The 72,089-nt window shown below is 35.7% G+C and overlaps 1 protein-coding gene and 1 pseudogene across 1 annotated transcript; one reads left to right on the plus strand and one right to left on the minus strand.

Moving 5' to 3' along the window:
• Positions 1–5,022: 5,022 nt before the first annotated feature.
• On the minus strand, positions 5,023–5,533 carry LOC124529379 (protein archease-like; annotated as a pseudogene).
• A 14,449-nt stretch (positions 5,534–19,982) lies between these two features.
• On the plus strand, positions 19,983–43,835 carry CRISP1 (cysteine rich secretory protein 1). Its single transcript, XM_047101615.1, has 7 exons — positions 19,983–20,048; positions 26,551–26,679; positions 31,231–31,321; positions 32,406–32,554; positions 35,753–35,850; positions 38,070–38,158; positions 43,708–43,835. The coding sequence occupies exons 1-7, from the start codon at positions 19,983–19,985 to the stop codon at positions 43,833–43,835; spliced, it is 750 nt and encodes a 249-aa protein (XP_046957571.1).
• The last annotated feature ends 28,254 nt before the right edge of the window (positions 43,836–72,089 follow it).

Consider the following 72,089-nt stretch of genomic DNA (forward strand, 5'->3'; position numbering starts at 1 on the left):
GATGACAAATATATTTCTTGAATTTGCAGCTATACTATGTTTCACACAGATTTTTGTTGTTTTTAATTTTCCCTCAAATATCTTTAAAATGGAGACCCTAATCTTGGTAGGAAGAAAAAACCCTGGAGAAGCTTGCTATTGACCGATTTATACCTTCACTCCTAGAATTTCTAATGTAAATGCTTCAGGAAAGAACACAGGAATTTGCATTTTTAAGCCAATATCCTGTGTGTCTCTTATACATCTGAGTGTTTTCATACCTCAAGGAAAACTAGCTTTAAGAATTAAGAAATTATATGTCTTGGTAGTGCTTGAAAAACATCAACAGTGATGCCTAGTGCATGCAGATATTAGGTCTTCTCATCCCTGCAAGGAGACATGCAATGAATAAATGTTGCATTACTTACTCAGCTTACTGAAAATATGAAATCAGTGACTATTCTTATAGAGGTATCTCCTCTGATCGATGATCATTAGTGGTCTTTACCTAACACTCTATACCAATGTACACTAACAAATGATCATTGAAATGAATGACTTCATATTGTGCTAGGTGCAGGACAGCTGTTGCAGAATCTTCGAATGTGAACTTGGACTTCTCGCTGCTGATAGCTGCCGTGGCCCGTGTCATTGCACCATCTGCTCTGCTCTCACGCACCAGCAGCTGCCGTTCTTGCTTTGGCACCATCTGCCTGGCTATCTCGGCGTCCCATCTGTACCACTCCTTGGCACTGCTAAAATTACAACACATTTCCCCTCTACTCCTAAATAGAGGGATTCCTGAGTCATTTCTCCTTTTAGATTCAGGGAAGCCCTTTGTGGAACATGTCGAGGGCTCACATTAAAAATCCCTTTCTTCTCACACTTCAAAATTTCATACTAGTAATGACTTTTTTTTTAATTTTGGGGGATCTAAGTCTGGTTTGCCACCGCAGAAATGCAGAGCTTCACAAATGCAATTATAACAATACTTGAATGACGATGCCTGTCCTTAAAATCATCATCATCATCACTATCATATAAAATAATTTTAAAAACTCAAAATATTTTACTGTGTACAAAAGAAGAGAACAAACTCTTAGGGACATTTGCAATTTATAGTTATAAACAAATATGGTGACTGTATGCTTATTACATATTTGCTCAACAAACAAATATGCCTATAAATATTGTACTACTCCTATCAGTGGAAAATATGATATTTTTAGAACATGAATTTATAACCCAGTCTTGAAAGCATAAATGTATGTAAATGACTGATATATAAGAAATATAATTGATTAAAATCTTTATTTAGAAGAGCTAACCCCCTCCGGCTCTTCTTCAGTGCCCCTCTTTATCTCTAGAGGCAGATGACCTCCACCTGCTCAAAATGGGAGTTTTATACATGGAGAAATTGAACAAAAAAAAAATCTTTGGATTTACGGATGCAGAATGAAGCACAGAGCAAGGATAAATTATAAAAAATAAATAAAAAGAAGGCATGTTACATGGTAATCTCTATGTGGTAAATCAGAATTCTAATTCTAATCTTCCTCCCTGCTCCTAGAATGCCAGCAGCCAATTCTGTCCCTTACTTTTTAAATTAAAAGATTATTTTTTCCCTTGGGGTATGTGTGTGTGTTGGGGGGGGGAGGGCCTCCACATTGTGATGTTTAAGGTGTTTAAATATTTTTTAAAGAGAAAATCATTGTTCCTACACAAACGTAATTATGTCAAATCAAAAACCAATCTAGACTTAGTAAGGAAAGATTTTTATTCAAAAAGATTATTATAAAGGAGAAAATGAGACTTTTGCAATAGGGGGAGAGACCAGAACTAAGTCAATTCAATTACACTGAAGCAGAGGGCTGTAGGATTTTTAAGGGCTGGGGTGAACTAGAAGAAAAGTACTGGACAAGATTGGGGGGATGTCATAAACCATCTCTGTTTGCTAATTAGTTTTTTTTTTTTTCAAAGTAAAAATAAACTTCTCACATCTTTATGACAGAAAGTAGTTTTATAACTTGGAGCAAGGCACCCCACCACAATTAAGCTCCTACCTCTCACAGAAATAGGGAGATAGGGGTGTTATCTCTTTGAAATGATTAAAAATAATTCTGGTAAGAAAAGGAATCTTTGTTATCTAGACACATTACATAGAAGGTAAAGAATAATCTTTCCTAATGGAGAGGAAGGCATTAACGTATAAAACAAAAGAGGAAGCCCGTTGGAACTGAGCAAACTTTGTAAAAGCATTTATCTATATCATTGCTTCTACTCAGATTCAGGTGTGATAGAATAGTTTTGCCTTTCTTTGTATGTTAATTGCTCTATATGCTTTCATATTTTAGAACAAACTGAAGCTTTAAGGTAAAAGTATTCTATTTCTCCTTGAAAAAAGAACATATACACATGTCAGTGTTGTTCCTCATATAAACTTCATGAACAATACTATTTATAACTTCTAATCAAAATATCCTAACTTCTACTGTACAGAGAAAAACATGGAAGGTAGGTAAATGAGAATTGTCACACGAAAACATGTTAAAAGATTAACTGAATACATGTAACTGTCAATGTTGAATTTTATCTGAGCACCATCTTCCTGGAAAACAACAATACAAGAACCACCCCTCCCCACTGTGTGTTCTGAGAGGAGGCTAATCACAAAGGACCATCCTGCTCTCACATATTTAGAGATAAGACACTTTCCCCCCTTGCTCACAACTCTCATAACACTTATGACTCCTTTGTTTACTTGCCTCTGTAAAACCCCAGACTCATCCTTTTCTTTGAGATTTTCCTCATCCTTCTCTCCCTATTGCAATAGAGTGAATAAAATTAACTCTTTAATTTCTCTGTGCATTTGCCTGTCACATAACACACTTTGCATAGTCATGTACATCCCTTTTATAATAATTTGTTCATGATTTTTGGTGGTAGGAAGACATTTCCTACTCACACAACGAAAGTCAATGTTCTTCTTGATTATAGACACACAGACTCAAGTGTATAAATACACATATAGAGCTTACAGCTGCAATTCTGTAACTTCAGCCTCGGGTCACAAGTAAACAAACAAAAACTCTCACATTCCTTCACTAGAAGTCATGAAATTATTCATTTATCTGAGCTTGCAAATAGACATATAAATGAAAATGACTAACAAACTGGAGTCTCCTTTATGTCCCACCTAGTGGAGACCAGATTTCTATCCTCCATCAACCAAGAACACCAGACAATAAAACTGAATTTTCAATTATTGTTACCACCCACCAATGGGGAATAATTTACTGGTAGTGCATGAATCAGAAACAAAAACAAAAACAAAAACTTCAGAAGAGGGGAGGGAGAAAGCAAAAGTAAAAAGAGAGTCAGAAGCATTAAAATTTCTTTGCAGTTTGGAATTCACTTTGGAAAACAAGAGAAGCCATACCTGGACTTAAGCATCCCATGAGATACCCTTCTCCATCAACACGGTTTACCTGACCCTGACAGGTAAACCCCTGGGTATCTAAAAGATAAGCCACTCTGATGTGTGATTACTCTATGGTCAAGTTTACCAGTGGCTAAGCCCCGCCCTTACATACTGGCTTCCAGTTAGCGTCTGAAGGGTTTCATTCTCCAATATGAGCTGACAGCCGTAGATCAGCAAATATTTTGAGCATAAAAATAAAAGGTACCAACGCCAACAAACAGGGAAAGTAATTATAAAGTAAAAAGAGCCAATTCAGTTTACAGTTTAAAAAAAAATGGTGAAAAATGACTACATGTTATGTAAACATGCTCCTTGTGTTATCTCATCCACCCTTACCAGAAGCAGCTTTGAAATGATTTACTCAACGCAAAGGCAGAGATTTCCAAATGAGGTTTACGAGGTTACAGAGGCAAATGCAAAAAAGAGGTAGGCAGGTCCAAATTTTGAGGGAAGTGATTTTTTAACTAAGAATATAAAATGTTTCATAAAAGCTATGAAGAATCACTGGGGGATCCTGTATAGGATATGATAACGCATAAAGCAGGTTCACAAGTATTGACATTATTGAAGCATAACACATTGTATGTTTGCTTTGTGATTTTCTGATGCTTATCCTGAGCTTAAAATAAGTCACTTATTTTAAATAATGCTTAAAATAAGTCACAATTTGCCTGTATTTTTTGTAAAAGTTAGAGCCCATCATTTTTTTTGTTTGTTTTTTTACTTTGAAAACACTCAAGTCATTTTTAACATGGTTTTCCAATGATGAAGAAATTAGGTAACTAAAAAAAAAAAAAAGAAAAAGAAATGTAAAACAGTTATTTTCTTTTCTAACTATATAAATATAGTGGCTTTAATATAAAATCACATGTTAGAAGGAAGGGCCCATTTGTAAGGGTACTGAATTTTTCTCATGGGAAAATAGGACAGTGTCTGTATATTAGTGCTTTAAAAACTCCTGAGAGAGAGACAGAAACTCAAGACTCTTTCTAGAGAAGTCTTCCAGCTGTTCAACTATAATTATTTCTTCTAAGAAAACCAGGCAGAATTCAGGATGGCTTTGTCCAACAGGAATCTAAAACACAACCTCTCTTAATGTACATATAGAAAATATATGTGCTAACCAATTTGGGAAAAAAGCAAAGTCCTGGTTGTAGGATTTCTCAAATTGTTATTATTTTTTTTTTCAAAATGGATTCAATTATGCAAGGTTGAGTATCTCAGGCTGCTGCTTACATCATTGATCCCTTTGAGGACCAGTCAGGGTGGCTTATGTTCCATTGGAAAGGTAGAGGCACCTGCTTCTTTAGCAGGGAACTAAGAGATGAGATGCCATACTTGCCATCTGAAGAATTCCTTAAAGTTGGAATATTTGGGTAACGTGAACCAAGGCTGCCCCTTAATGTTCCATTTCTGAAAGTCACACTTTAAGTTAAAAGTTCTGTTCTGAAAATCTCCATATATCAACAGATCATAGTATCATGGTATCTTTTTTTAAAAAGAAGAGGGGGAAAAAACAGTTCTTCATAGGAGGGGGGTTTTGCTGTTGTCCTTTTGGTATCTTAAATGTCAATGATCACGAAGACTTCTGGCTTCTCTTCATTATAGACTTGCATCGCCAAGTAGGTTATTGCTTTGATTTCAGTTCCCTGAGGCTACGTGAACAATGAAAATTCTTCTCCCCACCCAATTGACTCTAATCTGAAATTTCTTTGATCGTATGAAGTGCCTTCACTTCCCAGGGTATGAAGAATTCATCAGCACCTAAAGCAACTCATCCAAAAAGTGAATCAGAAGAGACTGTAAGTCATCTCCTTGGTTTTCTCTTTCTAGAGTTTGGACAGGCTCCACAGTCCCAGTATCTGTCATGTAACCAAACATGGCCATTGCACATTGCTCAAATGCTTCCTCCAGAGTATCTCCGAATGCATGTAATGGGACATCTGCTATATGATCCATATACTTGTACTTCCCAACAACTGGAGGATACTTGGCCTTGATTGCCTTCTATTCTTCCATCAAATTATAATCTCAAATATCTTCCTCTTCCTGTACCATAATTGCAGCATTGTACAGTCTCTTTAGCCCACTATTTTTATCTAGATTCTGGATTTTGAAGATCTAGGTAGTACTGATACTTGTGCTATGTAACCCATACGGAATAGCCTGTCCATTTGTCAGGCTTGGTGAAGGCTGAGGGAAGAGGGGTATCTGGGGAAGTACAGGGAGTAATAAATAATTCTGTAAAGGTCAAACAGCAAGAAGTGAACTAGAAAGGGCTCAAATCAGGGCAGAACTAGAAAGGGCAGAAAAACTGGAAGAATTTTTTTCTTACATTTATATTAAAAATTAAAATTCACTAGTCTTTGAAGTTTAGCATTTACGGTTTGAATTTTTCTGGCAGAACACAAAGAAAAAATTCAATACTTCTGAGTGTTTCCCATTTTCTGAAATGAATTGGGTTTATTAAAAAAATAATTTATAGCACTGAGCAGTACTATTTTCCTTAAGAAACAATATAATTTTTTAGCTCTTATATTATTTGGAGTTGCCAGGTTTATTTTTCAGTAACTGCTAAAAATAATAAGATGATCTGTGATTAGTAGTAAAATGTGTACATTAGTTTCTGGTTTGCTAAAGCTCTATCATTGACTAGAAGTTTGTCCCCTCATTAGCTTATTTTTTTCCTAACAACACAACTTTGGGACTGTGGAGAAATGCTAAAAATTCAACATGGCATATTGTTCAAGTAGAAAATTTGTGGAGCATATATTCCAACTTGTTTATTTTAAAAATAAGAAAACAAAAGTCTATCTTGGCTAATTCAGAGAAAAGTCATAAATAGGTATCTGCTTTGGCTATTGATCTAACAGTCTTTATGTTAGTGGCTCACATGAATGGTTTGGTTCACAGAAATGAAACTATTTAGAGAAATGAAGTCTGGAGATCAAGTGAGTTGCCAAATTTACATTTTGTCAACTGTGTCTACTAAGCTTTAAAAACAACTTTAAATCTTCCATCTACTATTACTATAATTTCATTACAGATAAAAATGTTAACACCAACAGCACACGTCAGCCATGTTAGAAAAAAGAACACTCTTTTATATTTAACATAACTTATTTCTATGAAGGCCTCAATACATTGTCCTTACTTGTTTCTCATTTTGCTGTTGAGTAGTGTAAATTTCACACTGAAATATCACAAGTCCGAGCACACACATTTAGGAATCATTTTAAGTGGTGTATTACCTGCATAGAGAAAACAGCTTAGCTAGAGTACATAGAAGTTTCAAGTTCATTGCTTTAGGATGCTCTCAGAATTTCATGGTAATCTACTTCCAGTTCATATACCTCAACATGGATTATCACCCTGTCTTATTGACCTCTTGTGTCACATTCTTCTTTTTGTCCTCATTACTGTATCTATTTCCCGAAGCCATGAAGTCATTGTAATGCAGTCTCCATTCTCAGAGGGCAATTGTTTTGTTCATAACTATGGCTTCATCATTTTCTACAGAATTGGCATTCACACCTGGCACAGAATTAGCATTCAATCAATGTCCATTAAATGAATGAGTGCATCATGTTGGAAGACACCAAATCCTGTTTATGTAATAAATACACCTGTGTCATGTTTACTTATTCATGGTATTTAATCATCATTTCAAACTAAACTTTCCTGTATTTTTCTTGATACCTTTCTTCTTTCAGGTTGTATGACCTCTAATGGATACTAGATTTATAGTAATGATGATGATAAAAATAACTAGTATTTGGTGTTTGAAACTGATCAAGATGCTTCAGACGCATTAGAATAATGTAATCACTAGAGAAACCCTGAGAGGTGGGTATTATAATTACCTGTGTATAGAAATGAGGAAATTAGAGCAAAAGGATGTTAAGTGGCAATTATCCTAGTGAGAAACAGCCACAGGAATCAAACCCGGGCATCCTCACTCCAGTTTACTTTTCAGCCATTCTATCCTACAGGCTTTCACACCTGTATTTGCTTCTGGTAACCCTTTAATTTCAGATTGAGCTATTGCCTTTAACTCTTCTTCTTCCCAAACTTTTGTTTTTTGGCAGAATTAGGCTCTTCTCCACCTGATTCTTAACACAGCCTTACTGATTTCTGTCACTCACCTGGTAAACTTTGCAATATTCTTCACCAACTCAACTGATAAACATTTGCTTCATGTCCCATTTTAGTTCCCATTCCACGTTAACAAGAGATACATTTGGTATACAGTTTGAGGCACAGTAAAAGAATGGATGTTGCATATGTTTTAGGCAGAGATGATTTTGTTGTTGGGAACCCAAACTAAAGTTTACACAAACTACCTTAAGTGCACACTGGGAATTGATTTGAAGCAGAAAATAATTCTCTTTATAACCCAAGGACATGAAATATGGCTGGGTATCACAAGGAACTAAAGTTGAGAAATTAAAACACACATATTTGTATAATTGTCTATATATCAAGAACCTTTCCAGAACTTCATTTCAGGTTGAGTTGGCCAAGGTCAGGGGTGTTTATTCCCTCATCTCCCTCTAAGCAAGGTTTTCATGAGTTGTCTGTGTTCCTATACCCAAGGCCACAGCTTCCTATTAAGATAGTCCTTTCCCCATGGCTCTCTTTCTCACTTTCCAGCTTCCTATAACTCCACTTTCCCCTCATGAATTCAGGCTAGATGTGATAAATTTACTTACTATTACTGGTTATTGCATTGTTCATAGTGGTCTCTTTACCCCTCCCCCCCCACCTCCAGAAATTCTCTTTATTAAACTCTTTTCAAATTACCCTACTTGAGAATGCCTTGTTTCCTGTTGGTCCCTTGACTGATACAAATTAATGATATCTAAATCTCTATAGTAATCTTTTAGAACGATTCAGATGATTTTGGCACTTTGCATTGCTTAGGAATTTTGGGAAGGGGTTATGAGTGCATTTTATACGTCCTTCCTCTGCCATTTATGTTTTAGGCAAAATGTTTAAACACTTTGACTTCAGAGAAAGAAGGGACAGACTTTTATACCTCCAGCTTCCTCCTAATATCTTCCTGATAACTGGAGGGAAATTACAAACCTTTAAGCTGGAGATAGAAAAACTGGATATAGAGTTAAAAAGGGGATGGGATTAGGGGTTTATAACAGTTATCTCCAAGATGGCTCCAACAATCCTTGCCTCCTGTTTTGTTTTGAGATTTATAAAAGATATTTATACACACACACACACACACACACACACACACACACACATATATATTTATGAAGAATTGACTCACACATGATTATGGAGGCTGAGAAGTCTCATAATCTGCCATCTGCAGGCCGGAAATTTGAGAAAGCTGGTGGTGTAGTTCCAGTCTAAGTCTATAGACCTAAGGACCAGGAGTCCTGGTCATAAAAGTCCCAGTTCGAGGGCAGGAGAAGACTCATGTCCCAGCTCACCAGTCGCTTGCCTCCTGTTATTTATCTTCTTATGTGATCTCCTTAACTGAATTAGGGCTAGTTTCTGAGACCAACAGAATACTATAGTGTATGACTTCCAAATCTATGTCACACAAGTTATTGCAGCCTTTCCCTATAATTCTGAATCCCTTGTTAGAAGTAAATAGCTGCAGTATTTTAAGGACTTTCAAGCATCCCCAGTGGAGAGGCCAATCAGGAGAACAAATAAAGGTTCCCACCAACAAACAAAACCAACTTGTAAGTCTATGAATGAGTCAACTTGGAAGCAGTTAAGTCATCAGAGAGATAAATGCCTGCAGCCTGAAGATAATTGCATCTGACTACAATTAATGAGGAACTCTAAACTAAAACTGCTCAGTTAATCTGTTCCCAAATTCCTGACCCCCAGAAATCGTGAGAGGTAGTATGTATTGTTTTAAGTCACTTACCTTTGGGATAATTCATCACAAAAAGCAAAGAACTAAAATAAAGCTGAATAGAACAATGTATACTGACTTGCATTCCAGATTATGGAAGTCAGGAGGACAGAATATGTGACCCCAAAACGTGCCACTTTGTCATATGGTTTTGAACTGAAGGCAATTAAGACCCATTAGGTTCAGGAAAACCTTTTCTCTCTCTTAACTGCCTAAAAGAATTTAGATAGGTGATCTATAGCAGGAAGAGAGCTATTACCTTACATAAATTTTTATATCAGAAAGAGTTATTTGCATGGGCAGGGCAAACATCTGTTTACCAAACATTTGCTTTTGTCATCTTCCTGTGAATTGTCTTCTTTCCCTTTGAAGCCCCAGACTCCTACTCCCTTGTCCAAGGAGCTCAGGAAGGAATATAAAACCTCAATTACCTATGAGTCTCATATTTTTATGGGGCTCCAGTACATATGAAATTTGTTTTGTTCTTGTTCATATGTCTTATATCAATGTAATTATTAGACCAGCCAAAGATGCTAGAAGGGAAAAAGGGAAAAGTCTTCCACCCCTACAGGAGCTATAAATTATAGAACAAGAGGGGGAAAAATTCAAAGGGCTGTGACATCCAGGAGGTTTATTAGAATCAAATTCAAAAAATTAATTTGACTTTATTCTGTGTGACAAATATTTGGATTTCACAGTGTCTAGAAAATTTTAAATGGGTGGGCCCACGTTTCCAGGCAAGTCTAGAGTCATTGAGTCCTTGCAACATAAAAGACTGAAGCATAAATACAATTTTCCTGAGTGATGTGAACAAGTGATTTGCCTCAAATGGGTCTTTAGTAGGTAAGAGTTCAACCATTGGGGAAGAGAAGAGAGAGGAGATCTGGGGCCAATAGAAAATGGGAGTGAAGTCTTTGAATTGGAATTGTGTGTGTGTGTGTGTGTGTGTGTGTGTGTAGTGCAGTCAAAAAGGCATACATGGAAGATATTATGAGGTTGACTCTTGCCCTCAGGTGTTATATCCATAATGTGTGTATCTGTTCTTGTGCAAGCATCATTTTCAAGTCATGTTTAACACATAGATCCTTGTTTCTTCCTTTTCTGCAGTTATATGTTGTTTTTTAAGAAAATAATTGATTTTTTATAGTTTTTTTTAAATGCATATATTTGAATCAACATTATGTGCTTACAAACACATTAGTCTTCATCTATCTCTTGAGGGTTTTCTGGGATAGTTCCAATTAAAAATATTCCATCATGTTGTTATATCATATGTTAGACCAATGTGTCTTGATTTTTTGTTTTAGAAAAAAGTGCAGATCATTTCTTACTATGCTGAGAAGCTTAAACAGAAAAAGAACAATGTATGAAAATAGGAGAGATGTGAGCAGAAGCAGCCAACTGGCATCCATGTTTGGGGCTCACATGCAAATCAAGTTATTCTTTGCTTTCCAACACTTCCCAAATTCCTTTAAAACCATATTTGAAGCTGGATAGCAACTCTATATGAAGACATCAGTGATATAAATACGGACAGCATTGTGTTGGGTAGAGCAATGCCAGGAATTGACAGGACCAGCAGATAAAACCAAAGCAATTAAGTTTCCATAAACACTTGACTTGGATTGAATCAACAGTCTTCTTTATAAATAACAGTGTAGGAAGACATAAATGACAAATCATACATTCCCAATATATAAACCATGCTGGTTTGATGAAGAAGCAGAATTCTTTTCCAGCTTTCTTTTTACAATGTGGGAGAAAAAAAAGTGGCTCAGTAATTTGTGAGTTTTACTTCTGAAATCATCCAAAATTTTCTGTCTGCAAAATATTAAAAGATTTATAGATGAGCTCTGGTGTGCTTCCAGCTTAATACAATCTCCCATTGACAACAACAAAAGTATTTGTATGGCTACAGTGAGCGATTTTTGAATGGTTAGTCCTCCTTCCCTACAGACTGTTTCCCAGGGATTCATTATGAACTCTTTGGCAAGACTGGAAAATTTCGTCTCAAAGAGCCTCCAATCTCTGTTATTTTTATTTCATATTCCTTTGCCTCGGCACATAATACAAAATAACTCATGACTATACACTTTTTATCTTACTTTGTCCCCTGAAATATTCCACAAATCTTTCTCAGGAAAGATCTGAGGAAAACTTTATTATTAAGTAATAATGTCTTCTTTCTTCCAGGGAACAAAGCAAATTCCACAGTGGGGGAGGTGGGGGGGAAGAAAAAAGAAAAAGATCCTATAATAGGAAAGGATAGGATAAAATTGGCAGAGAGGGAAAGTTAGGACCTGAGGTCCCTGGGAGGAAAAAGATATATTTTGAAACAATTATGGGAATGTCTGACCACAGCAAACTACCCCCCTCCCCCCATCAAGGCCTAAGGTCCCTCTTAAGAATGTAACAGACACCACCTACTCCCCCTCAGGTTTCTCTCAGGAATTAACAAAAGACCTAACTAAAAGTAAGTAGACCATAAAATCTATGACTCACAAGGAAAGGCATGGCCATAGACAACCCCTCATACAATGGAAACGAGCCAATCAGGAATGGACAACCCAGCAAGAGTTGTCCAGCCATTAAGGGTAGAACCTGAGAATAAACAAGGGGGAAGGGAAAGAGGAGCTGACAAGAACCTTATAAAACAAAGACCCTCGCCTATAGTCCTTGGGCATTCACTTTCAAATATCTCTCTTGCTAAAGAGAACTTTCATACTATTCTTCTTTTCTGATCTTATACTCTAATAAACTTTTACCAGCTGCTCATTTTGTGTCTACTTCTCCATTCTTCAAAGCACGAGACAACGAATCCCAAGTATTGTGGTAAAAAAAAAATCCCACAACAATACCAGTATGTGATGTAGATAGAGATTTCAATATAAATGGCCACACACTCATATTTTCAGAATTTTCAGATAACAAATTTTCAGAATAATATTTCAGAATAATTTTCAAAATAATAAAACAAATTTTCAGAATAATAAAACATCTGATTACATTAGTTTCATAGTGGTTTTTCTCCTCTCAAAGATTATTTCTGTCTGTGCCATCCTTCTTTGCTGTTAAAGTCCTATTTATTCATCATCATCTAGCTCAGATAAAATCTGGAGTACTTAATATTTTACTATTTAGTATGTAGCATAATAAAATTTAGAATATCCAGACTTTTCAGTTAGTTGTTGCTACGTAACTTCTGGGCAAATTTCTAATAGAATGCTCCCATATTGCATGTGGATTTCCTGTTGGACAAGAAGATCCTGAGGAAAGCGGACTATTTATCTTTTCATTCCCAGAATGTCAAAGTGCCAGGCATTTATAGTGTAGCTGCCATAAATGCACTGAATATACTATTTGCAGGGACTAGACTGCAGACTTCATGAGATTGTGCGGTTTATGTTTGGTTATTCTATGTATCCTCAGTGTCTAAAAGAGGACATGATTCCTAGTAATGCCTCAATAAATATTTATTGAGTGATTGCATGTATGAATGTAATAAAGCTGATAAATTTCTTCCCTTATCTGGGCCATGGGGCTTCTTTCCATTTAAGTATCTGATTGTGGCTTTGTTATCTGATTGTGGCTCCACTGAATTATGCAGCTAATCTTTGCAACTCCTTCAACACGAGGAAGTTTAAGATGGGTGAGCTCCATTGATGACGTTGTCTGGATTCTAAACTAGAAATGCCTCCACAATCATGATTTGCAATCTTCACGGTCTTTAGCTTTGTTCTGATTATTATACACTCACCCTTTGTCTGCTGTAAATTCTCAGATCTCTTGTAAGCATTTTCCTTGCACTGACTTCCTCATAGAGCAAATCTTCCCTGCAGAGTATTGTTTAAAGCAAGGGCACACCATGTAGCCAAATATCCGGTTCTCATCAGGACACTGAATTTTACAAACTGTACAAACTTGGGTAAGTTATATAATGTCTTTAAGTGTCAGTTTACTTATTTGAAAAGTGAGGTTAATGACAAATGAGTACCTAATTGGATTGTCATGATGTTAAATAAGAGATTATATGCAGTCTTATCTTAACACTATCCATTATAATCCAGAAGGAAATGCTTATTATTTCCATGCTTTTAATAAGGGGATTAATATACTTAGACATACCATACAAATATAAGGTAATATTACTAATTCAGATCATTCTCATAAACTTCTTGTGGCAGTGCACAAAGACACTATTTTTCATGGAGGGCCAATTACCATCTAGTTACATAGATCTTAAAGAATGAAGGTAGATATCTCTTATTTCAGAAACTATATGACACTGTTGCAAAAATAACCAGGCAGTCATATTCAAAAGGCAGTGGCCTCTGTCTCTTTTGTAATTGAAGGCAGGCTAGTTTCAAATTTTACCAAGGGGAGTAACCAGGCATTTCATGGGTTGCCATAAATCAGGTAAGTATATACCTGAATCTGTTTGTGTTTTCCATTATATGACTTGAATTACTTTGGTTCATATCTATACTTGTACCTATGGTTCTTTGTCTTAATTACTACAGCATTATAATAAATCTTGATATCTGATAGTATAAGTCTTCCAGCTTTGGGATGTTTTCATCAGTCTTGAATCAAGTTTATACAAGAAAATAGCTTAATGACTCATGATTTTGGGATGATTGAAATTTCTTACATAGGATCTCTCTTTTCCTCTCTCTTTTTTTCACTCACACATGCATAGACACACATTAACCATAAAGAGAAAAAATAAACGACATATTTAAATTAAGACCTTTTGTTTAACAAAAGATACCATTAATACTTCAAAAAATAATCCACAGACTAAGAGAAGATATTAGCAACACATACATTTGACAATTATTTCATGTATAGGCTGCTTTTAGTCAAACAGGCTTGAGCAATGGAATGTAGAAAGGGCCATAGTGACCAACTGGCTGAATACAAACAGGTCCATCAGGTGACCCATTTCAAAATATCCTTAGGCCCTAACTAACCAATGGGCTACTTACATCTAGGCACAAATAACAATAAAGGGAAGATTCCATTAGTTTCCCTACTTCCTCATCTTCCCCTTTATTTTTTTATTTTTTATTTATTTTTTAATTTATTTTATTTTATTTTTTGAGATAGAGACAGAGCACTAGTGGGGGAGGATCAGAGAGAGAGGGAGACACAGAATCCGAAGCAGGATCCAGGCTCCGAGCTGTCTGCACAAAGCCTGAGTGGGGGCTCGAATTCAGACTGTGAGATCAGGACCTGAGTCAAAGTCTCAGGCTCAACCGTTGGAGTCACCCAGGCACACCACTCATCTTCCCCCTTTAAAAATAGTCCCCTCCCACTATCTCCTTGCAAACAGTCTCTTCTCCACTGTCCTGCCTGCTGCTTCTTTGTGGTGTGTTCCATAAACTATCTCCTTTGTTCTGCCTTGAGTGAATTCTTTAACCTCCAATGCCATTGGCTTCCACCCGCACATCACCCCACATCTGGGGTCCCCATCTAATCAAGAGATACCCCATTTAAACACCACACTTTATATCAAGAACATAGAATTCCTACAAATCAATAATAATAATAATAATAATGACAGCCAACCTAATTATAACAGCAGGCAAAAGCTTTGACAGAGACTTTATGAAAGACGGTATCAAAGTGCCTGATAAACATACAAAAATGTGTTCAATATCATTAGCAATTAGACAAATACAAATTAAAAACTGTGATAAATACTACTACAAAACATAATAGATCATTTAAAAAAAAAACTGAGACTACCAAGTATGAGTGAGGATGTAAAGTTGATGGAAGTATAAAAGTATTAACTTCTAGAACTCCTTTGGAAAATTCTTTGATAGTACCTACTAAAAGAAAACATATGTATACCATATAACCCAATAATTTCATTCTTGGGTATATATCTGCCTCCCAAAAAATGAATACTAATATGCACCAAAAGACCCATGGACAAAATGTTTATATAAGTTTTATTCATAATAGATTTAAACTGAAAATACATGAAACGTTCATTAATAATAGAATGGATAAATAAATTATATTGTCTGCATACAGTACAATACTACACAGCTATTAACAAAAATAAGCTTTGCATGCAACATGAATCAGTCTCATAGGCCTATTAAGGGGAAGAGGTTAAATACTAAAAATATATATTCTACTTATATGAATTTTCAAACTAATAAAATTAACCCACAGCTCTGGAAATCAGAACGTTTTTTACTCTTGGGACTTACTGACTGAAAGGGGGAATAAAGGATGCTCTAGATCCAATAATGCTAGAACTACTATACTTATTGATTTGGGTTGTGGTTACACAGGTATGTACATATTTACAAATTTATCAGTCTGTATACTTAAAATTTATGTACTTTACAAAATGTAATTTTTACCTTAGTAATTTTTTTAATTGACAAATTCACAGAGGCAAAGAAAAAAAGATTGATGATATGTTCCTTTACAGAGCTTATTCTCCCTACGTCTTTGGTTCAGGAAAGGAAGGGCTTCTTTGTGTAAATGCTTTCTGGGAAAGTCATGGTCTAGCCAAGTTAATATGTGAGAATATATTCCCAAGGGCTTGCTAGAGGGCAGTAATCAATTCTCAGCCTTTTCCTTCTACTAAATATTAACTTGCAAATATCCACATTCTGCTCATTTTCTGCTAGGAAAACTTAAATATAAGAAAAATAATTTAAATAATCAGTATATCAATTTTCTGGTGTTATTATCTAAAAATATTTTAAGAGTTTTGGCTTAAAATTATCTATTGCATATAAAATAATTGTGTTAAGTAGGTTTTGATACTGAAATCAGTGAGGTAATATTTCTGCAGCTTCCATAATAGTTCTGTTCAGAAAAGGTGCACTTCCTTGGGTATGTGTAACTATAATTCCTTGGTTAATATGACCTACTTGGTCCTGAGGTTTGCAGCTATCCAGGCAATGGGGAATCATTTAGACCATTCTGGAGTTTAGCACTGATCCAGGCCCAGCCATCAATCTGATCTAATTCTCTAGTGAATATGCCTCAGTCTGGGTCCCCAGACCCTCTCACCCTGGACTCACTTATTTCTCCACCCCTACAACCGCTACTCGACCTTTGAGTCATGCTCTCCAATTCTAACCTCTATGTCTTCACCTTTGCGTGGGATAACTTTTGCAGGATTCCCTGTTTGCCCAAATCTCTGTCTATTGTCTGCTGTTTCCAACCCTTTAGACTGACCCTTGAACTCTATCTCTGAGGTCTAACCCAGGCCCCAAAATCTGTACTTCATAATAATTCTTGGCTAACAGATACAGTTTCATAATTACCTGGATTCAATCCTTATTAAAAAATGCTTAATATATTACCAATGTCTGATTATTAACCTTTACCTTCATGTTTTGATTCAGTTGCTCCAAGTGCATATTTGACTCTTCAATAAACAAAGGTATCCTCCTTTTTTCCTTGTAGCCTCTGTTCTCTGAAGAATTGAGTGTGCACATTTTACCTATTCATAAATCTCAAGCCAAAACTTGAGGTCCAGGATCTGAGGGTTCTATTTTAGCATTACTCTCCAGTTTAGTTGTCCTTAACTTTGAGTTTGCCCTTAATTTGCCCTTAACTATGCCAAGTAAACTTAGACAAAAAAGGACAAATACCACATTATTTCACTTTTAGGTCAAATCTAAAAAACAAACCCTAGAGTCATAGACACAGAGAACAGATAGGTGGTTTCCAGGAGGAAGGTGGTGAGGGGCAGGTTGGGAGGGTGAAATGAGTGAAAGGATTAATAAGCACAAATTTCCAGCTATAAAATAAATAATTCCTAGGGAATAAAGCATAGAGAATATACTTAATAATACTGTGTTAACTTGGTAAGATGACAGATGGTAACTAGACTTATTGTAGTGATCATTTTACAATGTATACAACTGTCAAATCACTATGTTGTACACTTGAAACCAATAAAATATTATATGTCAATTATACCTCAAAAAAAATAAAAGATTTTCAACACAGAGCCACCAAGGAGCTGTAGCTAGTTATTAATAAATTATATGCTAATGAAAAAAAACCAAAGCTCTTTGAAGGAGCCAAAAATGCTAAAATAACGATAATCCCCATTGACACTAATTGTCCCGTGATCACTCTCAGGAGTCACAATAGTTATCTTGTGATTGCTTTCAATTCTTGCATGGGTTACAAATCCTGGCTTTAAATCATCACTACACAATATTGTATCAAATTCCTTATGCATCTTATATCATAGAACAATGATTTTTTCACCCATTTATGACAGAAGAAATATATTATATTGGTATGTAAAATATCCAGGTTGTATTTATACATTTACAATAATATGGGTAATGCTGTATGTTTTCAAAGGCCTTTTATCAGAATTAATTAGAAGCCATTTACAAAATATGATATGCTTTTAAACTTGGATTATGAAGCCCATTAAGCAGATTGCAGCATTCTGAAAAAAAAAAAAAGTAATTAAACTCTAAAGAACTGGTTGTGTTACATAGCCGTGATATGCCATCTGTATCTCTGGCATACTGGACTTCATTCTAAACAAAAGGAAGTTGATTTTAACAGAACTTGTGTATTTGCCAGCATCATAGATAATAGGAGGGCCTAGGATAAAATGCTAGTATTTTAACTCCAGGATCAGTATGAGTTTTATTGTATCTCAGTATAGTGAATTGACAGATTATGCACGTGTGTGTGTGTGTGTGTGTGTGTGTGTGTGTGTGTATGTGTGTGTCTGCATGGGCATGCGTGTCTGAATTAGCCAATTTTTCACCTGTACAAAAATTAATTCATTTATTAAATATTTATTAAACACTATTATATATCAGGTACACTTAGAAATAAAATTAGATTTATATCATCTTAAAAAAAATTCCAAAGATTTCAATTGATTTCAATTTTGGAGCACAAATCCAATGGTTACTCATGAAAAAAATCCTAAAAATGGCTTGGTGCTTATGTTAAAATATACATAAATAATAATAATAATAATAATAATAATAATAAATATATGAATTGAAATTCTGGGAAAAATAGGATACAATATTTTATACAAATTATTTGTTTACAAGGAAATCTAAGTACTAAATTTATATATAAGGAAAAAAATACTTGAAAGACTAAATGTAAATGGCCTCAAAACAAACAAGTTGTTTGACTGGTGTGAACCAGGTATTTTTTTTTAATTTCTTAAACCTTTTATAACAGTGTTTTTGTGGTATAATTAAGGTACGTCTTAGTGTGTACTCAAGAAAACATCATAGCAATTAAGATAATGAGCATACACACCACCACCCCAAAATTCTCCTCAGAAAATGCAACAACAGAAGTTATAGACAGCTTCATAATGGGGACCAACTGGAATAATAACACCTCAGTGTGGTGGGTACAAATATTAATGCATAAAATGTATATATATTAGTGTATACATATATTAATGTATGTATATCAACTTATACTGCAGAAACTCTTTTTATTTTATTTTTTCTTCAGTTAACTCAGGGTGAATATGTTTTACTGGATTTTTTAAAGATTATGTAAAAGATTATTTACAGAATTCCCCTTATATCATGTTTGGCAGTGGGTGGGGGAAGGTTGAAAGCAATGGCCAATCATTATCATGTGTATAATTCTGCACAAATCATTTAACCTGTCTTTGAAAGTTTTGTTTAAAATGAGAACTGTTAGCCTTTTCTGCTTTCAACCCAGCAGGACTGATTCAGAAATAAGGTTGGCAGATTATTAAAAGAAGGTGTTAACCAAATTTAATAACGTACATTTGCTAAATTTAATAACCTAGAGTCAACTACCTTATCAAACAGAAATAAAGGAAAGAGTATATTAGCTCTGATTTTCCTGATCATTCTCAGCAGAGTGATCATATACACAGAATATTTGTAAGTCATGCATATAAATTACCAGTATTATGATCACATCTCTTCTCTGTGAGTAATAGACAATTCAAATATAATCCTGTTGTGTTTTTATATCATTTTCCTGTTGCTACTGTAACAAATTATTATAAACTTAGTGTCTCAAGACAATGCAAATTTATTATCTTACAGTTCTAGATGTCAAAAGTCCAAATGGTTCTCACTGGGCAGGCTAAATCAAGACTCAAGGAGGAAGTACCAGGGGAGAATCCATTTCCTTGCCTTTTCTTACTTCCAGAGAATGCCCACATTCTTTAGCTCATGGTCTCTTCTTTCTTCAAAGTTAGCAATGGGTGGGTCCAGTCTTTCTCATGATCCATCACTGACATTGATTCCCTCTTCCACATTTAGTACCCTTATGAGCTCACACGGATAGTCCAGGATAATCTCCTTACTTTAAAGTCAGCTGATTAGCAGTTTGGATTCCATCTGCTACCTTAATTCTCTTTTGTCATGTAATGTAACATATTCAAAGGTTCAGGGGATTAAGACATGAAATCTACCATGCTTCAAATCATAGTTCTGTTCTCCTCTGTTGGTTCCACTGACTAACATATTCAATTTTGTTCTGATCCTACAGGTCTCTTTTTGCAGAAAATGCAAATGTACTGCAGAAGTGGTTTGAAAAAAGCTTTATTATAACACATTATTCTAGGAGTTGACAATAACCTAAATTTATGTTTTCTTTTCAGGGATGACAATGAAACACTTATTGTATTTGGCTGCCACTGCTGGTTTCCTGACTATTTTGATTGTAAGAGTATGTGAGGATTATATGTTTCATAATTACTTTCCAGGAAAGGATAAGAGCTCCTCCTGTAGAACTCATTTCATTATAGACATTGTTGTGTGGATGCTATGCCCTTTACTCACCTCTGTCTCACCATAGACTCTAGCATGCAAGTACCACTCTTAATTTCGTATTGCAGGGAAAAGAACCAAAGCATATGGAGGTGAAGTCATGTGGCCAATGTCAGAATACTGGCAAGTGGCAGAGCTTGAAAGTAAACCTAACCAGTTTAGCTCCATGGGCTCATGCCAATTTCATTTACAGCCCCTCTGGATGATTAAAAAAGCTGAGAATGTAGAGCATATAGCCAATCCATGCATTTTCTATGACTAAATGGGAAAAAAAAATGTTTGGATTTTGTTTAACCCAGAAAAAGTAAGTATTTCCATATCCCAATTGAACCATTTGATTTGTGACTATAACAAGAATTAAACATATCAAAATTAAATATAAAATGAAAGGTGTGAACAGCAAGAAGAGAAGTGTGAGGAACTGTAAGCAATGGAGTCAATATATGAGGTCTGCATCCTACTACTTATTAAAGGCAGTAACTTCAATATTACAAAATAAAAACAAAACATTCAATGGTATAAGGTATAGGGCCTTAGGATTTTATGATCACCCAATAATATGTATCTCTATATAGCCTCAATGATATTTTAAAAATTACATTTTTTAACATATCCAAAATATTTTTATGATGAGCACACATATGAGTGATTTCTATGATTTCATGGGCTAGCTCGGAGAAGTCAAGATTGGAAGGCATCTAATTTTATAAATGAAAAAAATCTATATACATCAGACTATTGGGGTGCTGATTTGGGTCTTATTATTCACACCTCTTCCACAAAGAGAAACCAGGTAGACCTCTTGTCTAATACTCAATAATGCTCTAGTAAGTTGGAAGTAGAGTCTTAAAGAAGAGTTCTCCTTCCTTCTCTTTGATTATCTTCCCATTTTACTTCCACAGTATGAAGGGGGATATTCACACTTCAAAGTAAGGAAAACCTAAACATAGCCTCCATCAGAGGGAAAGAAGAAAGGCAGCAAGAACGCTACCTTTGCCTTTAAAGCATAGTCTGGGTTGGTCTAGTCTAGGTCACTAGGTCATTTAGCTCACGTTCTAGGAGACTGCCTGGCTCAGGCTGCCATGTGAAAGAAGGAATCAGTATCAAAGTTAAAAGCCCAGATCAAAAAGCAGGTAAGTAGAACCCTTTCCCATCAAGGCAAACAGAGCCTAGTCCATTTACTGACCAACAATACAAAGGAAAAATATGAAAGGGTTGAAGGCATTGATAAAACAACATGTATACATTCTATAGAAAGATAATTATTGGAATATTTGCATGTAATTTTACAGAAAATTTGCTCAGAAAACTAAGGCAAAATTTAAAAATTAAGAATTTTTTAAAGTTTATTTATTTATATTGACAGAAAGAGAGAGAGAGCAGGGAAGGGACACAGAGAGAGGGAGAGACAGAATCCCAAGCAAGTTCCATTCAGAGAGTGAGGAGCCTGACTTGGGGCTCAAACTCACAAACTGTGAGATCATGACCTGAGTCAAAATCAAGACTAGGATGCTTAATGGACTGAGCAACCCAGGTGTTCCAAGGCTTAAGAATTTTAAATGAAAAAAGAAAAATAAAATAAAACAAGTTAAGCCCCAAACACAAATTCATTACATAAAATTTAAACATTAAGCCTAGTTGAAGTAAAAAACAAACTGTTCCTCTTTGTCCAATGAAAATAAACAGTATGATATATTCCCTTTTTAGACTCCAAGTAGAGACCAAATAGACTACCAGGCTTGATTCTTATTTTAAATTCCCCTTCAATGTTAGAGTTTACTGAGATAGTAGGCATCTACTTGGACAAAAATCACTTTTTACTGAGATATAGTTTTCTGTAAGAATCTAGTAGATGTTACACAAAAAGATCTTTGTAGGAAAAGTACAGGAAATCGTGATCAGGTAATAAGGAGATCTGATCTTGTCTGAGGTAATTAGAGACTTCTCTTGGAATGAGGCGGTGGTAGACCTGAGATCTGAAGGGTTAATTGTCATCACCTAGTAGAGCAAGCCAAAAGAGGATACTAACAAAGTGACAGGCTTGGACTAATACCCTGAGGCAGAACAGAAGCTGGCACATTACAATAATTAAAAGAAAATCACTGAGACAAAAGCAGATAAAAGTAGGGGAGCATGTCTTAAGTAGAGGCTGAGAAGTCAGCAAGATCTTCATAGACCTTATAAAAGATTTAGTTTTTCTTTCTAAGAAATTGTTGAAAGACTTAACAGGAAACAGACCCATTGTGTCAGTGTTGTGAAATATTTACTCTGGTAGATTCCTGCAGAATGGATTGTGGAAGACTGGATAGAGGGGTTGAAAGGAGAGTGTAGGGGGGTTGGTATGTATTTGAAGGCTGGGAGGCCAGTAGGAGGTCAGGCTATAGCCATAGTCAGTCCAGGTGAGGAAAGAGAAATCTGAGAGGTAGGAGAAAAAATGAAGAGAATGTGTTGTCCCTTACATGGAGAGAAAGACTATTTCTATACTGAGAGCTTAGTCAGAGGAGTTAGCAGCCAATAGATCGAGTAGAATGAAGACATTACAAGAATATTGAACTTACAAATTAAGCTTGTTGTGACCTTAATAGGAGCTGTTTCAAAACAAAATATCTCAACTTCAGAACTACTGGCATTTTGTATGGAATAATTTTTTGTCAGGGGAGTCTGTCCTGAAACTTTCAGGATGTTTAGCAAAATCACTAACTTGTATCTACAAAATGGCAGAGTACTCGCCCCAACCCAGTCATGACAACCAGAAATTTCTCCAGACATTGTTTAATTCCAGGGAAAGGAAGAGAAACTTGAGACGGGGTATATTACTCCTACTATAGAACTTTTGTTTTACTGGAATAGTGGGGGAAGGGTGAATGCAGACTATATTACTGGAGGGTGGGAAATTACAAACAGCCAGTATGGGCAACATTTTCAGAAATTGTGATAGGGAAGGAAAGTATAAAGTACAGTGATTGAATGGGGAAGTGGAATAAATGCAAAGTTTTGTTTAAGTTACCAGCAACATGATTATGAGTAAATGCCAGTGGGAAGGACCAAGACAAAAGAGTGGTAGAAGATATACTGGAAAGATAATGAGTAATGTGAAATTTGGGAAAATGTGGAAGAGAATGGGGTAAATAACACTGGGGACAAAGCTTTTGAAAGAATGACTTTGTTTTTTTCATTTTTTGAGGAACTGTTATACTATTTTCCATAATGGCTCTACCATTTTACATTTCCACCAACAGTGTATCAGGATTCCATTTTCTCCACATCCTTGCAACATTTGAAATCTTGTTTTTTAACAATAGTGCACCTAATAGCTGAGGTGATATCTTATTGTGGTTTTCACCTTTATTTCCCTGATGATCAGTGAGGTTAAGTACATTTTCATATACCCCGTTGACCATTTATATGTCTTTTTTGGAAAAATGTCTGTTTAGGTCCTTTGTGTATTTTTTTAATCAGGTTATTTGTTTGTTTGTTTGTTTTTGGTTTTGTTTTTTTTTTTGCTATTGGGTTACATGAGTTTTTATATATTTTGGATATTAACCCCTTATCAGGTATATAGCTTAAAATATTTTCTCCCATTCATTAAATTGTCTTTTCATTTTGTTGATTGTTAAGGAAACAATTCTTGCTGTGCAGAAGCTTTTTAGTTTGATATAATCCCACTTGTTTATTTTTACTTTTATTGTCTGTGCTTGCCAAGACAAATGTCAAGGAACTTTATACTTATGTTTTCTTCTAGGAGTTTTCTGATTTCAGGTCTTACATTTAAGTCTTTAATCCATTTTGAGTTGATTTTTATCTATGGCATAAGGATCTAATTTCATTCTTTTGCATGTGGATATCCAGTTTTAAATTTGCCAGGAGGGTAAGTCTTAAGTTACATGTTTTACAATATACACAAAATAATAACAATAGTTATAATAAAGGGGGCAGGGAGAATCTTTGAGAGGTGATTGTTATGTATGGTCTTTTGTTTTTTTGTTTGTTTGTTTGTTTATGGTCTTGATGGTTTCACAAGTGTATACTTACCCAAACTCCTTGAATTGTATACATTAAACGTGTATAGCTTTCACATGTCAATTATACCTCAATAAAATAGTTTAAAAACAACAACAACAGCAAACAACAACAACAACAAAGTATGACCTGTTCAGTAGTACCACAAAAGGTAAGGGGGAAAGAATGAGAACAGATATAGGCAGATTGGTAGACTGGCCAAGAGAACCTAAAACAGCTATCATCAGATATTGTCTCTTTACTGAGGAAACCAGCCCATATCACAATCTGCTGAGAGAAGTAAATGTTACTGAGGTAGAGTGCACAAGTTCTACAATAACATTGTGGAAAAAGACAAAGTGAGTTAACGAGGTAAATTAATAGAATTGATGAGAAAAATTAACGAGCAATTTGAGATTAGAAATCCTGATTTGGGATGACACCAATATCTGTCATTTTGTGGGATATTTTTCTGACAATGCTCATCTGACTCCATGCAGGCAAAGAAATTTTTGGTCCCATCCAAAGTGGGGGTGTTCCTAAATAATGATGGGCAGGGAAAAGATTCGATATTTTAGCAAGAGAGTTGTTGAAATAAGAGTACATGAATAGAAAAGAAAGAAAATTCAAGAGCAGGGACATGGAGAAAATGATGAGCTAGAAGGCTAGAATATGTTGAAAAGAGTGATTGACCTTGGCAACTTGGAAGAGCAGGAACTGATGAGGCAGGGAAAAGTTTGCCCAGGGGATTTGGGAGGTATGGCACTTGGCAGTGATTATGAGATATAGACTGTGATCATCATGGTGGAGACTAAAGACACTTGGAGGAACCATCTAAGAGAGGGAGAATTCAAGGGCCTGAGATATCAGGTGGCTGGAGTCATCCATGTGAATGCGGCAGTCCTTGAGTTGACTGAAGAAATGGGTGGACAGGATGAATTTGTTTCAGGAGACCCAATTTCTGTGAATGAGAGGAAGTAATAGGGAAACTGTCATAGGAGAGTAAACGGTCAGTGATGAGAGGGTAGAGCAATATGTCATGAGTTTCAGTGGAGCAGAGTTCAGAGGAGCAAGGGAAGTTATGTCTTGGAAATGGTAAAGGGATTCTGGTGGGTTCCCCACCTTTCCTGTAGTCTAGACTAGAGCTACCTGGAGTATAAAGGAAAATAGCATCACATGAATGTGTTTTTGAAAATGATGTTCACAGGGGACAGTCTCTAGAGGGGTCCTCCGGATTTCATATTTTTGCCTTTCCCCCATACCATTTTATGTTGGCATAAAGTAAATGACAATAACTACTCTATTTGAATAAGGTATGGTGTTGGATCTCATCCATTCAGAAACTCTGCTGATAGCCCTGTGGTAGCTGAGGAATAAATAGATACTACTCAAATTATACTACCTAGATTTTGCCACTTTTTTTAGTAAAAGGCATGAGTAAATGTGATACATAACATACACACGAATGAAGCTGCTTTTTATAGCAATTAACGCTAACCTAAAATATTTTTTTAATTTTTAAAACATGTTTCTTCATTTATTTTGAGAGAGACAGTGTGTGAGTGGGGTAGCAGCAGAGAGAGAGGGAGAGAGAGGATCCCAAACAGGCTCCATGCTGTCAGCACAGAGCCAGACGTAGTCCTCGATTCCACAAACTGTGAGAGGATCATGACCCGAGCTTCAGTCAAGAGCCAGATGCTTAACGGACTAAGCCACCCAGGTTCCCCAAATGCTAACACAAAATATTAAGGTCATTTAGTTTTCTTGTTAGTTGAAGGATAAAAGGTAAACAGCTTAAAAGAACAGTCAGGAATTCTAGATTGTAGCTGATTTGCATTCTACTTTATATGTACACATACAGATGTAAACATTAATGCTTTTTTCATTTGCATTAGATAAAAATATAGACTCTGAATTGGAGATAGTAGGGGCTTTGTATTCAATAATGAAACTCTTAGATTAGACACATCCTTAAGATTGTATTCAAGTGCAAGTGGTTTATTTGGGAAACAAGGAAAACACTTACAGTAAATGGGGTGGGGAAGGAGCCAAGGAAGGGAATCAAGATATCTTCCACTGTGATTCATATTGCCTGATAAAAAGTGCTTTAACATGGCCCGAAGTACCAATCATAAACTGGGGGGGAAAAAGAATCACAGAGCATTCAGTGCATTATGCTATAGACTTATAAAATGTCAGATGACATTCAGAAACCCACAGAAATAGCATAGGAGAAATGGAAACTAATCTCCTGAGCTATCGTAAATTTTAAAATGCTGTAGATCGTGATTTATTCAATATAAACCACAAATGCATACTGCTATAGGTCTGCCAGTGATATATTATATAAGACGAATTGCACATGGAAGAAGCGACACTAATTAATAGCTTTCTGGTAACAGGCAAAACCAGCTCCAGTTCCATACAACACACTCCTCACTGAATTGGCAACTGTCCAAGAAGAAATCGTTACTGTACATAACAACCTCAGGAGAGGGGTAATTCCATCAGCCAGCAACATGCTGAAGATGGTAAGATTAATTAAATAGCAGCGACGATGATGTCAGTAGTAGTAATAGTGTTAACTGAGCTTTTACTTAACTTCTATTCACTTTCAATCTACTAAAAGTTTGGTCTTCCCAAAGAAAACTTTGACCTAGCAGCAAAAGAAACAGAGGCATGGAGAAGGTATGTAACTTTCCCCAAACCAGTGATTTTTTGTTTGGTTGGTTTTAAAGTTTATTTATTTATTTTGAGAGAGAGAGAGAGCGTGTGTGAGCAGAGCAGGGCAGAGAGAGAAGGGAGATAGAATCCCAATCAGGCTCCACACTGCCAGCATGGAGTGTGGGGCTCGAACTCACAAACCATGAGATCATGATCTGAGCCAAGATTGAGAGCCAGATGCTTAACCAACTGAGCTACCTGGATGCCCTCTCCCAAAATCACAGTTATTAAATGACAGAGCAACAATTCCAACTCAGACAGTCTAACTCCATTCATAATATACCCTGGGACAGTGCTTTATAAACTTGAGCGTGCTAAGAATTACTTGAACAACTTGGTAAAGCACAGATTCCTGGGCCCCACTGTCTGAGATCCCGATTTGGGGAAGTCTGGGGTAGAGACCACTACAAGCTCCCAGCTGAAGCTCATGCTGCCAGCCAGCATTGTCAGCATTGTGAGCTTTAAGTGAGAGAGGCGTTTCATAACTGTCTTCACTGGGGAGCAGCCCAGAGGCTAGACACTCACCTGAGAAGCAAGATGTCCAGATTCTAAGTCAGGGGGTGCTGCCAGATAAACAAATATTGACAAATCTATTTCCCAGTTCCCTTGCACCTTAAAAGATAAGACAAATGGTCTTTCCACTATAAACCTGCTGTGTGAGCAGATTAAGTGCTATAAAACAAACAAATTCAGGGCAGTCTCAGATGTACCAGGTGATTAGGCTTGTATTATCTCCCAGAAGTATCTCTCAGGTTTCTGGGCAACTTTATCCCAATTCCTTTAACCCTGGATGGACCTAAGGTACAAGAGTTAGAAATAGTGCAGGCTCTGGAGGGTGATTCTAAAGGACAGCTTTCTCATGGAAATGAAAAAGGGTGGAAAGTAAGTGAATAAAAAAATTATTTTGAAATTTATCTCTTGGTCATCTTAGAATCAAAAGTGTTATTCAAACAAAACAATAAAAATCAGTAGCTATCATAGTCAGTCTTGCATTGTGAGTGATGTAACTGACATATATATTGTGCTGACTGTTGACAGGCACTCTTTTAGAACCTTATTACATTAACTCATTTATTTATTTATTTATTTACTTATTTATTTATTTTAAGTTTATTTATTTTGTGAGAGAGAGAGGGAGAGAGAGAATCCCAGGCAGGCTCCACCTGTCAGCACTGAGCCCCACATGGGGCTCAATCTCACAAACCATGAGATCACGACCTGAGCCAAAATCAAGAGTCAGACACTTAGCCACCATGCACCCCTACATTAATTCATTTAAATCAATAATTCTGTGATGTAGATTATATTATCATCTCCATTTTGCAGATGATGGATCTGAACCTCAGAGAAATTAGCTAACATCCAAAGTAATAAGTACTGGATAAGTCAGGATTCAGATGCAAATGGTCCAACTCCAGGCACCTGCTCTTAACTATTTGCCTCCCTTAGGACAAACAGGGTTCAAACTTCTTGGTTTCCAGGAAAGCAAACACAGTTAGGAGGTACTAAAGAAAAATTTTAGAGTAAATGGAAAATATAACTTCTGATTTCAGAGACTTTTTATGAATTAAAGGTAACTACAAAGGAAATAGAGCACAATGTAAGAATAAATATATTCAAGTGCTGAAGTGTAAAGTTATGAAAGATCAAGACAATAAATTAAGTGCACCAGTAAAACTGAATCATATTTTATTTTATTTTTTTTAAAGTTTACTTATTTACTTCGAGAGAAGAGAGAGAGAGATGGGGAGGGGCAGACAGAGAAAGAGAATCCCAAGCAGACTCCATACTGCCAGTACAGAGCCCAATGCAGCGCTTGAACTCATGAGATTCGAGATCATGACCTGAGCCAAAATCTAGAGTTGGACATTTAATGGACTGAGCCACCCAGGTGCCCCAAACTGAATCATATTTTAAAGGAAATATGGGAGTTGAATTGTTCCCATAAACAATATATAGGACATGGAAAGAAAGGAATTGATAGAGTTACAGCAGGGCTGAAGAGCTGGTCATAACTGCCAGGCAGAGGTTTTCTAAAAAGAAAAGTTTTCATACGTAAGGTTAGAAGCTGATTAAATGGAATCAGGTATTAAGGACAGAATTCATAGCTTTGGTGCAATAACCATAAATAGTCACTTGTGATTTTAATCATGGATACATCACCCAAAAAAGAGTATCTTTTTTTTTTCAAGTTTATTTATTTTGAGAGAGAGAGTATGAACAGGAGAGAGGCAGAGGGAGAGGAAGAGAGAGAATTCCAAGCAGGTTCCGTGCTGTCAGCCCGACAAATGGCTTGAACCCATGAACTGTGAGATCATGACCTCAGCCAAAATCCAGAATCAGATACTTGACCAACTGAGCCACCCATGACTCCCCCCTCCAAAAGGAGTATCTTACCACCATTAATCAGAGGTAATATTCTAGAGAGATTCTGCAAAGAGGTCTGAACCACAGATAGTATGTAATGAATGTTTCAGATAGTTATACAAGATAAGCATACTCAGACGGAGATTAGCACACAGGATGTTTATTGGAGAACAATCTCCAGAATGACACCTACCTGTAGAGGTAGAGAGAGAAGCAGCATTGGGCATATAGAAAAGCTGGGTTGGACATTGTCATGACAGAGGTTTCAGCTAATTTTTCAGGAAGCTGTACAGCTAGGATGGCCCTTCTGAATTGTCCTAAGTTGGAGGGAGGTGGCCTGTCATTTACAATTCCCACATCTACCAGTTGTTGGGTACAAACTACCTCCAGGAAGTGATTTTGCTCCTGGATGAGGACAATTTTTAGAAAGGACAGGCAAGAGAGCTGTGAGTGGGCGGGACTCCTTGCAAGGAAATAAGTGCTTCTGTTTAGAAAGCAACCTGCTAGTGCATCACAACATGCACAACAAGCAACTAGTTGTAAATTATCCGGATGATTTCTAGTCCTAATCACTTGGTAACCTGGTCATAGTAGGCAAGATTATTAGTGCATGCAATGATGATATTCCCACTGCCAGGAGATCCTGGGACTTAATGGGATGTGTTGTGTCATCTCTACTCCCTCAGTTAAAATGTATCCACCAGTAAAATACAACTTTTGTTGCGTGAAACAATCAAAGCCTACAGTTAGGTGTCATACAAAACTTATTCTGAAGAGTAAGTGAATGACCTATGTCTCAGTCTATATAACAAAACAAGGCCTACAACTTTTCTTGATAATGTGTTGTGTGAAGATATTGATACAGTCTTTTAAGTGGATGTACACCCTGTGAGGATTAAAGAGTATTAGGGAGAATTTTGCCACAGAGTCCCGTAACTGGTGATATAGACTTCCTGCCTTTCAACTTACTTGGAGATACACCTGACAAAATTATGCAACTCAGCACAGTTGACACACATTAAGAGTTAAGAACATACACTCTGAAGGTATAATAAGCTGGATCCTACTTTTTTTTTGGTTCCTTATTGGTTGTGTCATCCTGAGAAATTATGCACCATCTCTGTGCCTCATTTTCCCCATTTGCAAATGGGGATAATAATAGTACTTCTCTTGTGGAGATTCTGTGAGCCAAAAGAAGGGAATATACATACAGAATTGGTAACAGATCCTGGCATGTAGTATTAGCTACTATTTTAGATGGAGATGTGTGACACTGTACATAGCCATCATTTATTTACCGAGCACATAGTATAAGATTTGTCATATCATAATTGTATTGCATGAATTATTACATTAAAACTTTAGAACAAGCTATTAGGCATTGAGGGTCACATTTTATAGAGGAAGAAACATATTCAAAGAGATTAAATAATGTTTCAGAGATAAAACTACTATCAAATAACAGAATGGAGGGGCGCCTGGGTGGCTCAGTCAGTTTTTTGTCCAACTTCAGCTCAGGTTATGATTTCACAGTTCATGGGTTCGAGCCCCATTTCAGGTTCTGAGCTGTCAGCATAGAGCCTGCTTCAGATTCTGTGTCTCCCTCTCTCTCCCTGACCCTCCCCTTCTTGCAGTCTCTCTCTCTCTCTCTCTCTCAAAAATAAATAAACTTAAAAAAAAAACAGAATGGAGTTCTAACCCTGATCTGTTTTACAGAAAGCATTTACTTAAACTCTTTCATACTTCTGAGAGAGAAATGCTACATCTGAGCATTACTACCAAATTTTGATTTTGTAAATTTAAGGGCTAAAGTAGTAAGTTGAAAGTTTCGTCTTCCTCTTCTAACCAGAACATTTAATAATATTATTTAAATTGTTAGCTTATACAATTGAAGACATTGCTAACCTTGGCTTTTTAGAAACAATAAACTAAAATATTATCATGGAAATACCAATAAGACCAAGCACTTCTACTTTACTCTTCCACTGTAGGACTGGAGTGAGGAAGCTGCACAAAATGCCAGAATGTTGTCAACACAGTGCGAATTAAGAGAGAGCAGCGCACCTAGGAGGCGAATTACAAGTAGGTATATGTCTACATGACTCACCTTGGTACTCAGAAGTCTTCGGTGATTGTTAAATAACCTGGCAAATGTAAGTTAAGTCTTTTGGTATATTATATGGGCCCCATAAATGGCAGTAGATTGTGGCCCACTACACTTTTATTATTATCAATTTTTAAACTTGGATATTTCAGAATTTCAAATTCCAGATTCTGATCATCAGAAACAAGAATCAAAACTCTCAACATTATAGAATAGTTGAGTAATACAGTGATAACTGGATGGAGAGTTGGATAGCTGGAAGTTGTCTATTCTATGTAGTTATTTCAGCTACACACAACAATGCATTAGGGATATCTTTGGCTTTGAAATACTAATACAGATGATAGGTGAGTTATATTCAAGTCTACTGGGCTGTACATGTGAACAAATTTAGGTGCTCAAAAATGAGTCCATCTCATGACATAAATGTTAGGTGGATCATTGCTTGTTTCCAGAAAAGCCATTAATACTTCCTACACCAGTAGACATTATTAACATTTTTGAGATACTTGCTTGTTACAAAATATTTCAAAGATACTAATGAAACTTCCATATTTACAGGTTATTGGGCATCTTTGCCCAATATTGTTGACCTGTGAATTAGCAATATGAGTCTCAGAGAAAGGTAGATAATTCCTGAATACCATGTTTGGTCAAGAACCCACATCACCAGTGGATGGCTAAATGAGCAAATGTTTGTTTCATGGTCCTTGCATAATGAATACCTGTGGGTAGCTGTTTGCAAGTCACAGGCCCTGTTACAACACACAGGCTGCTTGGATTGGTTTCACCCTTCTCCATCAGCTTGGAGACTGAAATGTCGAGCTGATTTCCAAGCTTGCACATCATCTCCTACTGTCGACTTCTCACCAAACCTAAGTACCACAAATTCACTCATCAGTGGGAAAGATGATTGCCAGCAGAGATACAGCTGAGTCATCTTTCTTTTTATAAGACATTGCTTAGATGATAAGAGAAACATTCGTAAAATGGAAGTGAGGAAAGTGTTCTTATATTTCCAGGTTTCATAGAGTATGACACAGACTGTTTTCTCCCTTTCAGATACTTTTTGTGGAGAAAATATGCATTTGACATCTTATGCTATCTCATGGTCAAATGTAATTGAAATCTGGTACAACGAATCTAAATATTTCAAGTATGGGGAATGGACGTCAATGGATAATGGCATAACAATTGAGCATTATACTCAGGTAACCTGCATTACTTGCAAATATACACATTGTTTAAATGACTATAAGCATGTGTGGAATATAGATGACTGAGAAAATCATTCTACCTTTTCCTGCAAACTTACACTTGACCCACTGAGTTCCTGCTATCATTTGGAACACAAGGAAGTGTGATTCCCTCAATAGCTGGCTTGGAGAAGCTGCTTAACTGCTTAGTCTCCGTTTTTATAAATTTGATTTTCTGGAAATTAACAAAATCATAAAACGTCACTTATATATTACATTTTTGATATTTGTAAAGAATGAAAATAACAGTACCTTATAATACAGAGAATCCTCTTCTTTCTAGTTTATTTTTATTGTAAAAAATTATATGTATATAGTATTATTTATATACACATATATTATGTATACATACATATATGACACATAATAATTATCTATATATGCATATATAATATATGTATATATTTTATAAAATTTGTCATTTTAGTTACTTTTAAATTATGCAGCATTAATGTTCAGTAGCATTAACTGTATTCAAATTCTTATGCAGAAATCACCGCTATATATCTTCAGAACTTTTCATCTTCCCAAACTAAAGCTCTGCACCTGTTAAACAACAACTTCCCATTTCCTCTGTGTCCAGCCTCTGGCAATCACCTTTCTACCTTCTGTATCTATGGATTTGATTACTCTAGGTACCTCATATAACTAGAATCATAAAAATTTTGTCCTTTTGTGTCTGCCTTATTTCACTTAGCATTATATTCTCATTTGACATCCATCCATGTTGTAGCATGTGTCAAAATTTTATTCCTTTTTAAGGCTGAATAATATTCCATCATATCTGTTTACCACTGGTTGTTTATCCATTCGTCCACTGATGGGTATTTAAGTTGTTTCCAATTTTGGCTGTCGAGAATAAGACTAGTATGAACATTGGAGTTCAAATATTTGTTCATATCCTGCTTTCAATTCTTTTGAGTATACACCCCTAAGTGGAGTTGCTGGATCATATGGAAATTCTATGTATAATTAATTATTTGAGGAGCTGGCATATTGTCTTCCACAATAACTGCATTATTTCACATTCCCAGCAGCAATGAAGTTTCTGGTTTTTCACATCCACACACTGTATTCGTCTGCTTGGGCTGTCATTACAAATATCACAGGCTGGATGGATTAAAAAACAGAAATTATTTTCTCATAATTCTGGAGGCTGGAAGTCTGTGAATTTCTGCAGCATAGTTTGTGAGAGCTCTCTTCCTGTCTTCTTTTCACTATATCCTTGCATGGAGTTTCCTTTCCTTTCCTCTGCTAGTGCTTGCAGAGAGAGGGGTGGAGTGGAGAGAGAGAGAGAGAAAGAGAGAAATAAAGAGAGAGTACAAGAACCAGAGCTAGCACTCTAGTGCCTCTAGTGCCTTTTCTTGTAAGGACACAAATCCTATCAGATCATGGTCCCACACTTATGACTTGTAAATTAATTCCTTAGAGATTCCATCTCTAATTAGAGCTGCTGGGTTAAATCAGGTTGTTTGGTTTCTTGTTGTTGAGTTATAAGAGTTCTTTACATATTCTAGGTATCTATCCTTAATCAGGTATAGGATTTGCAAATATTAATTCCTATTACATGGACTACCTTTTCACTCTGATAATAGTATGCTATAATGAACAAAGATTTTTAATTTTGGTAAAGTCCAATTTATCTATTTTTTTCCTTTTCTGTCTGTGCTCTTGGTGTCACATTCAAGAAATCACTGCAAAATTCAATATCATGAAGGTTTTTCTTTGTGTTTCCTTCGAAGAGTTTTTTATGATATTAACTCTTACACTTAGATATTTGATCCATTTTGAGTTAGTTTTTTATATGGTATAAGGTACTGCCCATTTGCTTGTGTGTGGATATCTAGTTTTTTCCCACCTTTTCTGTCCCCCTTGAATGGTCTTGGCACCCTTCTTGACAATCATTAGAACATACATGTGAAGATCTATATGTGGCATCTCTATTTCATTTCATAGGTTTATCTGTCTATTGTTATGCCAGTGCCACTGTTTGCAGTAAGGTTTGATATCGGCAAATATAAGACTTCCAGCTTTGTTCTGCTTTTTCAAGACTATCTGCCTATTTAAAATCATAGACTTAATCACTTATAGATAACAATGCAGAAATTCTAAGTAAAAGATCAGCAAGTAGAATTCTTATTTTAAGATTGATACCCTTGTACAAAAAGGGTATATGCTAGGAATCCAAGAATGTTATAACATTAGACTATGTATTCATATAATTTACCTTATCAACAGAGGATAAAAATAAAATGGTCACCCCGAGAGCTAAAAATCTGATAAATTTGTGACATCAATTCCTGCCTTCTATTTCTTTCAGATAAAGGTAGACTAGACCCACTATTTACATCATAAGACCTTTAGTTTCATCATACTCAGATAATAATATTTCCTCTTCCAAACACTTAAAAATTTTATTGTTCAATTCCCACTACACACCTATGATGTAGAAAATGATATTATTATATCCCACTTTAAAAACAAAAAAATTTCAAGATATAAATCAAATTGGTAAATACCATACAACCAGAAAGTGGTAGAGATAGAATTTGAACTTGAGTCATTTTGCTTCAAAGGCCAATTCATAACTCTACACTATGCCTTTTCCCTGATGATTAAGTAAATTTCCTCCTATGCTTTGATTTTTTTTTAATCTTTGTTTATTTTTGAGAGAGGGAGAGAGAGACAGAGCATGAGCAGGAGAGGGGCAGAGAGAGAGACACACACACATACACAGAATCTGAAGCAGGCTCCAGGCTCTGGGCTGTCAGCACAGAGCTCAACACGGGGCTCAAACCCACGAACTGTGAGATCATGACCTGAGCTGAAGTCAGACGCTCAACCAACTGAGCCACCCAGACACCTCTGATTTTTTACATAACCACCAAACAGTCTTCATCATGTTATCTGATTGTCCACATAGATTTGATAAGGGAATGAGCCAGGATTAGGGATGGTCACTAAGTGCGCATATGCATGTTTGTTGTCCAGACACATGGAAATCTTGCTATTTCTATGAATTCCTAATAAGTCATGCTCAAAGAATACTGGAAGCAAACGTGTTTATTTTAAGCCATGGGTAACAATATTCGTATTTTAATCATTTAGCAAAACATCAAATTATTAATTAAAAACATCTCTTTGTCTTTACAGGTAGTTTGGGCCACTTCTTACCTCATTGGGTGTGGAATCTCATCATGCCCCAAAAGAATGTCAACTCAGTATCTCTATGTTTGTCACTATTGTCATGAGTATGTATTATACAGCTTTGTTTCACATAGCTGTTAGAAATATATCCTCCTTACATAATCCAGTTTCTCAAACATTACAAAAGAAAACACAAATAAATATTTCACTTCAGTTAAGCAGAACTTTAGGGATAAAATGTCATTTAGCCAATACCTAAAATATCACACATGTATTTTTATTTATATCATATTCATTTTAAAGTTTGTTTATTTATTTTGAGTGAGAGAGAGAATGTGCACAAGTTGGGGAGGGACCAAAGTCATGGGAGAGAGAGAGAATCCCAAAAAGACTGCACTGTCAGGCAGAGACTGATGGGGGGGTTCAAACTCACGAACTATAAGATCATGACCTAAGCTGAAATCAAGAGTCAGATGCTTAACCGACTGAGTCACCCAGATGCCCCTATATCATATTTTTTAAATGAATTTATATCTCATTAGTAGAATGTCCAAAATCAAAGCTATTACCAGTAGCCTTGTTACGTGTTATTGATTAGCATAAGCAAAGAAACAATATTTACTTAAGCAATTCAAGAGTATATTTAGAATGCAAGGGCAGAAATATAGTGGAATATCAAGAGTAAACAAACAAAAATTGAAGTGTTCTCATGGTTAGCTTTTTAGTCTCTCAGTGTATGTCTTTTCTTTAGAAATTAAATTTCCATGTTATCATGGTATGAGTACAATTCCCACAAGAGATAATATGATTGCTTCAGTGAAGAATAAGTGGACTCCTTTGCCCTCTCAACTGTGGTATAGAGTAAAATCAGTTTCAGACAATGATTGCAGAATCCCATAAGGGCACACTGTATGGCTCCAGTGGTAATTATGAAAAATTAGAGACTGTTCAGAACAGGATATATTCCCCCAATAGTTTACCACAAATATCTGTTTACATGATGTTTAACTGTTATCCCTCATTTTTGTTGCAAAATAAAAGATGTTCAATATAAATCAGCAAAAACTATTTATCTGGTAATATGCTACCATATTCATACTTCAAATGAGGTCTCCAATATCAGTATAGATTCAATAGATATATTCATATAATAGCTCTATATGAGTTATTTTGTGGTCTTATCATTTCTTGATTTCAGTAGTTAATATTTGTTATGATTTTATCTATGTAATTAGTATTGAAGGCAGTAAGATCTCTTTGCATCTACAACACATAAATTGTACTAAATCTTTGCTGGGGCTGGTGGTCTCTAGTGAATTTCTGACAATACACAAAAGTAAAACATACAGAGATGTGGTAGGATAATTTTCTATGGCAAAGATTAGCCCAACTGTCTGACAAAAATCCCTTCTTAAATTAAGTAATAATATTCTTTTATAAAGTGAAATTTAGGGGTGCTTAGAGGACTCAGTTGGTAGAGCATGAGACTCTTGATCTCAGGGTCATGAGTTCAAGTACCACATTGGGAATAAAGCTTAGTTAAAAAAAAAAGTAGGAGGAAATAAAGTGAAATTCTAACAATTCAGATATCAAAGGGGGAAATTATCAAATAGAATGCTGAGCATTTATTTTATTTTCCAAGCATATTAAGAATTGGCTATCATCCACATTGTTTTGTTTTTTGTTGTTTTTTTTTTTTTTAGATGTCTGCAGGTAAGACTGTCTTCTCTGAATTTCATATTAGCTTAGAACTAGAGACTCTCTCTACTCTCTCTCCCCCAACTCTGTCACTTTAGATTTAGCCATACTGAGGGACTTTCATCTTTTACAATGCCCCCTGTGTTTCTACACAAGCAGCAACATGTATCAAGTTTTTCATGACATCGTGCAAGATGAAGTTAGAACATCTCCAATTAGACTCAAAATTTTCTTAACATCCTCTTTTACATGACTATTCACCAAGTCCTTATGAGTATAAATAAAGAAAAATGACCTATTATAAGTAATTCTAAAGCTCTCCTGCTTGGTAAGATTTGACTGTTCATAGGCCCCAATCCTGTTAGAACTTGACTGTCCAAATAGGTGTAAATTGTCTGAAAACATTCTTGGGACCCCACAGTTACCTGTTATACATTCAAAAAGATAAATTGTCATCATTGTAAATCTAGAAATCTTAAACCAATCTTAAATACTATAATCATTATCTAGAAGTGGTTTTCAAAAACTGTTTTCAAAGTTTATTATAAAAAGTAAGTAAACTTTTATATGCATTGTTCAAACATCAATTTTATTACATCAATTTTTTCTTTATTCTGTTTTTAAGGGGCAATGATCTTGCCAAAAGGAATGAACCTTATAATGTGGGAAATCCATGTGAAGACTGTCCAAATGACTGTGAAAATAAACTTTGTAGTAAGTTTTACATTCAGTTTGCTTAATGTAGACTGTTGACCCAGGAGCCATGTGTCCCTAAAATTAAGCATTTGACAATATTGCACTTTTCTATAACTTTTATCTGAACCATCTCACAGGAAAGATCAATATTGCCAAAGATCACTCTCCCAGAGTGACCAAGAAGATGATTGATTAAATCTATTGGAATGGAAATTAGAATGTCTAGGCCGAAACTCAAGTTCCCACCCTAAAGTTAATGACCCTAATAGGGGAAACCTGGATAAGATGTAAATAGAAGCATAAATTTTTCTGTGCTCTATAAAAAAGTTTCTGGGTTCTCTCATTGCAGCCTTGGAATTAGACATACTCTTTCAGGATACCAGTGTTCTCAGCTTTCTTGCTACTCCATAACTCCCCTACCTGCCTGACCACTTATTAGGGCAGGTAATTTCTTACTGAGTGATCTTTATTCTTCTATGTTCCTACTGACACATCAGAACATATTAGACGATAGTCACACTGTCCCCTTACAATACTTCCTTTTCTTTCTTTTTTTTTTTAATTTTTAATGTTTATTTATTTATTTTTTTAGAAAGAGAGAGAGAGATGGAGCATGAACAGGGAGAGGGGCAGAGACAGGGAGACACAGAATCTGAAGCAGTCTCCAGGCTCTAGCTGTCACCACAGAGCCAAATGCAGGGCTCGAACTTGTGAACCACAAGATCATGACCTGAGCCGAAGTTGGCCACTTAACCACCTGAGCCACCCAGGTGCCCCTACTTCCTTTTAATTCTTAAATAAACCTTACCTACAACGTGGTATTCACTAAATGGCATCCAATTAGATAGCAAAAGTTCCTTTAGATGGCAAAGTTACTTTTTCTAGAGCCTTCTGAAAACAAATTCCTTAATCCCTGAGGATAATGTTGATAAGAAAATTTTCAATAAGTTCATAGAGAAATAACTAACCCAGAAAAAAAAAAATCTTTTAACTTCAGACTTGGAAAGCCAGAAGACTTATTTTCCTACACCTGACCAAGTCATTCTGTTTACTTTTATTAATTTTTTTAAAGTTAATTTATTTATTTTGAGAGAAAGAGAGAGTGTGTGAGCAGGGGAGGGACAGAGAGAAGGTGAGAGAGAGAATCCCAATCAGGCTCTGCACTGTCAGCACAGAGCCTGACATAGGGCTAAAACTCATAAACCATGAGATCATGACCTGAGCAGAAACCAAGAGTCAGACGCTTAACCAACTGAGCCACATAGGTGCCCCTATTTACTTTTAAAGTAAGGAAAATGGATTCTTTTTATCTTTCTCAAATTCTCTCTCTCTCTTGATAGATAGATGATAGATAGATAGATAGATAGATAGATATTCTCTTTCTCGTTTTCCTTTATTCTTTCTTTTTCTTCCTTTTGTCTCACTTTCAACTTCACTTTTTACACCACATTTCTGGAAAGAAATGTTGTTTGAGAAAGAAAATATCTACTAATTATCTATGTTTGGTGAATGGGGTACATTTTCTTAATCCAAAATGTAAAAGCAATGTCTATAGTGGAAAAAAAAAATGTCTGAGAAGTAAAATGAGAGTAGGAAAGAGAAAGTATTCCTTAAGAAGGTTAAATCTATGACATAGAAGATGCATATCTTAAACCCTTTGATCACCTACAGATGCATGAGAAGATATGAAATATTGAAGAAAGATAGATATCTAAAATTGGCCACCCTGGAATGAAAACAAGCCTAAAAATATAAAGACCTGGATATGTAGGTATAATCAACTTAGTGTAATTCAAATAAATTTTATAAAAGCAAAATTCATGCTTATAAAATAGGGAAGTTATATAAATTAATATAGTGTATATAACAGTAGTAAAAGCAGTTAGTTCTAAGAGGGAAATTCATAACAATAAATACCTCTATTAACAACAGCTAAAAAAGAGCTCAAAACAACTTTACTTTATTCCTCAATTACAGAAAGAACAAACTAAGCTCAAAGTTAGCAGAAGGAAGAAAATAACAAAAATCAGAGTAGTAATAAATAAAATAGAGACTAAAAAGACAATGGAAAAGATCAATGAAAGAGCTGTTTTGTTAAAGATAACCCAGAAAAATCTTTAGCTGTAGTCACACAGAAGAAGAAGAAGAAGAAGAAGAAGAAGAAGAAGAAGAAGAAGAAGGAGGAGGAAGGGGAGGAGGCGGAAGGGGAGGAGGGGGAGGAGGGGGAGGAGGAAGAAGGAAAAGAAGAAAATAGAGGACTCAATTAAAAATAGAAATTAAAGAAGAGACATTATAACTGAGACATTATAAATTAAAGAAGAGACATTATAAATTAGAGACATTATAAAGAAGTGACATATACCACACAAACCAAAAAGAACATAAGAATGCTATGCACAACTGTATGGCAACAAATTAAACAACTAATTTGAAGAAATGGATAAATTCCTAGAAACATACAACTTACAAAGACTAAATTATGAATAAATAAACATGACCCCACCAAGACTGAATGACAGAATAATTATATTCTGTGAATATAATTATGTTCTATGAATAAGTAGAAACTGTGAACAAAGTACTAGGAAGTAGATTGAATCAATAATAAAAAACCTCCCAACTTAGAAAAGCTAGAGACCAGATGTCTTTACCAGTGAATTCTACCAAACATTTAAATAACTAATACCAATACTTCTAAAACTGTTCCAAACTCATTTTATGAGGCTACCATTACCATGATACTAATATCAGGTGAGAACACTGCAGTAAAAAAAAAATTACAGTCCAATATATCTGATGAACATAGATGCAAAAAGAGCAACAAACTTTAGCAAAACAATTGCAACATACACTGAAAATATCATACACCACAATCAAGTGGAGTTTATTCTATGGATACAAGAATGGCTCACCATCCACAAATCAGACAATGTGATATACCACACCAAAATATGAAAAATAAAAATCATATAGCCATCTCAATAGATGCAAAAAAAGCATTTGACAAAATTTGACATTCTTTCATGATAAAAACTCTCAAACTGGGTATACAGGGAACTTACCTCGACATTATAAAGGCCAGATGTGACAAGCCCACAAAAAGTATTATATTCAGTGGTGAAAAGTTTTTCCTCTAAGACCATGAATAAGAGAAGAATGAATACTCTTACCACTTTAACTCAACATAGTACTGGAAGTCCTAATCAGAGTAATTTGGCAAGAAAAGAAATACAAATAATTAAAATCAGAAAGCAGAAGTTAAACAGTCTCTATTTGATGACATGACAGTATGTATAGAAAACCAGAAAGACTCCACCAGAAAACTGTTGAAATTAGTAAGTGAATTCATTAAAATTGCAGAATACAAAATCAATATACAAAAATCCATTATTTTAAGTACACTACCAACAAACTATCAGAAAAAGAAATTTAAAAAAACAATTGCATCAAAAAGAAAAAAACACCCAAGAATAAATTTAATCAAGGAGATGAAAGATCTATATATCAAAAATTTTAAGACATTGATGAAATATACTGAAAAAGGTAGAAATAAATAGAAATATATTCCATGTTCATGGATTAGAAGAATTAATATATTTTTTAAATTTCCATACGACCCAAAGCTACCTATAGATTCAGTGCAATTCTTATCAAAATCCCAATGGTATTTTTTTAAGTTTATTTATTTATTTTGAGAGAGAGAGAGAGAATGAGTGAGAAAGAGAGAGAGAGAGCGTGCATAGGGGTGGGGCAGAGAGAGAGGGAGAGAGAGAGAATCCCAGGCAGGGTCCTCAACACTGTCAGCACAGAGCTGAATGTGGGGCTCAAACCCACGAACTGTGAGATCATGACCTGAGCCAAAATGTGTTGCTTAACTGACTGAGCCACCCAGGTGCCCCTTCAATGGTATTTTTCATAGAATTAGAATAAATAATCCTAAAACTTATATGAAACCACAAAAGACTCCAACTAGCCAAAGCAATCTTGAGACAAAAGAATAAAGCTATTGGTATCAAACTCCCTGGTTTCAAACTATATTACAAAGCTACATATAGTAATCGAAACAGCGTGGTATTAGTATAAAAACTGACACATAGATCAATGCAACAGAATGGAGAGCCCAGGAATAATCCAACTCATACATGGTTGATTAATTTACAACAAAAAAGCCAAATACATGCAAAGAGAACAGACAATCTCTTCCATAAATGGTGTTGGGAAAACTAGGCAGTCATAGGCAAAAGAATGGAACAGGACCCATATATTACACTGAACACAAAAATCAACTCAAAATGGATTAAAGATTTGAATATTAAACCTGAAACCATAAAACTCCTAGAAGAAAACATGGGGGCAAACTCCTCAACATCAATCTTGGTGATGATTGTTCGTATTTGACACTGAAAGCAAAAATAACAAAAGCAAAAATAAACAAGTGGGACTGCATCCAACTAAAAAGCTTCTGCAAAACAAGGAAATGCATTAACAAAATGAAAAGACAACCTATTGAATGGGGGAAAAACTTGCAAATCATATGTCTGATAAGAAGTTAATCTCCAAAATATATAAAGAAATTAGAAAGCTAAATTAAAAAATCCAATTAAAACATTGGCAGAGGAACTAAATTGACATTTTTCCAAAGATGTCCATATGGCCAACAGGTACATGAAAAAGTATTTAACATCACATCATTTCCCCAGGGAAATGCAGGGATATAATGCATACCTGTTAGAATGGCTCTCATAAAAAAGACAAGAGATAATAAATGTTGGCAAGGGTGTGGCAAATAACAAACCGTTCTGCGAAGTTAAAGGGAATGTAAATGGGTGTAGTCACTATGGCAAATGGTATGGAGGCTCCTCAAAATATTAAAAAGTATAATTAACATATGATCTAGCAATTCTACTTCTGGATATTTATCTAAAAGAAACCAAAAACATTAACTCAAGAATGTTCTTGAGTTCTATGTTCTTTGAAGCATTACCTATAATAGCTAAGGCATGGAAACAACCTAAGTGTCCATTGACAGATGAATGGATAGAGAAAATATGGTGTGTGTGTGTGTATATACATATATATATATACACACATATATCTGTATATATGTGTACATATATATACATATATATGTATATATGTGTACATATGTATATATGTATGTGTATGTATGTATATATATATTCTCTGTATATAGTGTAGTATATACTATGTATAGTATACTGTGCATCTCTGTGTGTGTGTATGTGTGTGTGTATACACTATGTATACTGTTCAGCTATAAAACAAATGGAAGTCTTATCATTTACAGCAACAGGGATGGATCTTGAAGGCATATTCTAAGTGAATAAGTCAGATATAGAAAGACAAATACCATATGATCTCACTTACATGTGGAATCTAAAAAACCAAACACACAGATACACACAGAGAAAAGATTGATGATTTCCAGAGGCCTTGGACATGCAGGGTGTGGATAATTTCATTTATGTGTTTGAGAAGTTTATCTGTTTCTTCAGTGATGGTGAATGTTTGAGATAATACGGTGTAAACATGCTTTGTCCTTCCAGCTAACCCCTGCCTCTACTATGATGAATACAATAACTGTAAGACACAAAAACGTAGTTTTGGATGCAGCCGCCAGTGGGTTCAACAGTTCTGCAAAGCTAGTTGTCTGTGTGACACGGAGATAAAATAATATATTTGCAACTATAATGTGCTGTTAGAAAATGTCTGCTGGATTACACCTTCTACCTTACTTTGCTTCTGTAGCTTTTGCTGAGTTTCATTTGGTTTTAATTACATGTGAGATCCTAATTTTTACTGAGCACATACAGGCATCAGTAGATTTACATCAATGCCACCCACTCCTGTCCTGATCCAACACTGGTTTAAAGTTCCTTACTACAGAAGTGAAGCGTCCAGCCCAACACCTGCCCCACGTTTAAATCATGTGACCTGTAGTTCTCAGGTTGACAAAATTCAACTCATGGTATAACTGGCCCCTTGACAATAACTTCGTATTTTTGCTATTAACTCTTTCCCCTGCTACCTCCTCGATGTTTGTCTTTCCTGCCCAACTAACATGCACTGTAATTCTTTATATCTTAACTTTACTTCTATTTTAAATTGATGATTAAAATAATTCACAAAGCAATCGAAGAGTCCAGTCTTATTACTTACAAGGCAAATTGCTTAATTGGAAGTGATTTAAATGTCTTATTGTTTGATATCTACATTTGTAAAGCAGGGGTGGAATTGTTTTCCTTAATTTAACAAAATATATATTCAGCACTGATTATATACAAAATATAATACATCTATAGAGGATATTGTCTCCCTTATTTCAAATGCAGACATAAATATTAGTGAATCTCAACACTAAAGAAACCTGCTAAAGTGTATGACCACACAGAGATCCCAGCACCTGGTGTTTTGTTTTCAGTTTCAGTTTGTTCTTTTTTCCCCCCATAGATATGATCTTTCTTTCTAGAAGTTTATATAAAATTATGAAAATTCTCTAGGTTTTCATCATTGGTCATATCATGTGTAAGAAAGAGGCAGTAGAAACCAAGTTACTTTGATGATGAGAATTGTTTGTGTGACCCCCAATGAACTTCATATGCTAAATATCTATAAGGAAGTGTGACACAAATTATAATGCAACTTTTTGAATACTTCCCAACATCACTCCCATGACCAGAGCTTATCAGGAGTGTTTGTGCACACAGCAACACACTTACACATGGAAAGAAATCTCAGGGTAACTTCAGAGTCACTCTCATGATTGGACTCAAAAGCTGGAACACACTGTTCCATTAAAACTGCGTGTGTGTGTATGTGTGTGTGTATGCACACACACGTGTGCACATGTAATACTGAGGCATGTCCACAAGATCTGTGAAGCAAAGCTAGTAAAGAGCAGTATTGAGGACAAGTCTGATTAGGTTGTTGGATTCACAGTGGAGAGCAAATGGGCACAAAAGTTGATCTGATTATAGGGAAACCTAAAGAAAAGCCAGACTGAATGACTTTTATTTGATGCCATGAGCAAAGACAACACAGCCCTGATTCTCAATTATAAGAGCTCTACGATAAAAATTGGGTTCTATGCAGTTTTGTATGGAGACGTGTATAATAGAACAGTCCAAGATGTGCAGACTGACAACTGGTCCAAATTAGGGGTCACTGTGAATTTTCAAAATGTTCTCAAGGGTTAAGCAGTTTGGACAGCATTTTCATAACCATGTTTTCTCTAATAGAAAGGGCATCATTGTTCCTTCACTGGTGAGAGCCCAGAGATCCCTGGACAGTTTAGGGATCATATATCCTGAACCATTGAATAATAGTGGGGATGTGGTATGTCTCATATTCTTAGATCAGCCTGTAACTCTCTCCAATTTCCCAGTATATTAAGGAATATTTATAATATGCTGGGAGTACTTAACAAAGAATTAACAAAGATGATAAAGACTATGACAATGGGGGCACCTGGGTGGCTCAGTCGGTTAAGTGATGACTCTTGATTTTGGCTCAGGTTATGATCTCATGGTTCATGAGTTGGAGCTCCGCATGGGGCTCTGTGCTGACAGCACGGAACCTGCTTGGATTCTGTCTCTCCCTCTCTCTGCCCCTCCCCCCACTCGTGTTCTCTTGCTCTCTCTCTCTCTCTCTCAAAAATAAATAGACAAACTTTAAAAAAAAAGACTGTGACAATGATTTTTCTAAATTTTCAAAAAAAATCACTTAAGTTACTTTTATATTTTTTCTATTAAAATTTATATTTAACTATATTAGATAGTTCAGCACAGAAGCTAGATAAAAAGTCAGCAATCAAAAAAGATGTTCTAATACATAAGCAATTTCTCCACCAATGTTTTTTCTTACTAATTTATACTTTACCTACATTTGTATCTCATTGACTTTGCAATCTTTCCTTTTGAGTTTTTCATCTCAACTATTTTTTTTTAATTTCCAATATTTCCAAATGGTTATGATTTATAAACATTTGATCATTTACATTTTCATTGTGTATTTTTCTATAATGACATTTCTGTTTATTTCAAATGTTATTGACTTGTTAATAATTTAGCTTCCTTTGGCAAATGCTCTGTTGTTATCTTTCTCTCACAACATCAGAAGATAACTTTGATATACTGAAAATTTCCCCATATTTCTTAGTTTGGGTAGTTAAGTCTGCAAAGATCAGATAGGGCTTTGTCTTCCATTTTTTCATGGTGTGTTTGGCAGAGTTGGAAAAAGACATTAGTTCTGAGAGGTTTTATTTTACTGTCAATGGTCATCTGCTCCTTACCCTTTATCCCCCAAAATGCACACTTCCCATCCTCAAGATAACATCACTGCAGCTCTATTTTGCAACTTCTGTTCCTGGCTGAAACCCTTTTAATTAAAAAGGACTAGAGGCTGCCAGAACTAAGTATATTTGTGGTTCTAGGTTCTTGGCTCTCCACTCTACCTGCCCCCAATTACTCTGTAATTGGCAAAGGATGAGTAACACATATTTAGAATCTATCTCTAGGACACTCATCATTAGGGAACAAGTTTCTTCTTCCAACTTAAATTTTGCAATTTCCTTTCATTTGGCACCTTGCTGACTATCCTAACCTAAATTCCAGGCATACTTAGTACTTATTTCATCAAATTTCACACCCCTTCCAACTGCTACCCCAATTAAGCCCTTCCTCTCTCAGTCACTGGCTTGACCTTATCAGGGCATGAGGGAGAGAGAAATAATGTGACTATCCTATACAGCAGCCCATCTCCTCTTCTTGGTCTTTCAACTTCTAGAACTGAGGCCATGTCTTCGTGCCCCCTCAGAAAACAAAAGGATGCAAACATCCTACAGTCCATAAACATTGCATCCACTTTAAAACTGCAAAAAAAAAAAAAAAAAGGACTCTCAAAATTCCTGTCTCTTTTCTGTCATCTCCAGGGCTAGATGAGGGACAGAGAATAAGCATGTACTGTTTAGGTCTCTAATTTGTAAGAAACTTGGTGTCACCCGGCCATTTTTTGTAGTATATATATTCTTCAGAGATGTTTCTGATAAGGCTGTTAGAATGAGTTCTCCTTGTCCCCTTCATAATCTGTCTGAAAATTCTCCTTGGTCCTACACAATGCTGTATACACAAAGAAACATATTCTCATTCTTTGTCTTTCCTTTAGCTAGACCTTATCTAGACTACAACTCTCTTCTCTCTCATTTTTATTTCTCCCTTGTGGCAATGTTATATTCAACATATTATAATGGGTGAATCCACATTTTATATCACAGTGCAAAAATTATTCAATTGGATGTAATTATTTTTAGGGATCCTGGACTCAATGCTGATGTGGGGTGGGAGGGGTGGGTCCCTCACATACAACACCAAGCAATTCTCAGACTCCATTGTGTTTGACAATTCAACTCAATTCTGATACTATCTACCTGAAGTTAGCATCAGATTCCCTATGTTAAGGGTTCAGTTCTGCAAGACTGTCTCTTACCTCCAACATCAGATGTCAGAGGCAAACCCTTGTCTGTTTCTTTTTTCTTTAAGTTTGTTTGTTTGTTTGTTTGGAGAGAGAGAGAGAGTGAGAAAGAGAGAAAGAGAACATGAGCAGGGGAGTGGCAGAGAATCCCAAGCAGCCTCTGTGCTGTCAGCACAAAGCCTGACACGGGGCTCAAACCCACAACCCACCAGATTAAGAGCTGAGCCAAAATCAAGAGTCAGACACTTAACCAACCTAGCCACTCAGGTGCCCCTCTTAGGCACGTTTCTGGTTTACAAACTACAGATTGGAGATTCCAGTGACCTTCTCCTTACCTTTGATTAATTTGCTAGAGCAGCTCATAGAACTCAGGGAAACAATGTTTCAACAGGCAGATGAAGACATACATAAGGCAAGGTGCCTGACAAAGAAGTTCCTGTCATGGAGTTTGCAGCCTGGGCTCAATGACACTCAAAAATGTCCTGGTTCCCTAAGCCTGGAAGTACTCCAAAAGAGAAAGATTAAAAAGCTTTCCCTTTTGAGTTTTTATGGAGGCTTCATTACAATGTCATGATTGTGGCCATTGGCTTATTCAACCTTCAGTCCTGGTCCCTTCCCCGGAGGTCAGGGCTGGGGGGAGGGTGGGAGGGGTGGGGCGGGCTGCTTTCCAAAGGTCAACATGACAAAAGACACCCTTATCACCCTCAACACGTTTAATATTCCAAGGTTTTTGGGAACTGTGAACCAGAAACAGGGCTGAAGACCAAATATATATTTCTTATAATCTTTATAATAGATTAATACATTTCTCATAATAAATTTTAAATTTTCTTATAATAAAAGATAAACAAATAGTCATTTAATTAGAAAGCATGCTCTACACTATGCAGGGCTTCAGAAGGTAAAGGATATATCTATGATAGTGATGGAAAGGTGTTTTATGAAAACTCAGTGACAGATTGCCTTAGTGACATTTTCCTGTTTCCTATTAGAAGTTGTAAACTTTTCAGTAATACAAATTTATGTAAGAAGAGAAGATTCCTGGGTGTGTATATTAGAAGGCATTTACACAGGCATGCTTAATTTGATTTCAAGTTGTTTCTTTTTAAGTTTATTTATTTTTTAAAGTAATCTCTACCCCCAATGTGGGGCTCAAACTCCTCACCCCAAGATCAAGAGTTTCAGACTCTACATACTAAGCCAGCCAGGTGCCCCGATTTCAAGTTTTGGTTAAACAATTTGTTACCTTATCTTATAATAATAAAACCAAATTAAAGCTACATTTTGAAAAAATTTAGTGTTCGAAGTATCAGAAAAGTAACTCTTGGGGAGCCTGGGTGGCTCTGTTGGTTAAGCATCCAACTCTTGATTTCCGCTAAACCTGGTGCATAGGTTTAAACCCTGAATCAGGCTATTGCACTGATAGTGTGGATGGAACCTGCCTGGGATCCTCCCTCTTCCTCTCTTTCTGCCCCTTCCCCACTTGAGTGTGCTCTCTCTCTCTCCCTCTCTCTAACAAAAATAAATAAACTTAAAAATGATAACTGTTACTCTTTGTGTTTTTTTTTAAATTTTTTAAAATGTGCAGGGCGCCTGGGTGGCGCAGTTGGTTGAGCGTCCAACTTCAGCCAGGTCGCGATCTCGCGGTCCGTGAGTTCGAGCCCCGCGTCAGGCTCTGGGCTGATGGCTCGGAGCCTGGAGCCTGTTTCCGATTCTGTGTCTCCCCTTCTCTCTGCCCCTCCCCGTTCATGCTCTGTCTCTCTCTGTCCCAAAATAAATAAAAAAAGTTGAAAAAAAAATTTATAAAAAAAAAATGTTTATTTATTTTTGAGAGAGAGAGAGAGAGAGAAGAGGAAGACACAGAATCTGAAGCAGGCTCCAGGCTCTGTGTCATCAGCACAAAACCAGACTCAGGGCTGGAACTCACAGACGAGATCATGACCTTAGCTGAAGTCAGACGTTTAACCAACTGAGCCACCCAGGTGCCCCTGTTACTGTTTATTTGAACTCTATAGCTTCTAATCACTATTTTGTTAACATTTTAAGGAAGGAATCACTTTTGAAATATTTCATTGCCACAAAAAATTTTAGACCATATTTTTCTGGCTGTTCATGTTTTTTTGCAGCTTCACTCTGGATCTTTAGGTGACTATGAAATGCAAATGTAATCTCAGCAGCACACCATTTCTCTCATAGGGTTAGGTTGAGCTGGAGATGATTTGTCTTGTTTATTTTTAAATGATTATTATTTGCCTCAATTTAATAAAATTAAAATTCCCATCCAAGTCCTCACATCATGGATTTGTCTTATTCTATGCCTACGTGAGTGAATAACTCATTATAGAGTTTAGTAGGAAATCAGTATTAAAGACCTTAAGAGAATAAATATTTGTGGTTCAGATGGTTTAGTCATTTTATTTTGTCCCTCTATCTGATATCCTTTGTAGTCACTAACAAAACAACAACAATATGTGAAACATAAAAATGTAAAAAAATAAGTTATCTTACTCTTTATGTAAGAGTACTATGTTAGAGAAAAAGATAAATAGGTGAGGAAATCAACAAAATGCTAAGAAGGTACAGCATATAGTTTAAAAAGTGTGAATTAAACATCCAGCCACAACTGTTATATCTGATATGTAGCTTTATAAATCTAGTTCTGCTTTAAATAAGTTTTTAAAAATTGCACAACTGATTTTTTCCTTAAATTTTTTTTTTTAGTGTTTATTTATTTTTGAGAGAGAAAGAAAGAGACAGAGCATGAGCTGGGGAGGGGCAGAGAGAGAGGGAGACACAGAATCCAAAGCAGGCTCCAGGCTTTGAGCTGTCAGTACAGAGCCCGATGCAGGGCTCGAACCCACAAACTGCGAGATCATGACCTGAGCCAAAGGCGGATGCTTAACCGACTGAGCGACCCCGGTGTCGCTCCTTTTAATAATAAGAAGAACTCATGAAATTTTTTTGCAATGCAAACATTGTAGCTGTGTCTAGTTTCAAAACAGAGTTTACTGTATCATTAAATATTAATATTTAATGAGAGCTTGGTCTACTTCTTTTCATAATTCAGGTGACAAAATTGAGCATTTTGGCAATTATAGGCATATGGGTTAATGGTCATCTCAGTACCCAGAATCTCTTCATAGCATAGTGAAACATATATTTCATATTAATTGTCAACAGAAATGTAATTGATATAATAATGCCATGAATTTTCAATCAGTTATTAATAGAACAAATAATAGATTATTTTAATTTCTTGTGTCATATATAAAAGTTGATTTTTCAAACATCACTCTCTGTATTAATAATCTGTATTGATATCTCTCCCTTTGTGTTCAATCACCACTACAGGAAAATAGACTTAGACTAGTGTGCTAACAAAATACTATGAAGGTAGATCTTCATTGTAAATAAATAAGCCAAAGAAAATACCAGCTGAGTGGCTGAATCCTTGTCTTCCATTACCTCCCTTTCTTTTTATTATTGTAGAAATTCAGCTGATGCTTGAAATGTTTCCAAAAGGAAAAAAAAAAATCCATTCAGTGTGGATGAAAATAGAATGAACCTTAGTAAACATATATAACCCACTTCCTGTTTCTGAGGTTAACATTAATGGGCACCAATTATATACCTCTCATCAATTTCTCTTTAAATCACATATACATATTTTTAAACTGGGATTAGGTATACCTACAGACTATTATGTACTTGTATGTGCAAACACTACTATTTTTAAATTTTTAAAAGCAATCTCAACTAATGCCTTGATATGCAGTGTTTTTTTTCACATTAATTCTTATAGTTCCATTCTTCACCATTTAAATATTTAATACATTTAGCAAAAAACCCACACAAAACCTTATTACTCAAATAACAAACATTGATTAAGTGGCTATTTTACATTTTTATTGGAAAATTTTTGTTTTATAAGGCAAGGGGAGGGGCATGTGGGTGGCTCAGTCAGTTTAGTGACCAACTCTTGATGTCAGCTAAGTCATGATCTCACAGTCAGGAGGTCTGGCTCCGCACCAGGGCTGGAACCTGCTTGAGATTCTCTCTCTCCCTCTCTTTGCCCCTCCCTGCTCTCTCTCTCTCTCTCTCTCTCTCTCTCTCTCTCTCAAAATAAATAAACTTTAAAATAAAATAAAGCAAGGGGAAACAAAAGGACCCCACAAATATAGTTAGAAAATTCATTACCTCTCTCACAAAAATTGATACAACATAAAGACAATCAGAATTGATATGCAGGACTTAATATGATCAACTACTAAACTCATTTGGCATTTATTGAACATCTAACCAAATCAGCAGAAAACATGAAGCCACTTTGATATGCATGAACTTAAGAAGACTGAACTACATTTCCCATGATGATCATTCCTATGAATTTCTGGTCATTTGGGGCCACCAAGGAGATTCTTGTGGCAGATTTCTAGGTGGAAATGAAGCGGAAACCATTTTGTAGCTTTTGGAAGTTGCTGATAATCTGCTGAATCAATTTGTTAGAAGTAGCAGGTCGATAGCAACCGCTCCATCTTCTGTTGGATCTTCCTTCAACTTCTACAGTATCTGGGGTGGGTAGGCATAATTAACTCCAAGATGAAGGGCCTCACTTCTGCCAGGTGTCTGTCACCCACCCTCCATCCTGGTGGGTTTTCAGATCATGAAGTTGACTCCAGTCTGATCTCTCTCTCTCTCTCTCTCTCTCTCTCTCATCTGTCCTTCCCAACTGCCTCTCCAGTGGCCTTAATCTCCAGCAGGAGATGTGAAGAATAAACCTTACATACTGCTTAGTCAGCTCACACATTTGTGTAAGATCAAATTTCTATAACAAATCCATGTGGTGTTCTTTGAATAAACTCTCTCAGGCACAATACACTTTTTTAGCACACACAGGTATTTATCAAGATAGAAGATATTCTGGTCCTATAAGAGAGGTCAATATTTTAAAAGTACTTCAAAGCATACAAAGTGCATTGATCTCTGTCTATAATAGAAAAGTATTATAAATCAGTTACAGATATATCTGGAATATGCTCGAAATTTTGAATACTAAGTAATACACATTTAAATAGATCATGAGCTGAGAATAAATCTAATAGAAAATTAGGAAGCATTTTTAATACAATTTTAAAAAAAACATAAAATTCAAAATTGTGTGAGAGGAATTTAAATGAGTGTTGAGAGAAAATTTAAATTGCTAAATAACTATGTTAGAGAAGTAAGTTCTTATTATAATTCTGGGTAATCAAGACAGTATAGCAGTTGGACTAAGATACTCAGTGGAAGAGAATAGAATCCCAAAACAGATGCAGGCATAAATTACCAATTTATTTTAAAAGCTGAATATTCAGTGGAGAAAGGAACACTGGGTATTAATAGGCATAAATTTTGAATTTTGCTCCATATGTTTAAAATTATAAATTAATTCAAAATGGATTCTTGATCAAAGTGTAATGTGTAAAACTGTAAAGTATATAGAAAAAAAAAACAAGCAAAATATGTGACAATAATAAGGTAAATTTCTTAGAATCGATGCCAAACATATGATTCATAAATGAAAAAGTTGATAATTTGACCTCTTTCAAAACTAGAATTCTTGATTTTGGAAAGGCACAGTTAAGCAACAAAGCACCATTAAAAGATGAGTAGAAATTTGGTTCAAAATTACATATGTGAAACTGGAATTGTATCCATTTTATATAAGAAGTCTGATAACAATCTGAAGACAAAAGCAATTATGATCTTCAAAGTTTTGAACAGACAATTCACAGAAGAGGATATATAATTGGTAAAAAACAAAAACAAAAACAAAAAAAAACAGGAAAAGATGTTCTATATCATTCACCAGTAGGGAAATCCAAATTATTATCACAATGAGATACAACTACACATCCATTAGAATGACAAAAATGAAAAAGAGCAAGTGTCAGTGAAAATGTGGACCAACTCAATTCATGTTTTACTATGTGAATGTTTAATGGCACAACTACTGTCAAAAACAGTTTGGCAGCTGACCATTCCACTGTTATGTATTTAACCAAGAGAAATGAAATCACAGCCCATGCAAAGATGCACACAAATGTCCATAACAATTTTTTTCTTTTTTCTTTTTTTTAAAGTTTTTTTTTTTAATTTTTTTTTTCCAACGTTTTTATTTATTTTTGGGACAGAGAGAGACAGAGCATGAACGGGGGAGGGGCAGAGAGAGAGGGAGACACAGAATCGGAAACAGGCTCCAGGCTCTGAGCCATCAGCCCGGAGCCCGACGCGGGGCTCGAACTCACGGACCGCGAGATCGTGACCTGGCTGAAGTCGGACGCTTAACCGACTGCGCCACCCAGGCGCCCCTTTTTTTAAAGTTTTTTTTTAACGTTTATTTGTTTTTTGAGAGACAGAGAGACAGAGCATGAGCAGGGGAGGGGCAGTCACAGAATCTGAAGCAGGCTCCAGGCTCTGAGCTGTCAGCACAGAGCCCGACGCGGGGCTCGAACCCATAAGCAGTGAGATCATGACCTGAGCCGAAGTAGGACTTTTAACCGACTGAGCCACCCAGGCACCCCACAAATTTTTTTTCTATTAGCCCCAAACTAGAAACTCTTCAACTGTCTATCAAGAAGTGAAGAAGAACAAGCAAGTGTTCTGGAGGTGTGACTTTCTTTCCATTCAATTGGAGAAAGACTTGAGAAATTACTAGGTTCATGGTACTGTCATTTAAAAGCACAAATAAGGAGAATACATCAGCCTGTCAAAAATCATTATAGAGCTACTGTTTGTGATTAAAATTAGAGATACAATAGAGATGTAGCTATGGCCAGGATACCCATGCGTCTCCCCAAGATTACAACATAGAAAGTGAGTAACACAGTAATATTATCCATATTCAGAATGCTGACTAGAATAAAAATTGACCTATTTACCACTGTAAAATTATGAGATGCAATATAGAAGAGTGGCTTAAATAATTTCTTGTTAGAATATCGACAGAAGCAAGAAATGAATATGAAGATATTTGAAAGCAAAATGCAGTTTTATTAAATTCATGTAGGACTAATTTTCATAAGTATGTAGACATTTTACAATAAAAAATAATACTCAGAATTCTCTCCCTTCAGGTGTGACTATATGAAATTGAAATGCATGGAAAGAATATACAATCTATAATTATTATATTTCTTAATACCTTTCAATTTTGCTATTTTTTAAATAGTGATCTCATCAATTATAAATAAAGATTTTCTGGGTGGCTCAGTCAGGTAAGCAACCGACTCTTGGTTTTGGCTTAGGTCATGATCTCACGGTTGGTGAGATCAGGCCCTACGATTCTCTCTCTCTCTCTCTTCTCTTCCCCTCCCATGCTTGTGCTCTCTCTCAAAAATAAACATACATACATACATACATACATACACGCATAAATAAATGTTTTCCTACAGTTGAATCACTCAGGAGTAGGTCCAAAGGAAAACAATACTGCTCTGATCAAAAATTTACTCCACTGAAATTTTTATGGAGATGTAGGGAAAAAAGATGATGATACATTTTCTAGTGTCTGCTCTCAAGTCCTTGAGCAGGATATCTGGAACTATGTAAACAATGCTCAGTAATGTTATCTAATTCTCTATGCATATTCTTATCCTTAAACAATGTTTTCTAACGTATTTGTGACAGAAGAAAAAAATAGATATTTATTTATAACTCTCAGATCACTACATTTTGTCAAAAATACAGAAAATATATGTTCTCCAAGGAATTCTTTCTGAAATAATTAGAACCCATTTATAAAATAAGGTATACTTTGAGTTACCTGTGGATACTGAAGTCTGTTACGGAAATTGCAAATTCAGAAGAATAACAGTAGCTGTCTTTAGTGAGTTAAATGTGACTTCTACTCTTCTGACATTGAATCTGTCATCAAAAAAAATTCTCATTAACATACCTACAAATTTCAATTTGGGGATGACAATGAGGAAACCACTGCAAAAGGGTAAAGCAGATTCTTTCATTTAGTGAAGAACGAAAAAAGTTGAAGAACAATTTTTCAGACTGACTCTTGCTTGCAGTGTTTTCAGGGGGGAAATATTTTTAATAGAGATCTTTCTCAATGTACTGTGAAGTTATGTTCTGATAATCCTACGTTAAGTTGAAAATACTGAGAGTTGATAACACACTTAATACACCTACCGAACATCACAGCTTAGTCTAGCCAGCCTAGGCTACATTAGTTACATTAGTCTACAGTTGGGCAAAATCATCTAACACAAGCCCTGTTTTTATAATAAATGCTGTGTTGACTATTTCCTGTAACTTACTGAATACTGCACTGAAAGTGAAAAACAGAATGCTTGGGTACAAAACAGTAGTAAATGTATCATTTGTTTAAACCTTGTGATCCTGTGGCTGACTGGGAACTGTGGCTGCGCAGCATCAAGAGAGAGGGTCACAGGCAATATCATGAGCCCCAGAAAGGTCAAAATTCAGAACTGAAAGTGTGGTAGGGTCCCCTCCCTAAGGAAAGGAAAAAAAAAACCCTCAAGGCAACCTGGTTATGCATAAGTACCTGACAACACCCATCAAGACCTTGTAACATGAGACCACTTAATCTGACTGCCTGTTTGTGAGTTACCATACATGGGAGACAAAGAAGTAAAAAATGTATAAAAAACCACACCACCACTTGGCGTTGGGGGCTCAGTTCTTCGGGTAGGAAGCCAACTGAGTTGTGCTGGCATGAATAAAGATGCTTCCTGGAAAAAAAAGCCTTGGTGTCACGACTCTCTGTGAGAGAATCCTGCTACAAAAGTACAGTTTCTACTGGATGCATTTCAGTTTTGTGCCATTTTAAAGTCAAAAAGTTGTAAGTTGAGCCATTGTAAATTGGGGACTATCTGTAGTTTTCCTTTAAATTTTTCCTGTCCTCCAGTGGAAATGATGAACAGAAACATTATGTGAACACAAGAAGTCAAAATAGTCTTTTCTAATTAGGTTGAAAGCAAATATTTCCTAACTCCTTTCCAAATTTCTCTTCCATTTGTTTTGCTTGGCTCCAGTCTCATCTAACAGCAGATTATGTAATCATATTGACAGAAATGTGGTTTCCCCATATGCACCTATTCACCGTGGCAGAGCCAAAGCCTTTTCACTCAAGAATTACCCATGTGCAGGTAAGGAGAACTCATGGATTTTAATCTCACAGAGACCCTAGAATGGCATATGGCAGTGCTTATATGGGTCACATCATTATCTGCTGGTTGGAAATTTCTATATTGAGAGAATGTTAGGAGATGGAACAAAAGGAACTAACTGACCTTGGGGGGGATCTGGGAGGCAAAAGATGCTCTGAGTGGGGGGTGAGTTCTGATAACATCAATCGCATAAGGGGCTCTTTGCAAGGGCTAGGAGTTGTCTGACCCTGGCAATTCCTTCACCTTAACCAAGTGTCTTCAGCTTCAGGGTCATTGTTCCCTGGAAACAGAAAAGGTTACATAAAGCATATTTATATATTTTCTATGTTAAAAATGAACTTTGTTCTTCCTCTTTCAGTGCTTGGTTTTGTTTAGTTTTTGATTTGTGAGCATTAGTTTCTGAAAGAAAAGAGTGTACCGATTAATAACAATAAAACAAGCAGAAATAATTTCAATTGCTTTTAAAAATTTTTTACTTGGTAAATGATAGTCATTAAGTTTCATTTTGTGCTCTAGTACTATAACAGACATATAAGTATGTAATTAACTAATTTTGAGCCATTTTGTGCTTTATTCTAAACATGAGAAAGTGGAATTGTAGAAAATTTGTTATTTATCAATATCACAAATAATAAGAGAACTTAAGTTCAGAACTCCAGTTTTTAAATATTTGGTATTTTTTTTAATTTTTAAAAATGTTTTACTTTATTTTTGAGGCAGACAGACACACACAGACACTGTGAGTGGGCAAGGGACAGAGAGAGAGGGAGACACAGAATCTGAAGCGGAATCTGAGCTGACAACTCAGAGCTCAATGCGGGGCTCGAACTCATGAACCGAGAGATCATAGACTAGAGCCGAAGATGGGCGCTTAGTTGACTGAGCCACCCAGGCATCCCATACTTGCAGTTTTTAAATCCACTAAGGATAAGTATTATTTGTATTATATCACACTGCATTGAGTTAATAGGTTATTTGAGTTATTAGCTTCATTGAATTATCATATATTATATAAATACATACTCATATATATCATATATATTCACTTTGTCTTCTGCATCATAAATGAATAATAATAAGGGAAATGCCAGTCGTTTGAAAAAAACATGATAAAACATTCTATATACATTATATTTTCATTGCATAAATAAACTATTGAGCATATACATAACAAAAATAGACTTGAAGGATATGAATTAACTGTCAACATCAATTGTGTTGGATGCTGAAAATACCGGTAGTCATTAGTGACATTTTACACTTTTTATTAACACCTTTTTCTTAGTTTGTGCTTACATATAATAAACTTCATAAATTAAAAAGAACTTTTGAAGAGTTTTGATATATGTGTGTATCAGAAAAACATCATAACCATCAAGATAATCAACATGCTTATCACCTTAAATGTTTTCTTTGTCTTTTATTTAATCAATTTCTCCCCTTCTGCCATGCCTGAAAAATCACAGATCTGCTTTCTGTCACTGTACATTTATCAACATTTTCTAGATTTATGTAAATGGAATTATATGTGCTTTTATTTATCCTACTTTTTTACTTAAAAAATCAGAATTTATTTCTTGTTGCATACATCAGTAGTTTGATTTTATCATTCCTGACTAGCATTCCATGTACAGATATAGTATAGATTTGTTTTTCTTTTTATTCATTCATATATCTATGGATATTTGATCTCTGGCCAGTTTTTGAATATTAAAAGTGACGCTACTGTGAATATTGATACACAAGAGTTGGGGTTGATCCATGCTTTTATTTCTCATGTGTAAATACAAAGTATGGACGTGTGGAACATATGGTAAGAATAATTTTAACTTGTAATACATTGCCAAATTTAAGAGATTGTACCATTTAAATTCCCATGAACAATAGATGAGAATTCCAGTTGCTCCTTACCCTCACCAGCACTTGATATTGTCAGTCTTTTCAATCATAGCCATCCTAGTGTTTGTGGAGCAGTTTCTCCATGTGCTTTTAACTTGCAAGTTTATGATGTCTAATTATGTTAAACGTGTCCCATTTGCTTACTGGCTATTCTACATCTTCTTTGGTGAAATGTGTGCTTCAAACATTGTTTGATTTGGTTTGTTTTTGCTTAGCTTCTTACTGTTGACTTTTTAAGAGTTTGTTGCATATTCTAGAAATTAGTATTTGTTTTATGTAATATAACCTCTTTATATTGTTTGCAATAGTTTCTTCTGGTCTATGACTTAAGCTTTTACATTTTTACCCTCTTTTAACATTTATTTATTTTTGAGAGAGAGAGAGACAGAGAGACAGAATCTGAAGCAGGCTCCAGACTCAGAGCTGTTAGCACAGAGCCCAAAGCGGGGCTTGAACTCACTGACCATGAGATCATGACCTGAGCTGAAGTCGGACACTTAAGCAACTGAGCCACCCAAGTGCTCCAACAATTTTACATTTTTAACAGTGATATTAGAAAACATTTTTACTTTTCACTAAGTCTACTATATTAGATTTTATTTCACAGTTTTCTTTGTATCTTATATTTAGTTGTATGATGGTTTTCAAGTTAATTTTCATGTTTTGTGACATAAGGGGTGAGAATGATTTTTTGAAATATGGCTATATCCAATTGTTTCAACCTCAATTGTTGATAATATTATCCTTGCCCCACTGAATTGCTTTAAGACGTGTTTTGAAAATCAATTGACCAAATGTGTGTTCATCTATCACTGTACTCTTTATTCTGATTCATTGTTCTATATGACTATTTTTATTCCAATAGCACAGTTTCTTGCTTATACAGCTTTATAGTAAGTCTTGTAATCAGGTAGTATAAGTTCCCCAGCATTGTTCTTTATGTCAAAATTGTCTTGGCCTTGGGGCGCCTGGGTGGCGCAGTCGGTTAAGAGTCCGACTTCAGCCAGGTCACGATCTCGTGGTCCGTGAGTTCCAGCCCCGCGTCAGGCTCTGGGCTGATGGCTCAGAGCCTGGAGCCTGTTTCCAATTCTGTGTCTCCCTCTCTCTCTGCCCCTCCCCCGTTCATGCTCTGTCTCTCTCTGTCCCAAAAATAAATAAACGTTGAAAAAAAAATTTAAAAAAAAACAAAAAAACAAAATTGTCTTGGCCTTATTCAGTGCTTGGGATTTTAATATAAATTTTATTTTTTTCTGCTTTTAATTTTTTATTATGAATTATTGACAACAAACAAAAAAATAAACAATGTATCAGAAATACACATTCACCCATCACTAATTCTATCAAATCATACCATGTGGTTAATTCTTTAATTTTAAAAATACTCAATTACTGCAATTGTTGAAGTTTTTTCTTCTATAATCCTACAATCCTAAAATATTTTTTGTTTTTTTATTGAAAAATCAAAAGTTTACTCATCTCCCCCAAAAAACACCAATGCTCAGTCAAAAATAGAAGCTGCTGAATTGCCTCGTGTACTAGAGCCCATATTATCATTCTCTTGATTTGTCTGTGTAATTGAGTAAAGTTACATTTTTCTGATTCAGAATTTAGAACTAAAATAATCCTGTGGGGATACAAAAGGGAAGATTTGTGAACCAGATGTGTTGACTACTACAGCATATCTTACAAAGGAACATACTTCTTGCAGTATATCATGTGAAGAATTGAATCATGCCAACAAAAAATTATCACTTTAGCTCTTAGGTACTCTAATTTGAAAATATAACTTCAAATTGTCTTCCTATTTCTTTGAAGATTTTAATGACACCACAGAAAGTGTAAAACAAATTGTTGATATCTGTCGAACATTGCTTTTGCTCCATTCTCTCTTTGCTTCTTTTGTGGGACTCCAACCCAGATTATGCCAGACTCTTTAACCATGTTCAACATTTCTAACATGTTTTTTATGTTATATTTTTTCAGCATTAGTTTTTAAATTTTAAATTTTAATTTGTGTGTTTTTTCCTTTTTAAAAAAATTTTGGTGGTTTATATTTGTCTAGAAAACTATTTTTTAATTTTATTTGTTTTAATTTATATCCAAATTAGCATATAGTGCAACAATGATTTCAGGAGTCAATTCCTTAACGCCCCTTACCCATTTAGCTCATCCCCCCTCCCAAAAACCTCTCCAGTAACCTTCTGTTTGTTCTCCATATTTAAGAGTGTCTTATGTTTTGTTCCCCTCCCTGTTTTTATATTATTTTTGTTTCCCTTCCCTTATGTTCATCTGTTTTGTTTCCTAAAGTCCTCATATAAGTGAAGTCATATGACATTTGTCTTTCTCTGACTAATTTCGCTTAGCATAATACCCTCCAGTTCCATCCATGTGGCAAGATTTCATTCTTTTTGATTGTCGAGTAATACTACCTTGTATGTATATACCACATCTTCTTTATCCATTCATCCATCGATGGATATTTGGGCTCTTTCCATACTTTGGCTATTGTTCATAGTGCTGCTATAAACATTGGGGTGCATATGTCCCTTAGAAACAATACACCTGTATCCCTTGGATAAATACCTAGTAGTACAATTGCTGGGTCATAGGGTAGTTCTATTTTTAATTTTTTGAGGAAACTCCATACTGTTTTCCAGAGTGGCTGCACCAGCTTGCATTCCCACCAGCAGTGCAAAAGAGATCCTCTTTCTCTGCATCCTCGCCAACATCTGTTGTTGCCTGAGTTGTTAATGTTAGCCATTCTGACAGTGTAAGGTGGTATCTCAGTTTGGTTTTGATTTGTATCTCCCTGATGATGAGTGATGTTGAGCATTTTTTCATATGTCGGTTGGCCATCTGGATGTCTTCTTTGGAGAAGTGTCTATTCATGTCTTTAGCCCATTTCTTCACTGGATTATTTGTTTTTTGGGTGTTGAGTTTGATAAGTTTTTATAGACTTTGGATACTAACCCTTTATCTGATATGTCGTTTGCAAATATCTTCTCCCATTCTGTTGGTTGCCTTTTAGTTTTGCTGATTGTTTCCTTTGCTGTGCAGAAGCTTTTTATTTTGATGAAGTCCCAGTAGTTCATTTTTGCTTTTGTTTCCCTTGCCTCCTGAGACGTGTTGATTAAGAAGTTGCTGCGGCCAAGATCAAAGAGGTTTTTGCCTGTTTTCTCCACGAGGATTATGATGGCTTCCTGTCTTACATTTAGGTCTTTCATCCATTTTGAGTTTATTTTTATGTATGGTGTAAGAGAATGGTCCAGCTTCATTCTTCTGCACGTCGCTGTCCAGTTTCCCCAGCACCACTTGCTGAAGAGACTGTATTTATTCCATTGGATATTCTTTCCTGCTTTGTCAAAGATTAGTTGGCTATACCTTTGTGGGTCCATTTCTGGGATTTTAATTTTAATATAAACTTTAGAATCAGATTGTCAAATTCTGTAAAAGGAAAAACCTGCTGGATTTTGAGATTTTAATTGGCATTGCATTGAAAATATATTATATATACATTTCAATTTGTATAAATAACTTCTTAAAAAATTTTTACCATCCATGATATCTCCCCTTTATTTAGATTTCCTTATTATCTTAGTAATGTTTTATTGTTACCGCTATTGTTAGAAGGGGGCCATGAGCCAAGAAATATAAACAGCCTATGGAAACTAAAAAAGACAAAGAGTGGATGCTCTCCTAGACTCTGCAAAAAGAATTCTGCTCTGCCGAAACATTTATTTTAGACCCTTAAATCTCTTTTTGAACTTCTGACTTCCAGACCATAATTTGATAAACATTAAAAAAAAAATTTTTAGACTACTGATTTGTCGTAAATTGTTATAGCAGCATTAGGAAAGCAATGCATATGATGAATTTCATTGATTAATTTTTGTATATTGACAAAAAATTGTATTTTGAGGTTGCACAACAGTATATCATGATATTTTAACCATTATGTATTATGGTATTTGGCATGCTTAAATTATGTTAAAAATATTAATCTATAATTCTGAGAGGTATTGAACTACAGATTTTTTTTTTTAATGAAAACTCTTTGGGAGGGTTTTGTATCAGAACAATTTTGACCTCCTAGAATATGTACCAAAGTCTGTCTTCAGTTATCAGGAAGCTTATATAAAATTAATATCACTGCTTGGGGATCCTGGGTGGCTCAGATGGTTAAGCATCCAACTCTTGATTTCAGCTCAGGTCATGATCTGAGCTGGTGGCTTTGAGCCCTGCGTTGGGCTTTGTACTGACGGTATAGAATCTGCTTGAGATTCTCTCTCTCTCTCTCTCTGTCTGCCCCTCCCTTGCTTGCACTGCTTGCTGTCTCTCTCTCTCCTGCTCTCTCTCTCTTAGGATATATAAAAATTTTTAAAACATAAATAAATAAATAAATAAATAAATAAATAAATAAATAAATTACACTTCTTCATTAAATGCTAGATTAAATTTAGCATAACTAGCAAAGTCATCTAAGCAGAAGTTCTTACTTGGAATGTTTAAAATTCAAATAAAGTGTTTTTATGGGGTGCCTGGGTGGCTCAGTGATTTAAGCATCTGACTTTGGCTCAGGTCATGATCTCACAGTTCGTGGTTTTGAGCCCTGTGTCGGGCTCAGTGCTGACAGCTTGGAGCCTTGAACTGGCTTCTGTGTGTGTCTCTCTCTCTGCCCCTCACCCACTCTAGCTCTGTCTCTCTCAAACATAAATAAAAATTTAAAAATATGTAAAAATAAAGTATTTTTAATATGTTTATGTCTCTTCATTATTTCTTCTTGAATGAAATTTAGAAATTTAGTATTTCCAAGAAATGTGTTTGGCTTATCTAGTGATCAAATTTATTGCATACATTTGTTTATATTGTTCTCTGTGTCTTGATATTAAGTGTGTTATGTTTCCCTTTTTAATCTATTTGACAAATTCTTGCCCAGGACTAGCTTTTGTCATTGATTTTTTCTATTGTTTTTTTAAAAGTTTCTTTTTTTTTTTTCATTTATTCTGCTCTATTATTCCTTTCCATCTATATGATTGGAATTTAATTTGAGGTTTTGCTTATTGGTTTGCTTATTTGTTTCTTAAAGTGAAAGTAAAGGTCATTTTGATTTGATCTTTTTTCTAAATAGTTAATCAGATACTGTCGATATCTACTTGCATACTTATTTAGTGACATCCACAAATTTTGATATCTCATTTTTTTCCCTTTTAACTCATAATATTTTTTAACTTCCCTCTGATAATTTCTGTAAAATAATTATTGGACTTTTCTGCTCACCACTCAGGATTATTTTTGAAAATAAGCAATTTGTCATATTGTAGAATGGATGTGCTAGCCAATTTTATGACATATTTTCATTAATATGTTAGAAATTCCAACTGTGTCCATTTAAAAAAGGATACAGATTTTCTCTGGTGTAACTGTACTTATTAGAGATTGTAGAGTATCTCTACTTCACAAAGAAAAATAAATAGGATCTACAAGATATATTTTAGTTGCCTATGTTTGGCCTTCTTTCCTATGGACTTAGGTAGTCACCATCATATTATATCCTTCATTTCAGATAATATGATAAATATTCTGTATCCTGGACACTAGGAAAGCTGATTTAAGGAGTCAACTTTATAAAGAAAATTTATAAAGAAATGCATATACTGTGAAAGGGACTTGAAGAAATCAAATATTCATTTCACTTACATAGAGGAGTATTTCAACTATAGACCAGGAACCTTGAATGGACTTAAGTAGGAATTATTCTTCAGGATTCCATTATGATTCCTACCATACTTTTCATGTTTAATTTTTTAAATAGGAAGTTTTTAAAAAAAATGATGTCAATTAAATTCTTAACTAGATGATTAAAGAGAAAATTAGAAATAATAAATGATTTTTTTTCAGGTGAAAAATGCTATTAAAAAAAGCATTTCCCTAAATACCACTATTATTTTAAAGAATCTGCTAAATATTTTCAAAATATGTTTTTAAAATCCAGGCTTTTTATATTTGCTTCATTATTATTTATTAAAATATTTCACAACTTTTCCTATTTCCTATTGATATATAATATGCATAGAATCACATTAGACATAATAATTGTAACTCGTTTAGAAAATCCAAGTGAAGTTCTATGAGAAGAGTTGGTGCATAAGGTGATGAGCAATTTCAAAGTGTAACATTTTGCCAAAGTCACAAAAGGGACACATCATATACATTAAAATATTGGTTTAATTGATACATTCATCTGCTGGCATTGAGATGCTGTTCATATGACTAGAAAAATCTTAATTTTGTCATACTTTTAAATAATATAAGAAAGAATGAGCTGCCTCTCCAAAGTATCTCCCAGAGGGATCCTCTGGGTGGCTCAGTCGATTAAGCGTCCAACTTCAGCTCCTGTCATGAACTCATGGTTAGTGGGTTTGAGCCCCACATGGGGCTCTATGCTGACAGCTCAGAGCCTGGAGCCTGCTTGGGATTCTGTGCCTCCCTCTCTCTCTGTCCCTCCCCTGCTTGTGCTCTGTCTTTGTCTCTCAAAAAAATAAACATAAAAAAAAGTATCTCCCATAGTTATCAAATGCTTTAAATTATGTCCTTTGTCCCAAAAACTGCATTAAAGCTTTCTCTTGCCCTACAGATCTCCTTTGCGGAAAATACAAATACCCATCAAAATAGTTCAGAAAAGGCTATATGACAAAACATTGATCACAAAATTGAGAATAACTCCAAAATTATTAATTTCCTTTCAGGGTGGCAATAAAATTTTTCTTGTTTTCGCCTGCTGTTGTCTTCCTGCTTGCCTGATGATAAGAATATGTGCAGATTTTATGTTCCATTATTAGTTTCAAGGTAAAAATAAGAGTGTTAACTTAAATAGATTTTATTATGCTACAAATACTATTTGGCATGAGACACACTATTCACCAATTCTCATCAGTGTTCTATCAGCCAACTTCTACTCCTTGTCTTATTCTGCAGTTGAAGGAACCAAGGCAGAGAGAGGCTAAGTCATGTATCCAAGATCACACAACTTTAACAGTCTGGCTCTACAGGCCCATGTCTATTTAATAGAGCTCCTCTGTCTAACACCAAAATGCTAAGAAACTCAGAAGCTACTTCATTACCAACTGGTCCATGAATTTTCCATGACTAAATGGACAAAAATACATCACTTTTTTCTTCTCTGAGAGGATTAGTATTTATCAGGTAAATACGGTAAGCTCAAACTCACAAACCATGAGATCATGACCTGAGCTGAAATCAAGAGTTGGATGCTTAACTGACTGAGCCACCCAGGTGCGCCTACAAAACATATTTTTAAGAGAAGCTTCAGTCAGTAGTTTTAATAGAGAAATGACTGTATTTATACTTTCAAATGCCAAATAAAAAAGAATAAATTAAAAAGCCGTCAATTCTCTGGATGAAAGAAAATCCACCATGTGTTAGGTTATTGGATAGATTTTGAAGATTTCATCATTCAACTCTTCCCAAAACAGGTGGCTGATGGAGCTCTCAGCCAATCCCCCAAATCTTACAGTAATTGGAACAGGACCCCTTGATGGTGTTTCTTCCTTCAGAAGAAACAGAGGCCCAGAGGAGGTAAATAACTTCCCCCCAAATTATACAGTAAGTAAAGGACAGAGCATTAATCCCAACTCAGACAGGCTAGCTTCATTTTTTTTTAAGTTTATTTATCTATTTTGAGACAGAGAGAGAGAGAGAGAATGCACACATGTATACAAGCAGGAGAGGTGCAGAGAGAGAGGGAGAGAGAATCCCAATCAGGCTCCATGCTATTAGTGCACAGCCCAACACAGGGCAGCATCTCATAAACGATGAGATCATGACCTGAGATGAAATCAAGAGCCAGATGTTCAACCATGTAAGCCACCCAAGTGCCCCTAGACTAGCTTCAATCTTGACGTACTCTAGAACAGTGCTTCTCAAACTTGAGTGTGCTTTAAAATCACCTGAAGAACTTTGTAAGTCACAGATTCCTGGGCCCCACTCTCTGAGGTCCTGATTCAAGAGATCTGGGATGGAGACCATGCCAGTGTCCCAGCTGATTATAATGCTGCCCGTCAGTATCATCAGTGTAACAAACTTTAAGTTGTAGAGGCACTTCATAGCTGTCTTCATTGGGCAGGTAAATATTGGCAAATCTATATTCCAGTTTCTTTGTATCCCATACAATGGGAGAGAAACTGTCTTTTCACTTTACACCTGCTATGTAAGTGGAATAGATGATATAAAACAAAAACAAACTTAAGGAAGTGCATGTGGTTGATTAGCTTAGCATTTATTATCTCCTCAAAGTATCACTTAGGTTTTTGGGATCCTAAGGCTGCTTCCTTAACCCTAGATTGTCATAGACCAAGAAGATTAGAAATAGTGCAGACTCTAGATGGCGACTCTAGGGACTGTTTCCTCCCACAAACGACAAAGGGGAGAAAGCAAGTGAATAGAAAAATACTTCACAATTTATTCCTTGGTCATCTTAAAAGCCAATGTGTTATTTAAACAAACAAACAAAATAAAACCCAATAGCGATCATAAGCATATTTGCATCGTGAGTGTTGTTGCTGGCATGCATTTGGTGCTTACTAAGAACCTTATTACAGTCACTCATTTAATTCCTTCAATAATCCTGTAGGGTAGATAATATATTATCTCTGTTTTACAGATTATAAATCTGAACCTCAGAGAAATTTGGTAGTTTATTCAGTCGTTAAGTATTGGAACCCAGACTCCAGCGTAAGTGGGCCAGCTCCAGGGATCCTGCTCTTAACTACTCACTTCTCTTAGGGCAAAAGGGTTTAAACTGTTGGGTTTTCAGATGAATGAATTAGTGTGCTAGGAGGTGCCATACAGTAAAAGAATAAAAGGACAGTATAGTTCAGAAACCTTAACATTGGGGATTAAAAACAAATGCAAAGAAAACATCAGGAAATAATAAAGGAATGAATTTATTTAAGTGGTAAGGTGCAAAGGTAGGAAAGATCAATAAGATGATAGATTAAGTGCACAGTAAAACTGAGTAGCATTGTAAAGGGAAAAAGAGACCTGAGTTCTTCTAGGAATAATGCATGGGCATGGATATAAAGAAGCTGATAGAATTAGCAGCGGATAATTAAAGGAACAGGAGTAGAAATGAAAAGGCAAGCATAACTGCCAGGCAGAGGTTAAAAAAAAAAGGAAAAAGATCAATACATAGAGTTAGGAGGTGATAAAACAGAACCATCCATTAAGACCAGATTTCATGGTCTTACTACAACCATAAATACTCAGTTGTGATTTTAAATATGGTTGTATCACAAAAAGGAGTTTCATACTAACATTAATAGAAGTAATATCAACAGATCTTTTTTAAAGATATGTGAACTGCAAACTATATAATGCATATTATAGGTAATTTGTCCAATAAGATAATCAGACTCTGATAGAGATTAGCATGCATGATATTTATTGGTGGAAGATCTCCAGTTTTACAACTTCTTGTGGAGGTAGTGAGAGAAGCAAGATTGGGCACGTGAGGAAGATGACTTCGGATGGAGTCAGAGACCTAACAACCCCCACAGGAAGACACACAAAAATATATATAGTTTGCCATTTATAGTTCCCACTTCTACCTGTCTTGAATGTGGATTTCTCAAAGAAAGGGATTACTGTCATGGATAAGGGCAGTTTTAAGAGTGGGCAGACAGTATAGCTGTCTGTGAATACGGCTTCCGTTGGCCAGGGGATTAAGTCTTTCAGCGCAGAGCAGGACCCACCTGGGTAATGTGTCACTCCATGCATGGATGCAGTCATCTTTGAGCTAGCCGGATAAGTTCCAACAAATAATCTACCAAATAAATAAATGCCAAATAAATGATACCCTGATCATAACGGGCAAGATTTCTTTACTAGTGAGTGAATGAGTATTATTATTGCCAGGAGATCCCATCCCTGGATGGGTGTGTTCTCGCATCTCTACTTTTCGGTTACATATAACCAAGACAGAAAAACGTCCTTTGTGTGAAACAACTAAAAGCTGCAAAGCCATGATATTGTTCTGCGCCAGGCTATGGAGTTATTAATTCATCTCATGATTTAGAATATTCAGTAACATGAAGGGTAATCCTGGAAATGAGCACAAGATGGCAGCATACACATACGATAGCTACACTTATTTGACACCAGGGAAAATAAGGAATCTCTGTTAGATGAATATCCTGAACTTATTCTAACGAATAGATGGATGACTGGCATGAAAGCTTATAGTAAAAACAACCTGCACACTTTATTGGGAGTATGTTTCAGTCCTTCAAGGGGACATACTCAAAGAGGGGATGAGAGTGTTAGATTATTTGTCCCACATCATCTGATAGAGAAGTTCTACCTTTCATCTTACCTATAGAATAGCTGTTGCTGACACCTACCTGATAACATCTGTGCCTAAGTTTTCTTGTTGGTAGATGGGGATAATAATATCAATACCTCCCTCGCAGAGCTGCTGTGAGGGTAAAGTAAGAGAAAATATATACTGAATCTATAACCGATCCTGGTATGTCATATTAGCTATTAATTTTTATTCTGTGCAATTTTCCAATGAGATGTCTGACACTATACTTGCTTCTAATCTAAGCTGTCATTTACTAACTGCATGTGGCAGAAGGTTTAGCATGTCACAATTGTATTGCATGTGGTACCTCATTAAGTATTTGGAAAATTTTGGGGTGTGAAAATGGGTCACACTTACAGATGCAGAAACTGAGATACAAAGAGACTGAATATTAATGTGTCTGGGGTACAATTGCTAATAAATGACTACAATGGATTGCTAACCCTCATCTGATTCACTGGAAGCATCTCCTTTGAATCTTTACTGCATCTGAAAGAAAAGCTACATCTGTATGTTACTACCAAATTCCCAAATTTTGATTTTGTGAATCAATAGCTGATACATGAAATTGAAATGTTGTTCTTCTTCTTCCAGTCAGAATATTTAAGAATCGTGTCATTATTTAAAAGTTTAGCCTGCACACACGAAAAACAAATAACCCAGTGAAGAAATGGGCAGAAAACATGAATAGACACTTCTCTAAAGAAGACATCCAGATGGCCAACAGGCACATGAAAAGATGTTCAGCGTCGCTCCTTATCAGGGAAATACAAATCAAAACCACACTCAGGTATCACCTCACGCCAGTCAGAGTGGCCAAAATGAACAAATCAGGAGACTATAGATGCTGGAGAGGATGTGGAGAAACGGGAACCCTCTTGCACTGTTGGTGGGAATGCAAATTGGTGCAGCCGCTCTGGAAAGCAGTGTGGAGGTTCCTCAGAAAATTAAAAATGGACCTACCCTATGACCCAGCAATAGCACTGCTAGGAATCTACCCAAGGGATACAGGAGTACTGATGCATAGGGGCACTTGTACCCCAATGTTCATAGCAGCACTCTCAACAATAGCCAAATTATGGAAAGAGCCTAAATGTCCATCAACTGATGAATGGATAAAGAAATTGTGGTTTATATACACAATGGAATACTACGTGGCAATGAGAAAAAATGAAATATGGCCTTTTGTAGCAACGTGGATGGAACTGGAGAGTGTGATGCTAAGTGAAATAAGCCATACAGAGAAAGACAGATACCATATGGTTTCACTCTTATGTGGATCCTGAGAAACTTAACAGGAACCCATGGGGGAGGGGAAGGAAAAAAAAAAAAAAAAAAAAGGACGTTAGAGTGGGAGAGAGCCAAAGCATAAGAGACTGTTAAAAACTGAGAACAAACTGAGGGCTGATGGGGGGTAGGAGGGAGGGGCGGGTGGGTGATGGGTATTGAGGAGGGCACCTTTTGGGATGAGCACTGGGTGTTGTATGGAAACCAATTTGTCAATAAACTTCATAAAAAAAAATAAATAAAAAAAAAATAAAATCTTCAAAAAAAAAAAAAAAAGTTTAGCCTGCACAACTGAGCATCCTTTTTGAGTTTGCATTACACCTCTTCACTTGTGTCAAAGACCTACATTATTACCCATTTTCACTAAAAGAAATCCAGAGGATTTTCCCTTTACCGAAAAAAAAGACAAAAAGTAAAAATAACATTCAGCATTCATTTTGCATTAACCCTTTATGAGGCAGCTCACACCCCAAGTGGTGAGAGTAGCACCTCCACGCTCCTTCCTGGGAATCACATTCAACAGTTCAGCATCAAGCTGCCATAGCTCTGAATGTTGTCTATGAGCATCTGGGCTTTATCTCCATTTATTTTGTGCATCGGTTAGCAAGATGCACCCTACAGTATCAGAAAATCCTAGGAGAGGTTATTTTTTAGGTCTGGGGATGCTCAATTTTTTTTTCCATATAAATTAATGGTAATGCTTCCTCCCTTTATACCAGTTTGGCTTACAAAAAGTTTCATAGTAACTCTACTTTCAGGTATCAGAAGAAACCTATATTGCTGGCATTGAATTTTTAGGGAGAAAAACTGGAATCTTATGGAAATTTTAATAAGACTGTGTGCTTGGTTTTTAATCTTCTATTGTAGAGTGGAGTGCAAATGCACAAAATTCCAGAATGTTGTCTAAGCAGTGTGAACTAAAAACAACACAAAGGAGTGGCAAGCTATAAGTAGGTAGGTGTATGGCGTTTGAGCCAAGTCTTGCTCAAAAATCACCAGCAATTAAGTCACCTGCCCATGATGAAGTCAGCCATCATTTGCCTTTGCACCCATTCATGACTGTGAATGTGACCTAATACACTGTTTCATTGTTTTTTTTTTAATTTGGGTATTTAAATCTTATAGAGCTTGATCAACACAAAAGAATCTAAAAGAAAAGTCTAAAAATGACAGAACGCTTTGAGTAATGCAATGATGACAAGATTGATGACAGATAGATAGTAAATTACCACTCTGTATAGTTTTCTCAGCTGCCCATGATATCACCGTGGGGATTTCTTTTGCTTTGGGAAATGTGTGATATGCAACCATATTAAGCTGTCCATAAGAAAAATTTTCAGGGCTGTAAAATGAGCCCATCTCATGGCAATGTGAAGACTATAAAAGTAGGTATTTACTGCTTAGTTCCAGAAAATCCATTAGCATTTTCTATGTAAGCACTCTTTAATAACTTTTTCAAGAATATTTTATTATAACATAATACAAAATTTACTGATGTAAATTTCACATGTATATGTTATTGGGCACCTTAGCCCAATATTGCTGAAGATCAGTTTCCAATAGCCAAATAGAAAACTAAATTGTTTTAGTCACTCACCACAAAAGAATTTTTTAATACTGTATACTTGAGCATACGTCACATGTCAAGTGTTTATTTAAAATTTTTCAAATTTACTATGGTATACAGCACATAGATGGCTTTCCCACTCGC

Source organism: Lynx rufus, unplaced genomic scaffold (assembly GCF_022079265.1).
Source record: "Lynx rufus isolate CCGP_SWC_20201006 ecotype Redwood Valley unplaced genomic scaffold, mLynRuf1.p SCAF_6, whole genome shotgun sequence".
Lineage (NCBI taxonomy): Eukaryota > Metazoa > Chordata > Mammalia > Carnivora > Felidae > Lynx > Lynx rufus.

Bases quoted from the DNA above. Each gene is read 5' to 3' on its own strand.
- CRISP1 (XM_047101615.1), top strand. From the start codon at position 19,983: ATGACAATGAAACACTTATTGTATTTGGCTGCCACTGCTGGTTTCCTG. The intron at 35,851-38,069 runs GTATGTATTATA...TCTGTTTTTAAG, and splicing joins GTTTGTCACTATTGTCATGA to GGGCAATGATCTTGCCAAAA. The intron at 38,159-43,707 runs GTAAGTTTTACA...TTGTCCTTCCAG, and splicing joins CTGTGAAAATAAACTTTGTA to CTAACCCCTGCCTCTACTAT.